General features: G+C 42.6%; 4 protein-coding genes and 1 pseudogene across 5 annotated transcripts; 4 read left to right on the forward strand and 1 right to left on the reverse strand.

The window, feature by feature from the left end:
- The first annotated feature begins 4,047 nt into the window (after positions 1–4,047).
- LOC106567225 (sterile alpha motif domain-containing protein 10) lies at positions 4,048–10,639 on the forward strand. Its single transcript, XM_014136259.2, has 5 exons — positions 4,048–4,770; positions 7,211–7,389; positions 9,402–9,570; positions 9,851–9,991; positions 10,085–10,639. Exons 1-5 carry the CDS (start codon positions 4,758–4,760, stop codon positions 10,108–10,110), a joined length of 528 nt encoding a protein of 175 aa, XP_013991734.2. The 5' UTR covers positions 4,048–4,757; the 3' UTR covers positions 10,111–10,639.
- A 5,756-nt stretch (positions 10,640–16,395) lies between these two features.
- On the forward strand, positions 16,396–20,822 carry LOC106567311 (uridine-cytidine kinase-like 1; annotated as a pseudogene).
- A 2,501-nt stretch (positions 20,823–23,323) lies between these two features.
- LOC106567221 (translation initiation factor IF-2) lies at positions 23,324–38,440 on the reverse strand. The gene is made up of 7 exons (XM_014136251.2): positions 38,144–38,440; positions 28,207–28,435; positions 28,062–28,119; positions 27,859–27,937; positions 27,139–27,698; positions 26,017–26,154; positions 23,324–25,770 (listed from the first exon to the last, which is right to left on the reverse strand). Exons 2-7 carry the CDS (start codon positions 28,338–28,340, stop codon positions 25,213–25,215), a joined length of 1,527 nt encoding a protein of 508 aa, XP_013991726.2. The 5' UTR covers positions 28,341–28,435; positions 38,144–38,440; the 3' UTR covers positions 23,324–25,212.
- Positions 38,441–38,519: 79 nt separating this feature from the next.
- Positions 38,520–43,966, forward strand: LOC106567223 (sodium/potassium-transporting ATPase subunit beta-1-interacting protein 3). Of its 2 annotated transcripts, XM_014136253.2 has the most exons (7): positions 38,520–39,343; positions 40,259–40,396; positions 40,917–40,997; positions 41,172–41,369; positions 41,796–41,856; positions 42,431–42,500; positions 42,660–43,966. In XM_014136253.2, the coding sequence occupies exons 1-6, from the start codon at positions 39,290–39,292 to the stop codon at positions 42,484–42,486; spliced, it is 588 nt and encodes a 195-aa protein (XP_013991728.1). In that variant the 5' UTR covers positions 38,520–39,289; the 3' UTR covers positions 42,487–42,500; positions 42,660–43,966. The 2 variants fall into 2 exon arrangements, with proteins under 2 accessions (XP_013991728.1, XP_045549174.1); XM_045693218.1 differs by lacking the exon at positions 40,259–40,396.
- A 2,939-nt stretch (positions 43,967–46,905) lies between these two features.
- Positions 46,906–54,678, forward strand: LOC106567220 (YTH domain-containing family protein 1). Its single transcript, XM_014136250.2, is given in 8 exon segments — positions 46,906–47,300; positions 47,851–47,875; positions 48,254–48,348; positions 48,672–49,432; positions 49,434–49,563; positions 49,565–50,269; positions 52,906–52,950; positions 53,123–54,678. Coding segments are annotated over 8 exon segments (1,818 nt in total). The 5' UTR covers positions 46,906–47,273; the 3' UTR covers positions 53,153–54,678.
- Positions 54,679–72,089: the final 17,411 nt, after the last annotated feature.

Consider the following 72,089-nt stretch of genomic DNA (forward strand, 5'->3'; position numbering starts at 1 on the left):
CAGTATGTATTCTGGGATTTACCATCAAGTACTGCAGCTGATCCAACCACCAGACATGATTTCTATACCCAACTGTGAGAAAATAGGCCTATGGGTGGTACAGACTAAAAAATTCACATGATTTTCTTTGGTGTAACATGAAGCTTTGGTGTAACAGCTTTGAAGCTTTGGTGTAAAGCTATGAATGATTGTATACAGTTGGATAGAAAATTACTGATTAATTCAACTCTTGACACTCAGCAGCCTATTGGGTCAAACTTCTCATTTACAGTAGGCTCACACTCCTTAAAGCCTTAGGTTTCCACAGAGCTTGGGCTTCTGCCCTGGTTGTTTTTGGTCCAGCCCCGAACCTTTTGAGTTTCCATAACCACACATCATGCTATGCAGTATTTAAACCAAATGTTTTTCCTGACAAATTTTGATGACAAAAATAAACAATACAATATATTGCACTAGGAAGTAGTAGGGTAATGCGCTAGGCAGTAGTAGGGTTGTCACTAGTTAACACAGCAACAAAGTCATAATTGTGGTTAAACTTCGCCCATTTCTAAAATGTATCTTCTTAAAATCTGATTTTAAACCAAACCTTAAACACACTGCTAACCCTTCTTAACCCTAACCTTGAATTATGACCAAAAAACTCATTTTGATTTTAGAGAAGCCCCTGAATGAAGTGACGCGGTAGCTACTGGGATTGACCAAGATTTTACAACGCAGTGGACCGTTCACGTCCCCTACAACTATAGCACCGTTTAGATGGCATTAGCTTTCCATCCAATTGGTTACAGATTTACATGCCAATATTATAAAATCCGCATAAAGAAAATATGCGCATTTTCCCACGAGTTGTGTTTCCAAACGGACTTGTTGCAGATAATCAGTGCGTGACGATGAAGTGCAAACAAAAGTGGTCATGTACTACATAATAAGTTACATTTGTTTCCATTGCATTTTCAACTGTACAGATTAGTTTTGTCACAAACTGTTGCTTTTAAATGGCAAATGTGCGTACTCTGGTCTTGGCGCATGCACGCTAGCCAACACCTCGCAGATACAGTGGGGGTAGGCTGTGTGGGTAGACTAGTCTACATGATTACATTATTATGGATAATATTTACATTTGTCAAACCGCAGTCAATCATCATGTCACCTGAATTTAGACCCTCGATATTTATTGAAAAGGTGCATCAATATCACCGTGCACTTCCACCAGCCAGTGAAGTTCATCATTTATGTCATCTGTAGCCTAATAAACTGCATGGTTTCCGGAGTCGTAGTGGGAGCACCACATGTCATCTCGTGCCTCCAAGTTTACTTCAATATGATGGTTGTTATATCAATATTTGCGCATAAAGGCGTTTCCACCGGCTTTTCTCTATTAATTTTTACCCAAACAAAAAGATCCCACCATGTCGAATGAAAAAATTATCTGTCAGCATTTATAAAATTGTACCGATACTTCCTTTCATCACAGCTTTCTGATTAAAAAAAAAAAAATGTTTTATATGGTATGACTTTACTCGCATAAAAACTGTGGCTGGAAACGTGGTTATTGTCATCATTCAGCAAAACGCCTGTCATTCAGTCAGTCTGCAGTTTAGCACAGCTCAGAGCAAATACGGATATTCTGAGTTTCTCAGGTTGAGCAGGCAGCAGTGAATGAGGTGGAAAGGGCAGAAGAGCCAGAAAGTAAAAGTGCAGCAGCAGAGTTAGCCACAGGTTTGTGCAGAGTTAGTGGTAGCTAACTAGCTAGTCTCCCTCAGAATAAGTGTTGGCAAACGCTAATGAGCTAACGTTTGCGTTAGCGCTCAGCATCAGTTATTTAAGCAACAAGGCCTGAGGGGGTGTGGTAAATGGCCAATATACCACGGCTAAGGGCGGAGTGCTAGAACATAGCGCGTAGCCATATACCACAAACCCCTGAGATGCCTTATTGCTATTATAAACTGGTTATCAATGTAATTAGAGCAGAAAAAATACGTGTTTTGTCATACCCGTGGTGTATTATAAACTGGGTGGTTCGAGCCCTGAATGCTGATTGGTTGAAAGCCATGGTATATCAAACCGTATACCATGGGTATGACAAAACATTTGTATTTTTACTGCTCTAATTACGTTGGTACCCAGTTTATAGCAATAAGGCACCTCAGGGGTTTGTGATATATGGCCAATATACGACGCTTAAGGGCTGTTCTTATGTACGACGCTACGCGGAGTGCTAGGACACAGCCCTTAGCCGTGGTATATTGGCCATATATCACAAACCCCCGCCAATATACCACGGCTAAGGGCTGTGTCCTAGCACTCCGCGTAGCGTCGTACATAAGAAAGCCCTTAACCGTCGTATATTGGCCATATACCACACCCCCTAGAGACATATTGTTTAAATATCCCACGTCTGTCAGCATTCAGAGCTCGACCCATAATTAACAGTATATTTAGTGAATGGGCAAGTTAAGGATGTTATAAGTCATGATATTAGGAAAAGTGTTTATTTCCAGTGAGTGTGTTTCATTTCTGTAGCTACGGTACTTATTTATTTAACCTTTATTTAACCTGGCAAGTCAGTCAAGAACAAATTCTTATTTTCAATGACGGCCTAGGAACAGTGGGTTAACTGCCTTGTTCTGGGGCAGATTTTTACCTTGTCAGCTTGGGGATTCGATCTTGCAACCTTTCAGTTACAAATCCAATGCTCTAACCACTAGGCTACCTGCCGCCCCGTATAGTGTAGCCACGTTGCTAGCTAGCTCAGACTGAAGCGATTCGTTTGTTTTTCTGACTAAATCACATACTGTATCTTGTGACAGTGCCCCGCTGTAGACTGAAGCTGAACGTTACTACAGCTCGAAATAAACGAGGCCAAATCAGGAAGTGCTGTCGCCCTTTAAAACGAACTAGTGACATGTAACTCTACCTTGCAGATGAGCCAAGGAGGAAGACAGATGAGAACAACAGGCCAGTGGAACATTTAGAACAGCAGCAGCCAGGGGCAACTTCTAGGGATGAGGATGATTTAGGTGACCCAGACACCGGCCCAAAACAAGTTAAGCTACCCTAGTATCCCCTTGACCGTTTTGGATTGAAAAACTAAAAGAGACACACCAGATACAGAGACAGCAACAGAAGACTAGATGATGGAAAGAGACACCAGACAAGACACAGAGACAGCAACAGAAGATAAGGATATGATGGAGGGACACACCAGATAAGACAAGACATAGACCAGAACAGAAGAATACGTGATGGAGAGACACACAAGACAGAGTAACCAACAGAAGAATATGATGGAGAGAGACAGCAGAAAAACAAAACAGGCCATAACAGAAGAGGATAGACAAAGGAGACACAAACAAACATGAGACAGCAACAGACAAGACGCAGACGGCAACAGACAAGACGCAGACGGCAACAGACAAGTGACGGAAGGGATGGAGAGAGAACAGTGGCGGGTTGAGCACACAGTAGACTGTATCACTTCAAGCTGCTCTATAGATTCTAATTAGTTGAATTTATTTGCACAAATTATAACAGGTGAAATACAGACCGTGAACAAGTAAAACATGGTTTACGAAGAATTTGCAGGTGAGGTGAAAAGGTCTGTAATTACTATTAAAACCATTTTACAACCAGGACAGGATGAGAGAGGAGGGTAGACAAAAGAGACCTCAACATAGAAAATGGGAGTTAAAAGGTATGGAGGCTTTTGGCAATACACTGGATGTATGCGTTTCAGAGTAGATAGTGTTCTGTGGTAGAGAGAACCACCATAGCTACTGTAATTGAGTATTGTCAGTGTCTGCTGTGCCAGGAGGGAAGGTGCAAGTTACCTGAAATATCTAGTCTCGCAATGTTCTCAAAATGCACCAAATTCATGCATTTAGCTGTTTAAATTATTTTTATTTATTTTTTGCAGGGGGAGGATTCCCCAGAACCACCCTATTGGCTTTGGGCTAAGCCCCGAATGTTTTTAAATCCTAGAAATGCCCCTGGGCTTTATAGCTCTGAGGCTCCACCACAGAACATGCCATCTTGGGAGCCCGCAAGCTCTGGCTCCATTGGGCAGGGGGAGTCCTTATGCTGAATGTTCTCGATTTTATTTCTTGGGCTGGCTTTTCATCAGCCCGTTTTCAGTAGCTCTCCACTGGCTGCGCTAATTACAGGGCTCCTGGCAGCACTTTGAGTCAGCTCATTCTGGCTCTTGAGAAAAAGCAGTGCGCCTGATTCTCACGACTAGATAAACCTCACGCATATAGTTCCGCACTGACAGAACCAGTCAGCCAACTTCATTGGGACATTCCGCATCGAAAGAGACATAACGTCACCCGGGACAAAACACTATGAGCAGCACCATCTGATTAGAGGTTGCTCAAGAGCGCATCCCTATTATGGATGTTTTTAAACTTTTTTTTTTACTTAGGCTACAGTCATGCTTCGTGTCAATTTAGGCAGTTGGTAGCCTGTACCATGTGGTTATTCCTCACCTCACCACTGCATATAACCGGGGAACTCACGATATAGTTGTTCACTGGCAGTGGCACCTGTGCGACGGTAAAGAGGAGCTAACTTGCGCTTCTGCAGTTCAAGTAGGCTATAATTGGTTGTCCGTACTGTCAAGTTTGGCGGAAAGGACTATGCTGTAGCAGAACGGAGAGGTGAGGAGAACGCAAACGGGGGATTACCGGTCAGTCAGCGGTTACCGGAGAGGATGGTATACTTTTACTAGTGCATTCACGGGAAAGGAAAGGAGACACGCCATGGCTGTGGACGGTAATAGAGATCCAATAGTTTTGCATGCGGACATGTCAAATATCATCTCCCATCTTCTTTTTGTCGGTAACTAGGCCTATTAACTACAGGCTATTTGGTGTGCAGGCTAAGCTAAACAAGTGTACATAAGTTTTGCTGAATTTGCCTGACCGGTTTTCTATCTTATTTACTTAGGCTTCAGCATTCAGTTGGAATTTTGTAGCCCAATAAGACACCGCTGTTCAGACCTTGTGGTGCTGAAATGGACAGCGACTTTAGGGTGACAGTGACCACTGACCATAGTCCATTTCTTTCCAGTAGTAGCCTATTTTGATCACTTATGACTGTCTTTAAGTGAAATCGAATTACATTAGGTACATTTTCTAAGTAGCATAATTTCTTAGTTGTGGAAATACATGACATGGCCAAAAGTATGTGGACACCTGCTCGTTGAACATCTCATTCCAAAATCATGTCCACTAGATGTTGGAACATTGCTTTGGGGACATTCTTCCATTAGAGCATTAGTGAGGTTGGGCACGCAGTCTGTGTTCCAATTCATCCCAAAGGTGTTCGATGGGGTTGAGGTCATGGCTCTGTGCAGGCCAGTCAAGCTCTTCCACACCGATCTCGACAAACCATTTCTGTATGAACCTCACTTTGTGCGTGGGGGCATTGTCATGCTGAAACAGGAAAGGGCCTTCTCCAAACTGTTGCCACAAAAGTTGGAAGCACAGAATCGTCTAGACTGTAATTGTATGCTGTACTGTTAAGATCTCCCTTAATTCGAACTAAGGAACTAGCCCGAACCATGAAAAACAGCTACAGACCAGTATTCCTCCTCCACAAAATGTTACAGTTGGCATTATGCACTGGGGCAGGTAGCGTTCTCCTGGCGTCTGCCAAAACCCAGATTCGTCCGTCGGACGGAAAGATGGTGAAGAATGATTTATCACTCCAGAGAACGCATTTCCACTGCTCCAGAGTCCAATGTCTGCGAGGTTTACACCACTCCAGCTGACGCTTGGCATTGTACATGGTGATCTTAGGCTTTTGTGCGGCAGCTCGGCCATTGAAACCCATTTCATGAAGCTCCCCATGAACAGTTATTGTGCTGTTGTTGCTTCCAGAGGCAGTTTGGAACTCTGTAATGAGTGTTGAAACCAAGGACAGATGATTTTGTGAGCTTGTGTTCTGTGAGCTTGTATGGCTTACCACTTCGCGGCAGAGTCGTTACGTTTAGACGTTTCCACTTCACATTAACAGCCTTTACAGGCCTATAGGCCTATTATTAAAGTGACTAAGTGTCTTATGAAGACATACACACATGCTCCATGCTGAAGAGGTTTGATATAAAAGGGTTGTGTTCATTATGGCAATGTTCTTCACCAGTGACATTGGTATGGCTTGGGTTGATAACAAGAGCTGCCTTTGCAGAGCCCAGCTCTGTTGGGGGTCTGGGATAAGGGGGATGCTGAATGATGCAGAGGAGGGGTACAAGCAGGGAACCAAAAAACGCACCCTTTCATCTCCTCTGTCTCTTATTCTGTCCTCATTTCAATTAAACCTTCGGTGTCAATTAGAGGAGAGACATTTTAATGAGCATCACGCACATGCACTCACACATGCGCACGCTCTGACACACACTCTGCTCAAAACATTGCCTCCAACACAGCCAGAAAATCAACCCAATCTGGCACAGAATCAGTAATGACCTGTGGCTGGTTGCCAGGTCCGGTTTCAGTAATGATGTGTTTACTCTAGCTAGCACCTTTTCCCTTCATTATGGTACTGAAGAGACACCTGCTGCCTGCAGAGTGGGATAGGGTGTGTGTCTGCCAGTAACTTACCATAATGATGAGCGAATGGCACATCTGTTGTATATACGTCCTATATGATTTCTATGCAGTAGTCAGTCATATGACGTTCCCATAATTACCTGGGAGCTATCTGGGTAAAAGTAGAAATCCCTTTGAACAACAGCTTGTAACGACTCAGTTTACTGGCTCAGTTATTATAACACGTGCCTGGGCTGCCTGGAGAAACACCTAGTAATGATGGCTGAGATCATCTCTCAATGAGAAGGCACCCATTGTAGTCCTTTGGTACACGCAGGGTTGGGTAGGTTACTTTCTAAATGTAATCTGTTACTAGTTACCTGTCAAATTGTAATCATTAACGTAACGTTTGGATTACCCAAACTCAGTAATGTAATCTGGTTACTTTTGGATTACTTACTCTTAAAAGGCATTCGATTTTGGCTGGTAACGTAACTGATTAGTTTTTTTCTTCTTCGTGTAATCAGTTACTCCCCAACCCAAGGATATTTTTCCAGATCTCACATGCCTTTTTAGGGCAAATTACAGATGTTGAGGGTGTTTCAAGTAAGAACCACAAGCTTGTGTATTGGCTACTAGCACTGTTCACTCAAATCATTTCTCTCTCGCTTCTTATCTTCTAGCAGCCTCCAGTTTCAGTTTCTGCCGGCCTGCTGTGGAGTATAGGGCACTGCCTGAGGACTTCAAGCACCTGAGTCGACAGACGGGAGGGAACCCGACCTGGCATGACGGGCGTGGTCAGAAAACAGCAGGGGGCCGGACAGTGAAGCTGCTCCAACAGCCTGGGACAGAAAGCTACCAGGTAGAGTACCTCAACTACTCTGGATCTCTGTGATTTTTCTGCATATCATATCATGATCACAGATCAGATGCAAAATCAAATTGTATTGGTTGCGTACACATATTTAGCAGATGCTATTGGGGGTGTAGGGAAATCCATGTTACCCCATTTCTGTATTGCTTTTCAGCCATGATGATAATGGATGCCTTTTTGTGCTTTATCTGCTTCTCGTCATCCACCCCATCTCTCATCATTGTAGGTCTATTCTAGATGCAAATAAGAAAAGGAAAGAGCTTCCTAGGTTTTCATTCATCTCAGATCAGTCAAAGAAAGCCTTTGTTTTCCATTATTAATTGATGTGTACAGTATGTAAGCTTCTCTCTAGCCTTCTGTCATATACCAACATAAAGGCTTCTCTCTTCACAAAGAAAAAATATTTCAATTAGAATCTGACAAATGCAATGCGCTATCTGGTGACCATCCATTGTTCCCACATGAGCAGCACTTTGTTTGTGGAGAATGGAAGATGCTGTTAACCCAGAGGGCTATGAGGCACTCAGCCGGTCCAGCATTTTAGAATGGATTTAAATAGGACTGCTGGCCTTCCTATGTGCAGAAGCACCAGCACTTGTCTGTGGACTAAGAGCTTAAAGGGGCATTATAAACTGGGTGGTTCCAGCCCTGAATACTGATTGGCTGACAGCCGTGGTATATGAGACCGTATACCATGGGTATGACAAAACATTTACTTTTGCTGCTCTAATTACTTTAGTAACCAGTTTATAATAGCAATAAGGCACCTCAGGGGTTTGTGGTATGTGGCCAATATACCATGGCTAATGGCTGTATCTAGGCACTCTGTGATGCGTTGTGCCTAAGAACAGCCCTTAGCTGTGGTATATTGGCCATATACTACACCCTCTTATTGTTTAAATATACTGTATGAAATCTAATGGCTGTCGTGAACCTTACAGTATGTGCTTTTACGGATATGTTTTCTAACAAAGCATGTCTAGCTATTTCAATGAATGGTATCTGATATAATATGGTATCTCCTTCATGTGGTATTACAGCACAGTGCACCTTTTGTGTTCTAAATTTACTTTTAAATCCTGCTATTGCAATTTTGACATGCCTGGTTGTTGACCAATTTATGAAAGATTCTCACCTGTACATTGGGGTTTCCGAGTACCCTGCAAATTTGGGTTGATGACAGAGGTACATCGTTTTTTTGCTACCGTTTTTCAGTCCCCTTGCATGTATGCATGCATAGGCTTCATTCTGTGTCTTTCACGATCACTGCAATATGTTACAGAATTTTGTATCATGAATGTCTGTGCTAAAAAATGCAGGGAGGGCGGGGGCTAGCACTAGCATGTTGCGTTCCAACCTTTTGAACTTTACGTGGGGCTGCTCTACTCTGGAGAAGATCAGAGCAGAGGAGGGAACACTGCATTCATAGATTTTTTTTTTTTAAGTGAATGAATGATCAAAGGCTTCATTTGATTCGTCACCCACATCCTGCTCAGATTCCAAAGGAATGAATTTGGTCTTTGGATAAGACTGACCCACATGCACCCTGGTCTGATGCTGATGCTTATTCCTCACAAAACTATGCTCCCTGGTCTTCAGGTTTCATAGGTATGCTTTGATCTGCAGGGGGACCTTTTTTATATGATAGTCCTTGTTAGTAATGGGTTTAGTGTCTGTGCTTTTGTCAGAAGTGCAGTGGTTGCAGAGAAAGTAGTATGTGACCATAAATAAAGGAAAGTCACTCACATCACTATATTCTTGGCAACTGCATTGACATGCATCACATCTGTGTGGCTAACATCATGAAAGTGGTCCCTGGTGACCTACATAATTAACATTTAAGGAAGGACCTCTGGGTGTCTGAACAGATTCCTTGATGGATGTGCTTATGTCTGACTGGAGTGGTCATCCCTTGGGGTACTCAAGGTTAAAACACTGTGCGTGCAAGCAGTAGTGGGCCATAACGGAAACTTTCTCTGTGTGCGTGCTCATGTTTTCAGCATCGTTCAGGTGACTCCTATGGAATCTACCACACCAGCCCCACCCAGTCCAGTCTGATCCAACCTGTGGTGTTATGGACTCAGCAGGACGTCTGCCGATGGTTGAAGAAACACTGTCCTCACAACTACCTGACCTACGTAGAAGCCTTCTCTCATCACGCCATCACAGGTATCAACCAGGAAAAGTACACTAGCACAAATCATCATTTACAGTCCTAAAATGAGAGTGGAATACAGTTGACGTGAGTGGCTGGCAGAGTAGTGTCAGTTGAATCAATAGGCTTGCTGGGATTTACCCTTCATGCCATCACAGGTATCATCTACTGCACTAGCACACAAAAAACATAATTCATAATATTAAAATGCAAGTAAAATACACAATACAGCGGGTGTGGATGAGTGAATTACTAAGCTTTTAATGGCAGCCTCCTCTCTCTGCTCCGTGTCAGGCCGTGCTCTGTTGCGTCTGAATGGAGATAAGTTGGAGAGGATGGGCTTGGTGCAGGAGTTGCTGAGGCAGGAGCTCCTACATCAGGTGCTTCAACTGCAGGTGCAAGAGGAGGAACGTCATTTGCAGCTCCTTAGCAGAGGTGAAAACTGATTTTATTTTATTTGTACTGTGTTAAGTTTGGATGCAGTTCTAACAGTTACTGTTTTTTCCCCCTCATATTTTATTTTCCTAGGTGGCTCTTTTGGGAACCTGTCGTAACATGGATATTATTTTCCTAACTGGGCTGTTTACACTGAACACTGGAAAAATGTATTCAACGGTGTGCATGCAGGGAGACTACTGTATAATGGTCAGAATTCATATGAACCACATGGAAACCATGAACTTTAAAGAGGACACATGGGATGATCACATGCAGCATCAAACTTGGATGGGACAATCAATAGAGCACAGCCCCAAGTTTACAAATGTGGGTATCTGTTTTCCATCAACCAAATCTGTCTGGACTGAAGTCTATAATCATGATTATAGACTCTGTCAGGATTGGTTGTGTCTTGTAGCCCATTTGTATGTTATTCTATGTTTTACCCTAACAGTTGCAAGGTTGTGAATGATTCCTTTTTGTCTCACTGTTTCTTTAGAAGTATGCTATAGATCCAGTGTCTAATTGTGAATACACTCTAATCTGGATTTTCAAATGGGTTTATTTGAAAAGATTTTTGTGAGATGCATTTTTGGGAAAAGGCTCCTTATTTCTGACAAATAAAATGTATTTTACATTGGTTTACATGGTTTTGGTGTATCATCTGACTGTGGAGGTAAACTACATTACCCACTATCCTCATCTAAGATGACAGTATCCCTACTGAATGCCAGTGGTGGAACCTCAAGAGGAGGAAGGGAAGGACCATCCATCCTCAGTGAATTTCATAAATACAAATAGTGAAACATGAAAGTTATCCTTTTTAGATAAAACTATACTAAATCTATTCACGCCACCAAATAATTAAAACACACTGGTTTGCAATATTCTACAGTAGCCTCAACAGCATTCTGTAGGTTAGCACCATGGTGTAGCCAGAGGACAGCTAGTTTCCATCCTCCTCCAGGTACATTGACTTCAATAAAAAAAAACTAGGAGGCTCATGGTTCTCACCCCCTTTCATAGACTTACACAGTAATTATGACAACTTCCTTAGGATGTCCTCCAACCTATCAGAGCTCTTGCAGTATGAAGTGACATGTTGTCCACCCAATCAAAGGATCAAATAAATCTAGTACTGAAAGCTACAGCTAGCAAGCACTGCAGTGTATAAAATGTAAGCAGTTAACTCAAAGATAAAGACAATAGTTAAACAGTTTAGAACAAATACATTTCTTTAAAAATGAAGGAGAAGCAAGAAAGCTATATTTCAGTGGGGGTTTTTTTCACTTTCACTTAGTGAATATAGTTTAGCCTACTCAAACACCCGGCTCAAAGAGAAAGGGATGCTATGTTGGATAGCCATAGCCAGCTAGCTAACACTGGAACCCTTCCAAGTCAAGGCTATTGGTTTTATTAATTTATTGCCACCGGGGTCCGACAGTGAAACTGCTTTCTGACTGTACACTGTACTGCATGATTGTAGTGGGTTTACTAACACGTTAGTTCTAGTAGCTATGTTGGCTATGACGTTAGCTAATATGATCACAACGAGGTAGGCTGTGTGTAACGGTTAGTGGATATGATATAAAGGTTTGGCTTGTATAATTCCTTCTCGCAGCTACATGCTCTCCTCCTCTCACCTTTTCCTTTGCTTGTGGACTTCAGTGCACAACACATCAGCTGTCTGTGACCAGGATGAAAAATCCTTTCCAACGAGAAAAATGATCATGCTATTGGTATGTGGCTGCTATCCAGGCTGTATCACATCCAGCCGTGATTGGGAGTCCCATAGGGTGTCGCTCAATTGGCCCAGCATCATCTGGGTTTGGCCGAGGTAGGCCATCATTGTAAATAAGAAATCGTTCTTAACTGACTTGCCTAGTTAAATAAAGGTTAAATAAAATAAGGTGAACCGTGTTTGCATGTGATCAGGGGTGTATTCATTCCGTCGATTCTGTTGAAAAACGTTTCGTAAACTGAAGCAAAGTGAACTAAATGAGGATAAACATACCTGAATTGTCCAATAGAAATGTTTGTTTGCAACTGTTGGACTAATGATAACCCATCAGCTAGATGCAAGCAAGAGTGTGCAAGGCGGTATTGAATGTGTGACTGATTACTCAAAATGTTTTCTTGACCTGTGCACCTACATTGTAAACTTTAATTCAAAGGCTAGGTTGAAGCAACCTCATGATGGCTATAGGGAAAATTTGAAAATCATGTAGTAAACTAAACCTATCGATGTTACATCACCCAAATCCAGATAGCTGATGTTCTGAAAGAGCTGCAAAATCTGAACCCTGACAAATCAGCTGGGCTAGACAATCTGGACCCTCTCTTTCTAAAATTATCCGCTGCAATTGTTGCAACCCCTATTACTAGCCTGTTCAATCTCTCTTTCGTATCGTCTGAGATCCCCAAAGATTGGAAAGCTGCTGCGGTCATCCCCCTCTTCAAAGGGGGAGACACTCTAGACCCAAACTGTTACAGACATATATATCTATCCTAACCTGTCTTTCTAAGGTCTTCGAAAACCAAGTTAACAAACAGATCACCGACCATTTCGAATCCCACTGTACCTTCTCCGCTATGCAAACTGGTTTCCGAGCTGGTCATGGGTGCACCTCGGCCACACTCAAGGTCCTAAACTATATCATAACCACCATCGACAAAAGACAATACTGTGCAGCCATATTCATCGACCTGGCTAAGGCTTTCGACTCTGTCAATCACCACATTCTTATCGGCAGACTCAACAGCCTTGGTTTCTCAAATGACTGCCTCGCCTGGTTCACCAACTACTTCTCAGATAGAGTTCAGTGTGTCAAATCGGAGGGCCTGTTATCCAGACCTCTGGCAGTCTCTATGGGGATGCCACAGGGTTCAATTCTCGGGCCGACTCTTTTCTCTGTATACATCAATGATGTCACTCTTGCTGCTGGTGATTCTCTGATCCACCTCTACGCAGACGACACCATTCTGTATACTTCTGGCCCTTCTTTGGACACTGTGTTAACTAACCTCCAGACGAGCTTCAATGCCATACAACTCTCCTTCTGTGGCCTCCAACTGCTCTTAAATGCAAGTAAAACTAAATGCATGCTCTTCAACCGATCGCTGCCCGCACCTGCCCGCCTGCAGAGCATCACTACTCTGGACGGTTCTGACTTAGAATATGTGGACAACTACAAATACCTAGGTGTCTGGTTAGGCTGTAAACTCTCCTTCCAGACTCGTATTAAGCATCTCCAATCCAAAATTAAATTTAGAATCGGCTTCCTATTTCGCAACAAAGCATCCTTCACTCATGCTGCCAAACATACTCTCATAAAACTGACTATCCCACCGATCCTTGACTTCAGCGATGTCATTTACAAAATAGCCTCCAACACCCTACTCAGCAAATTGGATGCAGTCTATTACAGTGCCATCCGTTTTGTCACCAAAGCCCCATATACTACCCACCACTGTGACCTGTATGCTCTCGTTGGCTGGCCCTCGCTTCATATTCGTCGCCAAACCCACTGGCTCCAGGTCATCTATAAGTCTTTGCTAGGTAAAGCCCCGCTGTCATATTCGTCGTAGTGAACAGACCAAGGTGCACCGGGTATAGTGCTCATCTTCTTTTATTATCGTAATTAAGTGAACACTTAAACAAAAATAACAAACCGACAATCAACAGTTCCGTAAGGTTCTCAGACTATACAGGAAACAACCACCCACAAAACCCAAAGAAAAACACCTGCCTCTGATTGGAAACCATACTCGGCCAAACATGGAAAATGAAACATAGAAATAGAAAACTAGAACCAAAATCCCCTAGAACCAAAACCCCCAAAACACACAAAACAAACACCCCCTGCCACGCCCTGACCTTTCTACAATTACAAATGACGCCTTTACTGGTCAGGACGTGACAGTACCCCCCCCCAGACCCCGACTGCACCTCAAAACCTAAAAAAAAACACAAAAACAACCCCAAACCTAAAGGGAAGGAAGGGAGGGTGGCCACCGTCAACGACGGTTCCTGTGCTACACCCCCCCGTCGCCAATCCTCCCACTACGGAGGTGGCTCTGGCTCTGGGCGTAGCTCCCGTTCAGAAGACTCTGGGCTGCAGACCACCGCAGAAGGCTCTTGGCTGCAGACCACAGCTGAAGGCCCCGGACTGGGAGGCGTCGCCGGAGGCCCCGGGCTGAGAGGCGTCGTTGGAGGCTCCTGACTGGAGAGCGTCGCTGGAGACTCCGGGCTGAGGAGCATCGCTGGTGGCTCCTGCCTGGGGAGCGTCGCTGAATGCTCCGGGCTGAGGAGCGTCGCTGAATGCTCCGGGCTGAGGAGCGTCGCTGGAGGCTCCGGGCTGAGGAGCGTCGCTGGAGGCTCCGGGCTGAGGAGCGTCGCTGGAGGCTCCAGGCTGGGGAGCGTCGCTGGAGGCTCCCCAGCCTGGGCCCGGGTGTGTCCCAGGATAAATAGACCTCTTCCACAGTCATTGGAAAGACTCTCTCCATGCAGACACTTTTGTTGATTTCTGTTGTGGTAGTTTTGTGGGTTTTTGGTTATTTGCTTTGGCACCCTTCAACACCCTGCACTATTACATTCAGGCATGCAAAACACTCACTTACACTACTGATTACACACACCATTGTTCATTGTTTTTAGTTACTTTAGTTAATAAATATATATTTTGATATTCCTTGTCTCCACGTTGTCTTCCTTTTGTTACGAACTCTGAGCCGGTTCGTAACACTGGGGTGAATGAAATATGAATGATAGTCATTCAATATGCTGTAATAGAAATAAGGCCATGCTCATAAAAAAAGTATCCCTGTCTGGCCGGTACCGAGGAGGACGAGATGCTGTGCGAAACGAAGTGCAGCGGAAAGAAAATGTCATTCTGCTCGGACAGGTACAGCTTCTTGCACCATAGAGTATTTCATACTATCCTTTAAATCAACTGAGGTTTAGAATAATACTAAATTATATTACTATTTGCTAACCACAGCAGCATATGCGTCCTTCTACTACGGCATAATTTGACCTCCCCGAGCGCAGTGGGTTTGTTAAATTGATACAAATGCCCACCTGCGCGTAACACACAGTCAAGGTTGGCTATATAAAATAATGTTTGAAGCATTGCACATTTGATTAAATTACCAGGTGGTTACTGAATCAGGTATCAAGTTTGATCATTAACCAATTACCATTTTAATGCGCCTGTGATGTCGTTGCCAATAAAGTCTCCGTCACCAAGCAGACGCGTAATAGGATCCGTCTAATGGACATCTGCCTTATATCTACCACATAACATAATGACATACTATTTATTGCATTGCTCTGCTCTGCTGTCAATATGTATCTGTTGAAATTGTAGCATTTGGGTGTATGTAGTTTTATGCATTACAATAACTAGGTAGAGAATGGTAAGAAATTAAGTAACATCAATTGCCACATGCCACAATGGACACATGCTGAATGAAATGCAGTGCCCTGGCATTGTGCAAGAAAGATGCTGATAAACATGATAATCAGACAAACACTTGCCTTGCAGTACTATGCCTGCCTCCTGCCTGCCTCCTGCCTGCCCTTCTTGGAGCGTTGCACACATTAGCCTCGACTTGCTCCAGCAATTCTAATACCATGTTGAGGTCTGGCTCACTCGAGACTATGAACTTGAAGATGAAGAGCAGCCAAGCAACTCTGTGGTCCTCGTAAACACACTCAGACTACAGAGGAGGGGGGGCAGGTGGCCAAAAAGTAGGGCTAAAAGGAGAGAAAAGGTGACATTTTCCTTTCTTCCCTCTGAGCTGAGATGACGGAAGAGATCTGAGAAGAGGAAAGGAGAGTACGTAGCGGAAACTTAGAGAGAGGCTGGATTCAGTGGGTACAATTGCGACAAAGGTCTGAAGAGACATCCAGAGGTTGTGTCTCAATGTAAAGTGTGTCAGGTGGATTGTACCTGTGTTTTTGTGGGGGTTAACTTTAACTACTCAGCAAGCGTTAGCCTGTGTGAGTGCTACTGTGTGAGTACTGTACCGGTTGGGCCTGAGCTGGCGGACAGCCAGCCGTCCCTGTCCAAGGCAAATATGACTCTGCCTGCGTACACTGGCGCCAGAATCTCAGGCTGCTGGTCCATGAGGGCCCGAAGGTAAGTGTGTCTGTTTACTCAGTGTTGTCCATGCTTATTGGATTGTATGCTATCTGTCTGTTTGAACACTGAGCAACCACAGACAGGGCTGTGGAATTAATTTTGCCTGTGTGTGTGTTGAGGGTGTTGTCCCATACCATGTCAGTTGAGACATGCTGATGATGAGAGGTGCAGGGAAATGGAGGATCTATCTATGCTCAGAGCTGTTGCAGTTCTGAGCATTTCTGTTGTCTCTGTCTCTCCCCTCTTTAGAAAACTGTGTATGGTGCCAGTGTGGTCATCTTTGAGGGGATCATGTCCTTTGCAGACAAAGAGCTTTTGGAGGTAAGGCTGAATGATCATCACATGTTTAGGGTTTCTGATCTCTTCACTGAATCAGTTGAGTCCTCTGTGACTGCAAGGTACAGGAACATAGTGCTCTATTGTTGCGCTGTCTGTCTCCAGCTCCTAGACATGAAGATCTTGGTGGACACTGACTCAGACATCCGGCTCGTACGTCGGCTGCGCAGGGACATCACAGAGCGCGGCGGGACATCGAGGGGGTCATCAAGCAGTACAACAAGTTTGTGAAGCCTGCGCTTGAGCAGTACATCGAACCCTACATTCAGCTGGCAGACATCGTTGTGCCACGAGGTGAGTGATTTAGCACTGACCATTAGAAATGTCAAAAGTGCAATATTTTGGGATCTTCCCGTCTCTATTTAATATTTGTTAGCCATTAGGAGCTAATACCCATATGACGGCATATTTATCCTGCAGATATACTATTATTTCGTAGCAAATCTTCTGTGCAGATATTTTATAATGTTAAAATATGAGCTAGCGAAATGTTTCTGGCCAAATGAAAATATGTTTTTTCCAAGTGAAAATATGTTGTTTCCAAGTGAAAATATGTTGAACGTGTACCTCTGCCAGTTGGTGGTAACATGGTGGCCATTTACCTGATAGTCCAACATGTTCACAAGCAGATGGAGGAGGTGAGTGAGCCACAGAACACTGTGCATGAGAAGATGGCGCCACACAGTGGCAGAATGCTGAAGTGTCTGTAGAGGCATAGTGAAGGGATGAGTGGCTGACATCTCTTTGCCTCTTTCTCTCTTTCTTTCTGTTTCTTTCACCCTTTACTACATTCCCGCTCTCTATCTATTTCTCTCTCTCTCTTTGTGCAGCTCGAGCTCAGTGTCAGGTAGGCGTACACATCTCCAACAGCTCCTCCCTCGTTTCACGCCTCTCTTCCTGGTGTTATTCACAATAACCCCCACCAGGTGTCTCAGTGTGACTACATGGTTGACTTTTACTGAAGAACTAGTGGGAGAGCAGAACAGTCTATTGTCATTGTCACCTATTCAAATGTATTCTCCTTTGTGTTGTTTCATCCAGGGCAGTCCTGGCCTCGGCCCAGCAGACTCAGCCCCTCCCCCAGACACACAGTGTTGGAGAGTACGCCCCAGGTCAAAGGCCTGCATACCATCATCAGGTCAGATCACAGTCTATGGGTCTAGAGCCAAACTGACGTCCACAGACACTTCTGTCTTCCAGACGGTATTTGCCGGGTCATAGAGCTTAGCAATGAGAGGCATTCAGGTCTTTTCTCATTCTCCTCTCCAACTCATTTGTGTAATCCAGGAATCAGGAGACCAGTCGAGAAAAGTTCATCTTCTACTCCAAGAGGTTGTTGCGCCTCCTTATTGAACATGCTCTAACATTCCTGCCCTCTCAGGTATGTGGACATTTTTCACCATATTATAGTGTATTTAATTGTAATATGATATTTGGTTTGATAGTGATTTGACATAATGCAACTGACTTTATCCCTATTGTATCATGCCACAGCCCAGAACGATACAGACCCCACAGGGCCATGAGTATGAGGGGAAGAGAAGCCTCAGTGGATAAGGGGTGGGTACTATACAGTCATTGGTAATACTCCTATTTTGCTCCACTGTGTGTGTTTGGTGTTCCTTTCTAATAGTGCAGAGTTTGTTTGTAACCATGCTGAAGCTGGATCCTCCTCCGTCCAGATCACTGGTGTGTCCATCCTGCGGGCAGGGGAGACCATGGAGTCTTCCCTGAGGGTGGTGTGTAAGGATGTCCTTATCGGCAAGATCCTCATCCAGACCAACCTGGATTCAGGAGAACCAGATGTACTTTAGAATGTAACAGAATAGAATAGATCTTTATTGGCTGAAGAGAGAAGTGGTCTTGTTTAGAATAGTCACACTTATATCCACCTCACTGGGTGTCTCCTTAGTAACCAGATCTGCCTCCTCCACCTCCTGATCATATCTCCGTGGTAACCCTGTTTCTCCTTCCTCCTCTCTCTGCCCATCCCTTTCCAGCTGCATTACCTGCGTCTGCCCAAAGACATCAGTGAGGAACATGTCATTCTAATGGACAGCACTGTGTCTACAGGTGCTGCAACCACGATGGCTGTGAGAGCCCTATTGGTAAAGTAGCAATTGACATCCCTATCCCATAATAACTGATAGTCCCCCCACTTCATGATTAATCATTATAGTAACCATAGAATTATAATTAGTATTTCTGTTTCTATGGAAGTAACCCCCATTACCCACCATACTAAATGGCTGGGTTTTAAAAAGATGGCATAGCATTGATTGTGTGTTGTGTTAAATGAGTGTTGTGATGTATCTGTGCAGGACCACGAGGTGCAGGAGGAGAAGATAGCGTTGGTCTCTCTGCTGATGGCAGGGTTGGGGGTGCACTCGGTGGCCTACGCCTTCCCCAAGGTCAAAATCATCACCACCGCTGTGGACAAGGGTGTTGATGACTTCCTCCAAGTCATTTCTGGGATTGGTGGGTTTGGCTCTGCTGTAGCACTCCGGTTATGTGTTATGGACAGTGGTGGAAGTCAGTGATGTACGTATTCTGTACTCTGTGTAATGTAAGTTAACTCTGTGTCATACAACTCAAACTTTGTATCTGTGTGTTCTGTTGATACAGGGGACTTTGGGGACCGCTACTTTGGGACAGATCGTGGAACATCAGGCTGGAATTATGATGAGGAACAGGAGTGACCGAAACAACATACAAAGAACTTGATTCTGTGAAACACAAGGTTAAAGACTAGCCTTGTGAAACCAGACTGTGTGCTTGCCAGATCAGGCTGGTTTAACAAGGCTAGTTAAGGGCAGGACTTCCTGGCAACACCAGTCACATTCCATTAAGCTGCTATACAGTAGATGGACCCAACAAAGGTTCTCTATAAACAAGTCAATACTCAAATGTATATACAACAATACATGTTGTATTCTATTATATGGTTTATATTAGATTTTAATGGGTCATTATTCTATTTATACAGTTGGATTTTTCAGTTCTTTACTGCTCAAGTAAGCTAATGTTAATAATGTATATGGTGCTACATGAAACTGAATCAGTTTCATCCCCTCTCAATACACTATCTTGAAATCACCTAGCTATTTGTTTTTTATTGTCAGATGATAATTGGCAATAGTATATTAAATATAACATTATTGAAAGTTTATGTATGTTTTATTAGGTAGAGAAGCTTTGTAGCCTGTAGGGGGGAGCATTGTTCAATTATAGTTGCTGTGTTGCCATGTTGCGTGTGCTCCCAGATACTCAAAGTACACTAGAAACCATATGACGGCCTGTAATTGGTGCATTTCATTCAACTCATTTCATTGAGTGAATTGACAAATCATGTACAGGGAAATTGCCCATTATTTTCAAGTATTTGAAAAGGTTTTGAAATTTGAAAGGTAGTGAGTGGAAATGGCATTGAATCCTCTCCACCCATGATAGAGATGTTCGAAAACAGTCACTAGAAATTTGTTGAGGATGCTCTTCACCTGAACAAAGAGATCATGACATGTCCTGATGCTAAATACCAAATATTAGATATCTTTGTATCTTTCTTACCCCGTTTTTTAAGGGATGTGACATCCATTTGTACATCACGTTTATTGTATTCATTTTTACCTAACATAGTATACACACATGTATGAGTGTTGAATGTATTTTATCTTTGCCTCTATGATTGACAAGCATAGCCTACATTTAGTCATGAGAGAACACTGTTTTGGGGGAATCTCTTTTTCTCTGTGATAACCCTTCCAGAGTGGGTGACTGTGATCATGGATGTCATGCTGTATTCTCCAAGACAGCACAAGACCCAGCCTGCCCATGTGACTACTGCCTCAAGGTTAACCTGTTACTATGGAGACAAGCCCACCAATGAAAATTCAGCAGACAGTTGCGATGTTGACTGCAAGCTTTTTGTTTTAAGGGTGACCTATTTTGTTCTACAGCTAGTCAGACACACACACACACACACACATAAACAAGGATACTCACACACATTGAGATTTATAGACTGTAGGAGGTTATAAGGATACACAAAATAAACACACTCAAAGATAAACAAAAAAGCTTTTTCATTCATTTTAAGATTACAGTTTCTTGCTTGAGCACATTTGTCTAAACAGATTTCACTTTTTCAAAATAATTACCACGCAGCCCAAAACAGGTTGGCCAAAATGACACATTTAATTAGCAAAATGCATTAAGGCTCTCAAAACATGAAATACATTACGCCAAATCAACTACCTCCATCAAAACATACAACTTGTTATCTAATGAAAAGTTATTTCAATCAATCGTTGCACAATGGCCCAATAAATACTACCTACAACTCTCAATATTGTCTAACAGGGTTAACCCTGCCCTTTGTTGATACTATAATTATAAAAGACAGCAAAACATAATCACAGCATAGGCTGTATTCTTTTTTTCCTAAAATGATTTTACCAAAGATGATGAATGCAGAAAGAATGTCACTCAAACATTTTTACAAAATTAAAAAATAAATAAAAAAGGAATGTCACTCAATGTCACGCCCTGACCTGAGAGAGCCGTTTCTCTCTGTTTGGTTAGGTCAGGGTGTGACATGGGGTGGGCATTCTATGTCATATATTTCTTTGTGTTTGGCCGAGTATGGTTCCTAATCAGAGGCAGCTGTCTATCGTTGTCTCTGATTGGGAATCATACTTAGGCAGCCCTTTTTCCCACCTTCAGTTGTGGGATCTTGTTTTTGTACAGCTCAGTGTAAGCCTGCATAACGTAACATTTGTTTTCCTTTGCGTTATTTTGTTTAGTGTTCTGAGTTAAATAAAAGTAAACATGAGCACTTACCACACTGCACCTTGGTCTCCTCCTTACGACGATCATTACACTCAAACATCTTTACAAAATTAAAAAATAGATATAAAAAATACGAATAAATAAAAAAGGAATGCCACTCAAGAGCATGAATATCCAGAAACAAAGACTTTATTTTAAAACATTTCATTTTAATTGAGAGAGCTGAACAATCTTCCATTACGGACCCCTCTACCCCTCCTTTGTCTTTGCCCTCGGCCTCTAACTTTGTCCATTCTTGCAAACAACTCAGAGGTGACCTTTTTTATGCATGAATAAGGACTGATTGCTGATTGAACAACCGTGCAGACAAGTTTTGCACACATGCAGAAGAGGTTCACATTCCTGGGAGTAATTTGTATCAGCTGTGACCAAATGTTAGAATTTGGTTTTGTCACGATTTACTCAACTGAGTTTTGCATCTTTTATAGAGTTGTGTTAACTGTTTTTCAAAAATGTGCTTAGCATTTGCATCGTGTGTGAAAGCAATGAGAAATGATTTACTGTTTCGCAAAAATAATACTGTTGTGCTCATTAGGTTATGATGGAGATCAAGTGTAATATTTTGACATGGCAAATTTGAACATTTATCTCTGGGAAATGCATGAGAGTGTAATTATAGAATAAAGTGAATGGCTGATTATCATGTGAGGAAACAATCCCCCATACATCTACTTGAAAGAATCTGACTTTCTCAATGCCTTAATAGCCAATTAAATCATGTTTTCCTGTGATAAATCTATAGCACTATTGCAGAATCTTTGTCTTCCATTAGTCATCCCAGTGTTTTTCAGAGTTGCCTTTGGTTTCAGGATCAGTTTGATATTGCTATATGTTTGGCCTACAATGAGGGTTAAAGGCAACCGTGTGTTGGATTTGCGAGTTTGATCTATGTCAATGCTTTGATCAAATCAAATTGTGTTTGTCACATGCTGCGTAGACAACGGGTGTAAACTAAAAGTGAAATGCTTACAGGTCCTTTTCCAACAATACAGAGTTAAAGATAAAATATCAAATAAGAAACAGTGACATGAGGAACACAGTGAATAATGATAACAAGTAAAAAATAACATGGCTATATACAGGGAGTACCAGTACCAAGTCGATGTGCAGGGGTACGGGGTAAGTGAGGTAGCTATGTACATATAGGTAGTGGTAAAGTGACTACGCTGCAGGATAGATAAGACAGTACCAGCAGCGTATGTGGTGAGTGTGAAAGTGTGGGTGTGTGAGTGTGTGGCGTCAGTATGCACGTGTGCGCATGTTATGTGTGTGGGTGTGTGTTGGGGTGTCAGTGTAAGTATGTATGAGTGTGTGGGTAGAGTCCAGTGTGTGTGCATAGAGTCAGTGCAAGAGAGTTGGTGCAACAAAGGGTCAATGCAGGAAGTCCGGGTGGCCATTTGATTAGCTATTAAGCAGACTTGTTTAGCAGTCTTATGGTTTGGTGGTAGAATCTTTTCATGGTCCTGTTGGATCCAGACTTGGTGCACTGGTACCGCTTGCCATGAGGTAGCCAAGAGAACAGTCTATGGCTTGGGTGGCTGGAGTCTTTTACATTTTTTTGTGCCTTCCGGTCATGTGCTTTGCAGTTGCCGTACCAAGCGGTGATGCAGCCCGTCAAAATGCTCTCAATTGTGCAGCTGTAGAACTTTTTGAGGATCTGAGGGCTCATGCCATCTTTTCAGCCTCCTAAGGGGGAAGAGGTGCTGTCGTGCCCTATTCACAACTGTATGGGTATGTCTGGACCATGTTAATTCCTTAGATCATGATGTTATAAAAGACATAATGATGATAATAATAATAATAGCTTATCAGATCATGAACAGTGCATATGGAAAAGGGTCAAATGGAAAGACTGCTTTCGACTGTGCTGTGTTTTAGTGAAGTTAGCTGGCATGGTTGGACAAATAATTTTTACCTTCTGGTAAAGGTAATCCTATCTAATAAAAGGCATATGAGGTAAATGTTTAGATTTTTTTTAAAGTGAAGCTTAGAGAAAACCCATTTTTCAAAGTGCCACTTTATTACAAAAGTATAAACTTGACCGACATTTTCATGAATATTAATCTTGATATAAAACATTACAATCTTTTTTCATTTTTAGCACTTAATTACAAGCTTCGAGTACAAGACCCCGTAGTCTGATTAGCAAACACACAACATCAGCTGCCACATAAAACTTAGCTGGGCTTTTCAATGAACACATCACAGCTTAAGTGGCTTGGAAAAATGTAACAAAAGCACATCAAAATTCACATTGTAAATTCTTTGCAAATTTGCCACCAGAGAAGTCATTCCAAAAACACAACCAAACATAAATAGTAAAAGATAGATTTCTTGACACCAATTATATATTTATTATTATTTCTCTTTTCGTAACATACACACGCGCACATTGCGTCAACATACATAATAATAATAACCACATTGTGTGCTGGTATATTTGGTCAAATGAAGTTTTCTTCTTTAGTATCCAGGTTGAGCTGACGTTTTGGGTTCTACTTTTTATACGCTCCTTTCCCAATATCTGTGTTGGATCGTTGGCATTTATTGCACCGTTGTCTTTTTTCTGTATATTTAAGATGTCACTGGGGATCGAGAGGAGATCAGAATGTTCACCAGTGGCGTGATGAGACACAGCTATAGAGGTTTGTTGATGGTTTGTTGGTGGATGTCAGTTCCACCATGCGTTCAGAGTTGAGGATGGTGAAATCACCATCATCAGTGATCAGGATTGTGAGGCAGAAGCAGTATCTTGGCTGATCCACAGTTTTGAGAGTGAGGACGGAGCTATTCAATTTGTGTAGACTCCACCAGCATGCCCCCTTGACTAGATATGGCCCCTGTAGTTCAGATAGTAGTATCCTATCCTCTCTGTGGTGAAGACGAAGGCAGTGACCAACTTGACAGTAACAATTACCAGAGATTCCCAGTGACCAAAGCTATCCTGAATCAGAATGACATTTTGCTCTCTAAGAGAAACAAGGCAACATAATAACTAAACAATCAACAACATTATCAAAAAAGAAACCGTTCTTAGGTACCACATGACAGTGCTTGATTTGAGTTTTTTTTAGCATGCAACATTAAGCAGGCAAAGTGCAAGAAAAAGATCGACAAAATAAAACACTTCATTTACAGATGGCATTGGAGACAGTTGTCATGTGACGTGATATGTAACAAATGAAAAGGGAAAAATATCTGCTATCATCTGAGAATATGGTCAAAATTATTTGTCTTTGGGGGGGGAAGAAAACAACAATGTGTGCAATTTAGTTAATTATTCTCTCATAATTTGACTCTTGGTCCCTGAGCTTTCAAGTCTTTTGATTAATATTTAATTTCTTTACTTTTAATACTTTTAATTCCTTCCTGAATCACACCTCGACCAACTTGGGGGAAAGGTCTGCCGTACACAGACTAAGTGCTACATAGGGAGTAAACTGAAAGTTGTGCTCGTTCCTAAACTAGGGCTCCAGGATTGCCAGTACAATAACACTGTTTTAACCATAGAAATGAATTATATTTCAATGGTTAGACCTGCAAAAATTGGGACGAATTTTCCAAATGTTCCCTCTAATTGTGCTCTGCACATTGTTCAAATAGTGCTGCCATCCTACAGGTTTTTCTGTAATAGTTTTGTGCTCATTTCTCATCACTACCTTTGGATTCAAGGTAGGGGTTTGACCCAGCCAAGGGCTTTCTCTTCAGCCCAGGTCGTTAACCACTGACCAACACTGTTGCCCTAGGCTCTGAAAGGCAGGAAGTTATGACTGTAATGTAAACATGTGAGTGAGCATGAGAGGGGCTCAACCAGCTCTCCTCGACCGTGATCTTCTTTTTAAATGCTAGGAAGGAGGTGAGAGGTCACAGGTCACAGAGGGAGCAGCCTTAGAGCCCAGTGACATACATCTCCATGCCGTCGTTGAAGGTGAAGATGGTGGTGGTGCTGGAAGTGGCAGTTCCGCCCTGCTTCATGTCCCCTATACTCTCGTACAGGTTCTCCCCGGGCAGCAGCAGGGCTTTGGCTGGAAGGTGCTGTAACTTGGGGGTCTGCTGTGTGGGTGGTGGCGGGGGAGGCTGCTGCTGCTGCAAGGGCTGCTGGGACTTCTTCCTCCTGGGCCTGAGGGTGGCGCAGGTGTTGGGAGGCCGTTCGGTTCCTCCAACTCGCTTCCAACCACCACCACCTTCCATAGGCTCATAGGCAGGGTTGCATTCCTCCCCCGTCCCGATGGACTCGTAACAGTGGTCCTCCAGAGTTGCAGAGGCTCCTCCGACAGGCTTCCCTTCCTGCGGGGCCCAGTTCTGGGGCTTGACCACCACACTGAACCCTCCGTCTCGGTCCCGGTCCCGGTCACCGCGCCCCAAGGTACGGAAGCCAATGTTTGCTGGGGGAGACCCAGGAACAGTTCTCTTCTTCTTGACTGGTTTGGAGTACATCTCTGCAGCCTGGAAACCACACAGCATTGGACAACCCTCAGTGCTAATCAGTCTGATAAACACAATGAACACATACTTTGTAATGACATACATACTCACCAGAGGAGGCTGTTGGGAGAAGCTATAGGACAATGGGCTCATTGTAATGGCTGGAATGGAACCCACGTTTGACTCTGTTCCATTAATTCCATTCCAGCCATTACAATGAACCCGTCCTCCTATACTTTCCACCCACCAACCTCCACTGATACTCACCATAGCAGTAGATGGCTGTATGTTCTCCCCACTGTGAGGACTCAGAGGGCCTAAGGGTTTGTTTTGGAGCATGATGATGTCATCATCCTCTGGAGGCTTCCATATGTACTGCTCTCCATTACCCATGAACACTGCCTCCTGCCAGCCAATCAGAGAACGGGAAGAATGGGTTGTCAACACATCACATATGATTGAGATGAAACACAGCAATAAAACAAACAAAACATAGTGCTTTCGTATAATACTTGGGAGAGTGTAATGAAAAGTTCAGTTACAGGCTTATTGTTTAAAATGCCTTTACTCTCCTCTGCTAAGGACCATACAAGTCATTCCTTAAAATGGGGCATGAGAGAGAAAATGTGTGCAAACATACATATAAATGCATTACATTTGCACTCTAAACATTACAGTGAAATGTTTAGCTCTCAACAGAATTACTTGAGCTGCAGAGGCATCAGAAGAAACTGACTAAGATTCAATGCTCTCTAGGGGCTGCCTAGGGACCCAGCATCCATGACAGATCCTAAAGAAGATGCATGCTCATTCATAACACCTCAAACAGCCTTGCAGGCATAAATGTAGGAAGCATCTAGATTCTAGACCATTACAGTTGATTCATGCAAGCTGTACAACTCTACATTACTGGAGCACAGGGGATACTAACCAAATCAAGAATACATTATGTATATTAAAACTAGGATTAGAGTCTTGACTTAAAGTACCACATCTTGTGGATTTTAACTGAAAGGTGCAGCTTGCTGTTTGAATGACAGAACAGTCAAGCAGCACCATTGTCTTTCTGCAGGGATAATGATCTGTGTTTCAATGCATTGCGTCATCTATATGGCATTGAGCCCGAGAGAGCAGCGCTGTGAAGAATGCTAAGTACAAAACGTAATCTTATACAAAACACACAAACATACACACACACAGTCTGTGAGTAATACATGTAGTGAACTGCAAGTACATAAAGAGACATGTATAAACAGGCAGGAAAATGCAGTGAAATGAATCACCATTTCTGCACACATGGCCTTCGTCAAGGTCTGACTTTCAGACTTCCCTAACGAACAGAAATCTGTATCTGTATAATTCTGTATTATCAGCCTTTTCTCTACCAACCTTGGGGAAGGTGGGCAGGTTGAAGGCCTCCGCGTTTTTCCGGGGCATCTTCACGCTGTGAGGGTGTGGCGGAAGCGGGGCAGGATGTGAAGGTGGGGCGTGGCGAGGAGGCGGCACCGGTGCCTCCCCCATATCCGTCCCACTATCTCTCTTTTGGGGGACAGCCTTGTCCACCTTCAGGAGCTTCCGGACGCAGGCGTACTCTGCAGTAGTCTCCGGGGGGTGTGGAGGAGCCATAGCCTGGAGGATGGGATCTGGCTCGGGGAGCGGTTCATTCAACCCATCCCCGTCTGGGTCAGGGGGGGCAGGGGTGTTGGCTGGGACGGCCGGAGGGGCTGGGGTGTCTGTCTCTCCAGCCCGGCCCACTATGGCGTAGAGGTTGTTATCAGGGCCACGCTTTGGGGAGGAGCGTTGACCTACCTCAGAGTAGGTGTGCTCCTCTCCCGTACCAGAGGGTACCTGGGGTAGCGTCCGTCCCCCGGAGCGCAGGTCAGAGTTGGACCGGCGGCTGGGCAGCAGCAGGAGATCCATGCTGGCCGGACGGTTCTTTTTGGATGACTCTGCAGGACACATGGAAACCAGAAAGGTTAGCATTCTATCACACCTAAATAAAAGAAGGCTTTGTAAAAGGTGTAAATATCATTGTTTGTTATGTAGTGAAGATTTCTCGAAATGGAGCTCAACATTTGTGATAGTCTTATACCTAAGAGTTCTACTCACTCTTGCCATTGCAGTTTAGCTTGTTCATCTCACCGTCCGACTTGCTGATGGAACGCAGCCTTGACTGCTTGAGTATACTCTGAAAACACACAAACAAATTATAGTTTTTCTCAATCGCTTGAATGCATAATGTATCCATGCTTTACCTAAAATGATGCTCACAGCTGAGGTAAATGTGGTAATATGAGGGATTCTCTGCTCACCATGTCCATTAGCCTGTGTTTCCCACCTTCACTGGAGACATTATGTGTCTTTCCCTTCCTGTAATAAACACAACATTTCATGTACTATAAAGACGCAAATAGCTGTGTGCGCGTGCACATGGTCATAGTCATTAACTCGTCTCACCTCTGGCAGCCCACACAGAGCACCACGATGAGGATGGTGACGACGAAGGCTGAGGCAGCAGCGATAGCACCCAGCAGCAGGACTTTGCCGTAGGAAGGAGACGTGAAGTTCAGCCCGTCCTGCATGGAGGCCATGTGGGAGCGCTGGCGCTCGCTCTCTCACAACCACACACACACACTCACCACACACATGCACACCGCACACGTAGGCACCACGACCTCCCTGGGATCTGCAGAGATGGAGAAGGAGAGGAAAGAACTGTGTGTTTGTCATACAGATCAGCTGCTCTTATTTAAGCCCACGGAATTGTACGGGGAATGGGGAACTTGGGCAAACATACAATTCAAATAAAAGGAGAACATATCATGAAAAACAGTTGCTTGAATTGCTCCATTTGTTCCATTGCTCCAACGACCAACAAAAGAAAGACATAGGAATAACCAAGAGATCAACCACAGCATTTCTGACCTCCTTTTCTTTGTCCTCTTTTCCTTTCCACTGACTGTCATTTACCCTGTGGCATCTTTATCTTCCTTGGCTCGTTAAGGATTTGGGGAATTTCTGACATATCCACAAACGTCAGGTACCTAACCTGTTGTGTCCAAAGAGCCCATAGTACTACAATCAACATCAGTGGAATTAATATCCAGATTCATATGTGTGCTGGACTTTATCTTTGAAACTACACTTAATCTTTAGTCTTCAGGGACCACCCTCACCAGGACCTTTCCTCTACACACACATACACTGTACCAATAATCCCTGAGAGAAACCAGTTGAAGATATGCTGATATATGTGTTTGTTTAAGTGTAATGTAATTCACCCCTGTAACTATCATGATTTGCCCCATGTTTGAATCAATCCTGCACAACAGTGTAAATATGAACAGGGTCAATGAGTCACATGGAAGCTAAAAATACTGTAACACAGACACAGGAACAGAGAGAGGCACACATCATTATCTTATTCCAAAACCAAAGAGAAGACAGAGAACAGAGGAAACCATATTTTCTTTGATTATATTGTCCTCCAAGCTTTTTCCTTTCTCAGTGAAAGAGAAGTTTAAGGTGGACGGTTTGATTGAAACAAAGAGGAAAAGTCCTTATCGGGATTATTTCATGATGCCCTCCAAATCTCCAAGCGACAGCAAATATGTTTCTGATATAACTGTCCTGGCTGACTAACCAGTCACATACTTATTGAACTACATGATTACAGCAGAAAACATATTCCCCAGCAAGTATTTTGAACCAGCAACCCCCAAGGTGCTAGCCTATTTTGAAACAGGTTCCCAAATCTCTTCTCACAGATATATTCATTGGTGAATATACTGTAACACTCTTTATACATTACGATTCATATGACTCACTTCACTCTGATCTATAGTCTAAAGTCTCTATACCTTCAACTTTATGACTTCTCCAGAGTTTATCATAGCCTCTTGTTGACTAACAGTTGAAGTTGAGTCGGGATGGTCTCAATTAGTACAGAAGGAAAGAGTTATATAGCTTAACTTTGTCTCTGCATGTGACTATGGTTGGACATCTGTGCTTCTCAATATATTTATGCTAACTATGGAGTGCCATAACCTGGCATGAAAAACATTTGACATTTAAATCCTCAGGTCACACAGCATGCTGAGGTACAGTATAATGTGTTCTTTATGTCCTTGTTAACAGTAGAACATTGTTTTCTGCGCTACTACCCCCACCTCCTCCCAAACACTAGTTCAGACCAGCTGCTAGATAATTAGGAGGTACTGTGATGTTATGTCCAGTTTCACAGGTGCTTTTCCCCTCTTCAATTAACTCCTATTAGGTTCCTCCTATATTTTTATCTCTCGCACACAAAAACAAACCCTTATCTCCCATGACTGTCTGACATCCCTATCGCTCAACCATTTCTTCAGTTAGACATAATAGTAAATTGGCTCCTACACACTGAAACAGAGAGCTCTACACTGAATCCTGTTCCGGTATAGCAAAAATGGGTTGGGGTGTGTTTAGGGGGTTCTGGGCAGGTGGGGGAGTTTTGGGCTGTGAGCCTTTGTGCCTGCATCATCCATTCTATAGAAATAGATGAGGTTGTGAATAATGTAGCACTGATTTGCAACATATGGAAATTCCACACAGGGAATTTCAACACCAACAGATATGCATGTTTCTGCCAAGTGTTGATATCTTTAAAGCATTTATCTTATGTCCTCCTTGGGATTGGGAGTAAATAATTGGTGGAATGCACACACATTATTTTTTGGTTTTAGCCAAAAGAGTGTCTATGGTCAGATCAATTCAGTGGCTATGGGACCAATGTGCCAATTTGGTATGCACTTACATGGTTAGTATTGTAGCTCATTAGCATACTAGTGTGGTGATCCAAAATGGCTGAAGCAGCTCAGATAAATTAGCCTTAGCCTTACCATTGCAGTGGGTTGTGGTGGTGGTCTGTACAGTGCTAGTAGGGCACATGTTTACATTGTAAATTATATGGGAGAGAAAGTTCTGATTCTTCCAAAAAATATGGTTTCATCCAAACGGCCTTCAGCTGTTCTCGTAAGTATGATGCAGAGTGCTCTCAACAGGGCACAAACACAAACTGTGCTCTTTCTTGGCTCGCAAATTAGTCCCTGCTTGATAAATATGAATACAATTGATTAATAAATTACATTTCGCTACAGTAGAGAGCCAACCACTACATACCTGTACAGATCTTTTGGCAATGACTGTACAATACATTGAGGCAGGAAACATGCTTAATAACACCTCTGTATTACCTTACAACTTAACCGACATACCTATATATTGTATACTGTGTGTAAAGCATGTCATAAAAGTGTTAAATACAGGGGAAGTATAAACAGGAGAGGTGAACAAACCTTTAACTTTACATAATTTTAAAAATTCTAATGTCTTTAACTGCTTTCCAACTCCCTCCCCAGAGTTGACCCAGAATATATATTTTGTAACACGCTCACAAGAATATCCTGAATATTCAGAAATACCCAAATGGATCCAGAAAGACATATTCTATTCATTCATAAATCTGACAGTGTATCTAAATCACCTTGAGAACAGAACACAGATGTTTTGAGCAAGGGTAAGGCAAGAGGAAGTGGAGCAGAGTAAGGCTGAAAGGAGGGTGAGGAAGGAAGAGAGAGGCAGGCACATCAGTGTGTGCGTGGGAGTTCCGTGACAGGTGTTTGAGGAAGCTGAAAAGCTGATGATGAGAGGAGACTGTCACATTTCCAGAGCCAGGTTCCCAGAGCTGCTGCCTTGTTGTCTCTGTCGGTCCAGCTCCTCCTCCTCCTCCTCCCCCCAACATATTCTACTCTACTCTCTCTCTCTCTCTATCCCCTGCCTTACCCCTTGGCTCATAGTCAGAGTGACGCCTCAGCACTGCAGTGTAATCTCTGGCCCTGGAGCAGCTTTCTCTAAGCCAACCAATTGGATGTTGCTCTCCGAGCAGAGCAAAGCAGTCAAATGGCACTCCACCAGAGGCTCCTCTGCTAAACAAAGCCCCTCTCCCCAGCCACAGAGAAAACCCCCTCATCCTATGGCACTCTACTATGCGCTTAAACCTCAAACTGTAAATGTTCATTCTTCTTCTAACCCTTGTGTTGCCCTACCTGTCTGTGTGTTACTGGGGTGACAGGAGGCTGGTCATGTCAGGGTATAAGGGAGCTAAGAACAGGACATGTGGTGTGGGTCCTTGAGAGGCCATAGATACAAGTTTTAGAGCATGTTGATGCACCTCTTTATGCCTACATTATGTCTTTAAGCCTGTATCTGCATGCACATCTGTTTTGTGGAGAAGGGATCTGCATGTGTATTTCATTTGTATAGTCTGGAAAGGGTACTGGGTTGGAAATCGTAAAAAAGGGTAAAGGCTGGCTGACAACTCAATGAGCGTACAGAACGCCTTCCAGAACCTGCACGAGAACTGAGCACCCCGGTCGGAGACCATGTCCCCTGGGAATCCGTGGATCTGGAAGACGTGCAGCACTATAAGGTGGGCCGTCTCCTTGGCCGAGGGTAGTTTGGGGAGAGGAATGAAGTGGGCGGCATTGGAAAACCGGTCGACCACAGCCAGGATGGCAGTGTTGCCCTCAGACGGGGGGAGACCCATGACGAAATCCAGGGATATATGGGACCAGGGACGGTGAGGGACAGGCAGTGGTTGAAGCAGACCAGCCAGAGCTTGCCGAGGAGTCTTGTTCTGTGCACAGACTGTGCAGGCGGCGACAAACAAGGCAACATCCGGAACCATAGTAAGCCACCAAAAGCGTTGTCCGACGGGAGCCCGGGTGGTAGGCAAGCCTGGAGGAATGCGCCCACTCCAGGACCGTGGATCGGACTGCGTCAGGCACAAACATCCGGTTATCTGAGCCCCCCCCCACCTGTTTCCCTACACCCTAGCTGAGTGCCGTCGCCAGGCACGAGGTGGGAAGGATGGTCTCGGGCTCCGGGGTGGTAACTGTGGAGTTATAGTGGCGAGACATGGCATTCGGCTTGACGTTCTTGGACCCCGGCCGGTAGGAGAGGGAAAAGTTGAACCAGGTAAACAGCAGGGCCCATCTCGCCTACCTGGAGGTGAGGCGCTTGGCGGTGTGGAGATACTCCATGTTTTTGTGGTCGGTCCACACAATGAACGGATGTTCCGCCCTTTCTAGCCAATGCCTCCATTCCTCCAACGCCATTTTCACAGCAAGAAGCTCCCAATTCCCCACATCATAGTTCCTCTACGTGGCGTTGAGGCGGTGGGAGAAGAAGGCACAGGGATGCAGCTTAAGGTCCAGGGCAGAACGTTGGGACAGGACAGCCCCCACTCTGACATCCGAAGCATCGGCCTTCACTACGAACTGACGGGAAGGGTCAGGATGAACCAAGATAGGAACAGTGGTGAAGCGGTGTTTGAGGTCCCAGGACGCCCAGTCAGCGACAGAGGACCACGTGAACGGAACCTTGGTAGAGGTGAGTGCAGACAGGGGGAGGCCAGGGTGCTGTAACCCCGGATAAAGCGGTGTAAAAATTGGCAAACCTCAGGAAGCATTGCAGCTGCACCCTGGATGTAGGCTGGGCCAATCCACCCCAGCTTACACCTTCCTGGGAGCAGAGATGATGTAGCCCAGAAAGGGAATGGTGGAGCGATAGAACTTGCACTTTCCGCCTTAACAAACAGCTGGTTCTCCAGAAGGTGCTGGAGAACCTGTCTGATGTGGAACACATGTTCTTGGGGGGAGCGGGAGAAGACGAGGATGTCATCAATGTAGACGAAGACGAACCGGTTCAACATGTCACGGAGAACATCATTCACCAGAGCCTGGAACACAGCAGGGGCGTTGGTGTGGCCAAAGGGCATGACCAGATATTCGTAGTGGCCGCTGGCCATGTTGAAGGCGGTCTTCCACTCATCCCCCTCTCGTATCCACACCAGGTGGTAGGCATTTCGTAGATCCAGCTTGGAGAAAACAGTGGCCCCCTGGAGTGGCTCGAAGGCAGAGGAAATAAGTGGTAGCGGATAACGGTTCTTCACAGTAATGGCATTGAGTCCCCGGTAGTCAATGCACGGGCACAAGGTCTTGTCCTTTTTCTCCACGAAGAAGAACCCTGTGCCAGTGGGAGAGGAAGAGGGACGGAAAATCTTGCAGCTAGGGAGTCCCCAATGTAGGTCTCCATAGCCTTGGTCTCTGGTCCCGACAGAGAGTACAGATTTCCCCGGGCGGCTGGTGCTAGGGAGAAGGTCAATCCCGCAGTCATAGGGATGGTGCGGCGGAAGGGAAGTAGCCCGGGACTTGCTGAATACCTCCCGGAGGTCCTGGTACTCCGCGGGAATGGTGGAGAGGTCTGGAGCAGCTTCTGAGCCCCCAGGAAGACGTCCCGGGCTAGGTTGCGCCAACTTCAGACAATGGGCGTGGCAGAACGGACTCCAGCCCATGATAGCACCCGTAGAGCAGTTGATGAGGGGATTGTGTCGCTGGAGCCAGAAGAATCCCAAAACCACGGCAATCTGGGGAGACTTGATGAGCAGTGGTGTTATGGGTGACCCGACCTATAGAGTGCCGTCTAGCACTCTTCCATCCATGGGAATGGAGAGGGGCTGAGTGGGGATGTTCAGCTCGGAAGCCAGTGTGGCTTCCAAAAAGCTCTCATCGGCCCCAGAGTCAATGAGGACACGGAGAGATTTGGACTGGTTTCCCCACAGCAGAATGGCATGAAAAGGGGTGCGAGTAAGGGAAGCAGAAAAGTTCTCCATATGGTCCACCAGAGTACTCGCTGCTACCGGTGAGCCTGGTCTTTTAATGGACAAGAGGACACAAAATGACCAAAAGTCCGACAATACAGACAGCTCTTTGTGTTGATCCTGTATTGCCGTTCCACTGGTAACAGCTCAGCTCTACCTAGTTGCATAGGCTCAGGAAACAGTGCCTCAGCCATCTTCGGCAACTCTTGAGGGAGGAAACCTCGGGTGCTCTCGGCAACGGGACCGTCGGGGACTTCCGGGATGACTTGGAGGCGAGTTGGAATTCCTGGACGTGTGAGCGAAATTGAATTTCCTCTCCATCCGTCATTCCCGTAATCGCCCATCGATGTGGATGGTCAAAGCGATGAGGGACTCAAGATCTGTGGGTAACTCCCGAGCTGCAAGCTTGCGGAAATCCACCGCATAGTCGACCACACTGTGGGCGTCCTGCCGGAGCTGGATTAGCTTCCGGGCAGTTTCTCTCTGGGCATCAAAAACCTTCCTCACCTCTCCCACGAACCCCTCCAGACTCACACACATGGCTGGCTGTTGTTCCCATACGGCGGTAGCCCAGGTGAGAGCCCTACCGGACAGCAGCGTGATGAGGTAGGCTATTTTGGAGTGATCTGAGGGGAAGGAGGAGAGCTGAAGCTCGAAAATGAGGGCACACTGAGCTAGAAACGCCCGACAGGTGCTGGGCTCCCCATTAAAGCGTTCCGGGGGAGGTAAACGGAATTTCCACATGTTGATCAAAAACGAGGGCACTGTCAGCCGTCAGTGTAGCTAGCTAGCATGCTAACTTTATCTAGCTAGCTAATGTTATCTGTTGTTGCTGTTTTTTTTTTTAACTACACCGCATTCAAAAGATTTGCCAGCTGACTATGGCTTCTAGCCCTGGATTTGTCATAAGCACTAATTTAGGGTAAACTTTGCCACAGATGGAAACCACTGGCCTATCTTTGACTTGTAGTTATGCAAAACTTTAGTGGTCAAAACCATTCATCTTGGGGGCGACCGTGGGAGCGGGTTTTCAAAATGCTATCATATCACGCAATTATATATTTGACCATTTATAAAATGGTCATATATAAAAAATAAATAAAAAATACAGACTAACTCAAAAATAAGTGAAAATGTACAAATTATCCAATGGATATGATCATTTTCTGGTAAAAAAACAACAACTAAAAAGTGGAGGTGCAAAAACATACGTTTGTGCCCCTTATTTTAATTTGCTCCATGGCTCAGGTGGCCAAGTGGGCTGTTTGACTCATCTCAGTCACGAAGAGGAAAAACTTTGCAGCTGTTTGTAATTAATAAACAACACCATGCTGGTGGGTGGTAACATTTAAAAAAAACAGCACTGAAACGAAACGTAGGCTAAAAATCATTTGTATGGCTTGGGAAAAGACAACGCATTCACATGGATTTGAACGAAGTGGGCAGTTCGGATTTGTCAATTCAAGCCAAAATATATCATACTTTGACTAAAACGATGACTTATTGACTTAAATCATTGTGCAACATCATGGGTAATATTTGGCCTTAGTTTCTCATCTCGAAAAAGTAGATTTCTACTGGTGTGGGCCTTTAAATTTTGTTCAATATGGCAGAAATAAATACTACATTTCACAGAAAGCATTAGTTAAACCCTCAAGTTGACCCTGAGGACTTCAAAAAGAAGCCAAATAAATGAAATGGTTGTTGGAAATATAATTGGCTATTGTAAGCGCTTTATATGAAAGAGTATACGAACATTGTTTCTAGAGAACAGTTATATATTCTTTGGTATCTGGAAATGTGACCTGTCAGATTCAATGGAACTCTCATGTTCTATGGCTGAGTGGAATTTCTTTGAATTGCACTGAATTGAATTCTACATCATGTCACTCAAGCTGAAATTCAAATTCTACATCCTGTGGGGTGTGGCCAATTCAATTTGAATTTCAACTCATGAGTTGATTGGGAGTCAATTCCACATTCTGAATTGAGCACAACCCTGACACACACACACACACACACACACACACACACACACACACACACACACACACACACACACACACACACACACACACACACACACACACACACACACACACACACACAGATACATTGTCTCTATTCTCTCTATGTCCTGAACTCACCCTGGCCACAGCAAGCATAGCACTTAAGTCCTGATCAATCAATTGGGAGATGATGTGGAGAGCAGCCCCACCTTTTATCTGTGAGTCATTCCAGCCACACACATACAGACACACACACACAGACAGACACCATGAGCACATTGAGCCACAATTCAATCTGTGTGTGTGTGTTTGCGCGCGCAAGTGCGTGCGTGTGTGTGCGAGAGAGAGAGAGAGAGACAGAGAGGGAGAGAAAGGGAGAGAAAGGGAGAGAGAGAGAGAGAGAGGGAGAAAGAGAGAGAGAGGGAGAGGGAGAGAAAGGGAGAGAGAGGGAGAGAGAGAGAGAGAGAGGGGGAGAAAGAGGGTAAAAGAGACATGATGATGATGTGAATGAGGTCAGATGCTTGCTTGCAATAACATTAACCATTTTAGCCTTGAGTGAGGGAGAATATTGTCTGTGAGAGGATTCTCAGTTGCATGTATTCATCCATGCATTTAAGTGTGCACTGAATGCTAAATAGATCTATAAAGGCTTAGGCTACTACAGGGAGCTGGTTCATACACTGGCCCTGTGCTTCTTCTCTCCCTGGCTCTGAGCTCCAACTGAGATTAATTTGTCTGCACCCTTTGCTGCTGACAAAAGCAAATCCCAAACCACCTTCTCCTTTGATACATTTATCCTGTAGCAAACTCAAATGTATTTCGTCTTCTCCACAAGTAGGCTACACACAATGTTTCCTATTCAACCTCTTCATTACGCATCAGTAGAGTAGCCTGCTATGCGAGCCTAATTATTTGCGCCCTTGCCTGCGCTGCACACCGCGACTCTCTCATAGGTTGAATGGGTTTTAACATCTCATCGAGAATCCCGACAGCTCAAACTGCAGTGATTCCGGAGACAACAGGTTAAAGACCAAACACGGAGCAGGCATGGCTGGCACAACATGACTCTAGCCATGACAGAGAAGACTGGGTGTGAACACGCGAGGTGAATTTGGCAGTGCCAAGGCATTTGAGAGAATCACCAAAAAGGTTCAGAGACACACGCACACATGAGAATCGATGTAGTGATTGTCATGTGTGCGTGTTCTCATTCACTGACCAAGCTTGGTGATCTCTTATCAAACACAAATAGGTCTAATATGAATTATCTTTATTATTCAAAGAAGCCTCTCGAATACTAAGCATGCGATCTAAACGTAGTCTAGCCTATACATAACGTTTCCATAATGCCCGCATGCAATTCCATTAAGGTTCTCTGACGAATCGGTTAATCAGACGTCTAATCACAAAAGCCAGGCAATGAAGTGACATTGTGGCTGTTGCACACGTGTCTGCTCTATTAAATGCATGACCCATTGGAAATAAAGGTAACGGAGCCTGTGAACACAAAGGAAAAATATCGCGAGGAGAAATGCATTTAGGTTACCAATCAATTATCAAATTGAAAAATATTAATAAGCTAATCAAATTTATGTCAGCAGAAAATCTATAATACAATTATGGGGGTATATGAAAACCCCACATGCTCTAGGCAGAGCATTGCGCCAGGAGCTGATCTCATACTCACTCAGCTCAGAGATTCCGGAGGCGCGACGGCGCGCAGCGTCCACTTTGGTCTGTTCCTTCAATTTCTGCGTCCACTCAGACCATCCACTCCCCGCTAGCATAATCAATTACAGCGACAACTGGAGCCTCTTGTGTGAGAAAACATGACCCTAATGCAGCATTGCATACGGCATTTTTGGACACCTCCGCGAAAAGCAGCAGACAGATTAACTATTTTCCTCTGTTGTATCGAACCCTCAGATGTTCCTCCACAGTTTCTCAAGCACCTTCCATCTCTACACTATTCCTCAGCTCCGTGTTAGAGCCATGTGACAGGGGGAACTGGAGAACCCCAATTATTAATTTGTGATTTGCTTCTAGCGTCATCTCTCGGAAGGATGGAGAAGTGCCGTGAATGGAGTGCGTGGAGATTGGAATAACATTTCAATCTAAACCATCACACGGATGTGGACGTCTGAGGTGAAGTAGATGACCATGTGTAGGCTTATACATGTGTAATAATAATGTGGTAAGTGGTAGCCTGATGCTTTGTAATCACCAACGATGGGTCATAATTTGGTTGATCAGGCTGTGTTATCACATCACTGGATGAAAACAAATAATTATTATGATGTGTTTTACTGTGTCACAGTCATAGAACTTCCGTTTGACAAAAGTGCTGACAAACCATCACCACGATTCCAACCTGGCCTATTGACTGGCGCTGCCCTTCAGCTCCACCCAAACACGTGCACAATGGTGTGTGCGGGTTTTTCTGTTCCCGCGTTTTGCTGCTTGGGTTATAGACTTCAATATGGGTTGAACTTATCTTTTTAGTACTTCCATGGCCCACAGTATAGGAACCAACTACTGGCGTGTTACACTAGTTGGTGCACTAGTGCAGTGTAGCGCGTCCTTAGCGCCACACCTAGCAGAGCATCGGAGTAGGGGAATTACTATGCCCCCTACCCTCCCCCTCGTTGTAACAGCCTTATGTGTTTTCCTTTTCAGCTCGTTTTGTTCCACCACTGCAAACCACGACACGTCCCCCAGACCGGAGAGCTTGTTTGGATATGGGAAGGACTATTCAACTTGCCCCTATGAATTTATAAAAAGTTGCTTTGCTGTTTCGATTCGCCTATTTGGAAGCCATTTATGCAGATAGAGAATGGGGTGCTGTTCAGGACGTTGTATGCTGATCTTCCTCTGCACTCTCCAAGTGGTGAGATCATTCTTCTGCGATGATGCTATCTCTATACAGACTTTCAAAACACACCTGCTCTACCATAGCCTTGATTTACTTCTCTTCAATCATTACTGCCACTTCTGCTGGCTGATGTTGTTGAAATTGTTTTTGGAATGACAAAACGAATTAGGCAAATTTTGCGCGTTTGAGATAAACGTGTAAATTAGAGTTCCCACGACACACCAAAGTCTTTCCATTTCCATATCTAACTAAATTGAATATATATTTGTGTGCTGAGAAAAACAAATGTAAGTTTATTTTAATAATATAAATATTTCACATCAAATAAAACATCAATCAAACATAAATTAATATTTCTCTCTAACATATTTTTTTTAAATAAGATTTTTGTATTCATGCTCACCATAACTACAAGCTATGGGTCAACACTGAAAAGAAAATAATTGATTGTGTGCTTTTAGAATACAAAAATATGCATGTTTATCTTGCTTGCATGAGTTGCCTAAGGGGAAAGGGAGCCAACCCCCACTTTGCCTGAACCTTAGTCCCACTTTGTCCCGCTCTTTCTTCCAACCCTACTCCCCTTTTGAGTGATTGAGAAGGCGAGTCAGAGGACAGAATTCATATCCCTGCTCTGCCCCTCTCCCTGAAACATGCTTTGTCCCAGTGACTCAGTTACCTTGACAACCCAGAGAGAGCAGTCAGCATGGGAAAAAAATGAGTCTAGTGAATGCTTTGTAGGAGAGATGACCGTTTAACACCACCATCCATCACTTCAGAACCAACTGTTTAGATGAGAATTTCTGAAGAGTCTGGAAGCAGTGAGTGGATGACTTGATAAGATGCTTCCTCATGCATAATTCAGGTAATAGAGATTCTTAACCCACCATCCCTTTCTGCCCCTCCTACTCTCTCCCTCTGACATCCCAGATGACAGCATTGGAGAGGCAGGCTTTTGACTTCCTTGGGTACCAGTGGGCTCCCATCATGGTCAACTTCCTGCAAATAATCATGGTTATCCTCGGCCTCTTTGGCACCATTCAGTACAGACCACGCTACGTTGTTCTAGTAAGTCACATCTAGACCACACTACTTTTGTGTTAATCTGCCCCAGGCTACCCTACAATGGCCCCAGGCTACCCTACAATGCCCCAGGCTACCCTACAATGGCCCTGGGCTACCCTACAATGGATAATGTTGTGTTTTTGTCTACGATAAATAAAAGCAGTCCTCCCGGGTAATATTACTGTTAATCCATAATCTAATCTATAATAGCTTTAAGGGATCACATGTGGTGTAAGAATGTTCATGTGCTGCAAATATAAATATTGATCCCACGTTATATTAAACATAGAGAAAGTTGTGTAATTAAATGGTTATTACATAGGCAAGTTTAAATTGCATGACACGTGCCTATTCTTCATAGAAGAAAGGTACTGTACTTGTTGAAGGCAAAGTCATTTGTGTAACTATTGTGGAAAAGCATTGGCCACTGTTACAATTCTGTCATGTATAGAGGTTTGCCTCCATACAAATAGATAGACATTATGTGTCTAAAATGATCATCAAATATATTTTCATCCCTCAGTACCTGCTGTGGACATTACTGTGGGTGGCCTGGAATGTCTTTGTGAGCTGTCTCTACTTGGACCTGGGAGGCCTTTCCAAGGTATTGGTCACTAATATTCAGACCCGCTATCAACTAATATATTTGCTTTGCCTTGAATTGTGTCTTATTTTGGCACTGGATCAATCAGTCTTTCTTTTCCCAAACAATTACAGACCGTAACTACATAAACATGCTATTATGAACATGAACAATCCATATGCTGTGTCACGGCAGGAGAGCGACCTGCTATCCCTGGGTATATCCCCACACCGTTCATGGTGGAAAGACAACGGGCCAGGCTGTGACGACAGGGACCTTCCTGCCACTAGATGGCAGAGTCTGGAGAGCCCAAAACTCATCTATGCTCTGGGATGCTGGCTGGAATACCAATACATAGAGGTCCTACATTGTATCATACAACTCCTAATCTCTGTGAGTACTCTCTCTCTCTCTCTCTCTCTCTCTCTCTCTCTCTCTCTCTCTCTCTCTCTCTCTCTCTCTCTCTCTCTCTCTCTCTCTCTCTCTCTCTCTCTCTCTCTCTCTCTCTCTCTCTCTCTCTCTCTCTCTCTCTCTCTCTCTCTCTCACACACATTTACAAACACACAATGAAATAAATTCTGAATGTACCCATGTGGTGGTATTCATTGGAATGTAATGTCACATGTTGCCCACACACTCACACATACATACACTGACACTCCAATACACACACACACACACAAACACTACATATGCTCACACACACAAAATAGGGCTCGTAAGTAAGCATTTCACAGTAAAGTTGTTGTATTTGGCGCATGTGACAAATCAAATTTGATTTGAACGTTGAACTGGTGGTCTCTGTGTTTGTGCCTACAGCTCTTGGGATTCGTCTATGCCTGCTATATGGTCAGCACCTTCACTGAGGAGGAGGACAGCTGTATGTGAATTTAAAGTGCATTTTACACATGGTCACAACACACTTTACAAAGAAAACACATACACAATTTAATACACATACTAGAACAGATAGTAAGGCATAAGGTCACAGCCACATGTAATACTGTCAAGTAGGGCCGGGACAATACCAGTATCGCGATACTTGTTAGTATAGTGGCAAGGAAACAAAACACGGATCGGATATAACTTCTTTAGAAAAAAGGCCATGAAGTTGGAAACAAACATAATTATGTTGTCATCCAGAGTCACATTCATTTATTTCCCAAGCTATAGCACACAATATTTTACATGAAGCAGGTTTTTAAAGGACTAAAGAGTTAGGTCTGCTTCATGTTTTCATTTTTGCCATGGAAAACAATTTGTGATACTGGTATCATCACTGCCCTACTGTCAAGGCCTCTTCTTTCCTTTTTTTATTTTTATGTTTCACTTGTTTTAATCATTTAGACCCTTTTATTTAAGAGTTGGTTTTAACTGTCTATAGCTAAAAAAAAACATGAATTTAGTGTTGCATTATTTTATATTTATTAATATAATTGTGTTTTCTTTTTCAGTTAATTTCATTGGTGGGGTCCATTATCCATCTAAACCATCGCCGCTGTATTTATAGTGTACAATTGGGCTGTAAGTACCATTACTTTCTCAGGGGGAACAAAATCTTACATATTCGGCCCACACGTGTGTGTGTGTGTGTGTGTGCACATATTTAATATTGCAACATGTATTCAGTATGTTTCTGTCTGAGACTGTGCAGTTACTTTACCATCATGTTTTGATTTACAGACTATAAGTAAAGGCTTGCAAGTGGGTTGAAAATGACTGACAAGCAAGGAGGGCAGAAGAGGAACGAGTGAGTGAAATACCTACTTTGGAAGAGTGAAATCACATCTCCAGTCACTGAAACAGAAGACATTCCCACACTGCTCAAAAACATAATTCCTCAGCCTCCCGGCACTCTTAATGCATTCTAGCCTACACCAACAGTTCAGTGCAGTTATGGTCAATACTAGCCTGGTCCCAGGTCAGTTTGTGCTTTTGTCTACTCCATTGTCATTGTCAAGCTGTTTGGCATGACAATTCCATAAGTAGTTGGCAAGAGAGGAGAAACAACAGAGTGGCACCCTGCAGGCTATACAGTAGGTCAGTACAGGTACAATCAGAAAACTACTGATACTTCTGACATAACATGTATCAGTATACTGGGAATGGTATTTGTTGTATTTTTGGTATTTTAAACTTTATTAGGATCCCCATTAGCTGTTGCAAAAGCAGCAGCTACTCTTCCTGGGGTCCACACAAAACATGAAATATAATACAGAATGGCATAATACAGAACATCATTAGACAAGAACAGCTCAAAGACAACTACATAAATTTTTTAAAAAGGCACACATAGCCTACATATCAATGCATACACACCAACTATCTAGGTCAAATAGGGGAGAGGCGTTGTGCCACGAGGTGTTGCTTTATCTGTTTTTTGAAACCAGGTTTGCTGTTTATTTTAGCAATATGAGTGGTAGCCTAATACTTTGTAATCACCACCCAAACACGTGCACAATGGCGTGCGCGGGTTTTTCTGTGCCCGCGTTTTCCTGTTTGGGTTATATACTTCAATATGAGTTTGGACTTATCTTTTTAGTACTTCCATGGTCCACAATATGGGAACCAGTTGTTTTAGGTCCTGTGGGCCTATGCAATGTTTGTGTTTGACCCCAGGTGAGGGTTGCTTGAAAGTGAACAATTTTGGTGGAAAGAATGGACAAATATTTGTTTTTGAGAAAATATCACTGAGCCCAAAAATGTTCTTGGTCCTGTGCACATATAGGCTACTAAACATTTATGCATTGTCCCTTCCACCAGCACCACCAACTACTGGCGCCACACCTACCAGAGCATCGGAGTAGGGGAATTACTATGCCCTACTCCGGCAATGGAGTAGGCAAAAGCACAGCTGAAGGAAGTTCCATGCAATTAGGGGTCTATATAATACTGTACACTTTCTTGAATTTGTTCTGGATTTGGGGACTGAAAAGACCCCTGGTGGCATGTCTGGTGGGATAAGTGTGTGTGTCAGAGCTGTGTGTAACAATTTTGGATTTTCAACACATTGTTTCTTATAAAAAAGAAAAAGTTATGCAGTCAGTCTCTCCTCAACTCGTAGCCAAGAGAGACTGGCATACATAGTAAACTCAGGAAAAAAAGAAACATACTCTCACTGTCAACTGCGTTTATTTTCTGCAAACTTAACATGTGTAAATATTTGTATGAACATAACAAGATTCAACAACTGAGACATAAACTGAACAAGTTCCACAGACATGTGACTAACATAAATGGAATAATGTGTCCCTGAACAAAGGGGGGGTCAAAATCAAAAGTAACAGTCCGTATCTGGTGTGGCCACCAGCTGCACTAAGTATTGCAGTGCATCTCCTCCTCGTGGACTGCACCCAAATTTCCAGTTCTTTCTGTGAGATGTTACCCCACTCTTCCACCAAGGCACCTGCAAGTTCCCGGACATTTATGGGGGGAATGGCCCTAGCCCTTACCCTCCGATCCAACAGGTCCCAGACATGTTCAATAGGATTGAGATCAGGGCTCTTCGCTGGCCATGGCCGAACACTGACATTCCTGTCTTGCAGGAAATCACGCACAGAACGAGCAGTATAACTGGTGGCATTGTCATGCTGGAGGGTCATGTCAGGATGAGCCTGCAGGAAGGGTACCACATTAGGGAGGAGGATGTCTTCCCTGTAACACTCAGCGTTGAGATTGCCTGCAATGACAACAAGCTCAGTCCGATGATGCTGTGACACACCGCCCCAGACCATGACGGACCCTCCACCTCCAAATCCATCCCGCTGCAGAGTACAGGCCTCGGTGTAACGCTCATTCCTTCGATGATAAATGTGAATCCGACCATCACCCCTGGTGAGACAAAACCGCGACTCATCAGTGAAGAGCACTTTTTGCCAGTCCTGTCTGGTCCAGCGACGGTGGGTTTGTGCCCATAGGTGACGTTGTTGCCGGTGATGTCTGGTGAGGACCTGCCTTACAACAGGCCTACAAGCCCTCAGTCCAGCCTATTGCGGACAGTCTGAGCACTGATGGAGGGATTGTGCGTTCCTGGTGTAACTCGGGCAGTTGTTGTTGCCATCATGTACCTGTCTCGCAGGTGTGATGTTCGGATGTACCGATCCTGTGCAGGTTACACGTGGTCTGCCACTGCGAGGACGATCAGCTGTCCGTCCTGTCTCCCTGTAGCACTGTTTTAGGCGTCTCACAGTACGGACATTGCAATGTATTGCCCTGGCCACATCTGCAGTCCTCATGCCTCCTTGCAGCATGCTTAAGGCACATTCACGCAGATGAGCAGGGTCCCTGGGCATCTTTCTTTTGGTGTTTTCCAGAGTCAGTAGAAAGGCCTCTTTAGTGTCCTAAGTTTTCATAACTGGGACCTTATTTTCCTACCATCTGTAAGCTGTTAGTGTCTTAACGACCGTTCCACAGGTGCATGTTCATTAATTGTTTATGGTTCATTGAACACGCATGGGAAACAGTGTTTAAACCCTTTACAATGAAGATCTGTGAAGTTATTTGGATTTTTACGAATTATCTTTGAAAGACAGGGTCCTGAAAAAGGGACGTTTCTTTTTTTGCTGAGTTTATTTATATTAGCCCTCTGATTACAATTAAGAGCAAAACGTGCTGCTCTGTTTTGAGCCAGCTGCAGGTTAGCTATGTCTTTCCTTGCAGCACTGGACCACACGACTGAACAATAATCAATATTAGACAAAACTAGAGCCTGCAGAACTTGCTTTTTGGAGTCTGGTGTCAGAAAAGCAGAGCATCTCTTTATTACGGCCAGACTTCTCCCCATCTTTACAACGATTGAATCTATATGTTTGATGACATACAGTAGTGTCACTCTGTAAAAATATGCATTTACGCATACTGTTGAAAATGGACCAAACCCTATAATTGTGTGTCCTACATTGATGTTAATGGAAGATTTGCATGAACATTTTAGTCATGTGCAAATTATCAAAGTTATGTATACAGATTTATAGTTAGGATTTGGACCTATGTGAAGGTATGAGTGTGCCTGTGTGTGTGCGTGTGTGTGCAGTTCATACATTAAATTCCAGATAGCAGAGGAAAATAAAGACATTTTATTAATAATCTTCAATATTGTGATAGAAATTAGCTAAAGACAGTGGTTGTCATGTAAAAAGCATCTTCTAATTTTTTAGGCCTACCTCTGAATTTTGTTTGAATTTGCGTGCCACTGATTGAAAAAAGACCCTGACTGTATCTTTAAGTGAATTTTGTTTGAATAAACTGTGCTTTTCTGTTAGCCAATGTGTGCAGGTATGTTTTGACTCATATTCCTCATTTACTTGCCTTACTATTGATTTGTTTTAAATTACATGTTAACCACTGAGTATCATTGAGTATCACTGGCTATTATTCAAGTCCCGACTGAAGAGTCCAGTCCATCAAATCTGAATATTATAAAATGATTGCAGGTCTACTTGGAGCCTATAATAAATACATACAGCTTTACATTCTCTATATGAAACACTTCTAACCAAGATATAACGTAATGTTTGTGAGAAACACAACAGAATAATTATCTTTAAAAAGTGTGAGTGGAAGAAAAAAAAATCACTAAATGGCTTCAGTGCAATGTTTTATACAGAATATTTGTAGTAACAGTCGTCAAGATAATGTACATGATATCTAAATTGCTATTGCGAGTATTTTCTCTAGTGTGAAGGTTTTAAATGTTTTTATCAAAGCCTTACCTTAATTCTAGTAGATTGTGCCCCAAATAAATCGTCCCCTTTCAGAATGTCCCCATCACTCTTCCGTTGGATTGGTTAGCGCGCTGACTCGTCATCGCGGCAGAGCATTAAAGATCACAAGTGATATTTGTGAAACGCGATTACCGCAGTCCTCCTATTGAAGATGCATGACTTCCGACGTTTTGTCGTTGAGGCACCGCGCCTGGTGTGCCGCTGACGTCAATCCCCTTCATTTAGACCCCGGATGAACCTGCTATTGGGGGAAGTGAACAGGGCCATCAGCACAATAACTGCAATTTGGTGGATAAGGGGGAAAAAGCAAAAATACATTGGATTAATCCTAACAGTGGACCCTTTGAAACCACCAGGACTATCTCCAAATTGGATTTACGTAAACAAAGGGGGACTGGCAGAATTGAGCCTTGGAACAGTAGTTTGAGTTAGCTTGCTGCTGACTGTAACGAAGGAAAACATCTTGCTGATTAGCTTGCTAGCTACTGTACTGAGATACGAATAAAACGCAGGTTTTGAGGGAACCGTCTAATTGAAACGCTCTACACATATCCAGTGGCTTGCTTCATGAATTATGTCTGCTACAAGTATTGACCCTCAGGTAGGCAGACTATTTTCCGGAAAAAATCCACTCAGCGTCGACTCAAGGCCTTGCATTGAGGAAAGGTGGTTGGTTGTGCGCCCAATCCACCTATTGCTGAGATGTGATTCCTTCTAGCTAGCTAACTCCAGTTTAGTTAGCAGGTTAGCCGCTAGCTAACACGTAATAAATCAGACTTTTTATACCAATAATAATATGAAGCCATCGCCACGTTTCGTTCCTAGCACTTAGCTAGTTAACGTTAGCTAGCTATGTGGTTTGCTAAAAACCTAACTTAATGTATTTCACATGTATTCTCCTTATTAATATTGTCAGGAACAGTTTCAGCTGTTGCAGTGGTTTACCAGCTCTAGTAAGTTGTGGTTCTGTGCTAACGCAATGTGTTTACTTAGCTAGTTAGCTAGGAAACTGGTTGTTGGCTAGCTAGTAAAGTTAGGTAACAAACGTTAATGTAAACTTCTGATTTTCAGCGAGTGTGTTGGATGTTAATTAGACAGCTAAAACACAGATTTATCTCTTTTACATGTTAACCAATTACACGGGAATGAAGAATTCAAAAGGACAAGACGCTAAAGGTAAGATCACTGTAGTTAATGTTAGGTAGATCATTTTTGACTAGTTAGGTAGACTGCGATTGCTCAGCTGGTTGCCGGTAGCAAGCACTGACCATGCACGGACTAGTTATAAACAATGCACCTGCGGTGTAAATACAATGCTGTCTTGTTATGTCAGTGATGCATGTCTTGTTATGCATTTTATGTCTTGCAGCTTTTACACACCCAAGTGTTAATCAGTACTGACTGCAGAACAACATAGCTAACATCAGATTTCTATGGTCTTCTCAGGCAGGCATACACTAAGCATGCATATATTTTTATTGAATGAAGGAGAAAGACATGTACATGTGTTTGTCTGTTTATTTGACACACATTGATAAATAACCCTACTATCAGTCTTTCCGGTTTCAGTGCAAAATGGCTCACTCCACCAGAAGGAAACTGTACATGATAATGACTTTGAGCCCTATCTCACTGGCCAATCCAATCAGGTGAGTGTCTTTTGAAATGTGTGTATCTGTGTCTGAATTAGAAAATAAAAAAAGTGTCTTGACTGCAGGGAGGCCCACAACTCAATATTGTCTCACAGGAGGACAGGCCGTTTGCTTGGCTACATTGTTAGCTGATATTGTTAGACATTTGCATAATTAAAGATGATGCCTTAAGTACTGCACGCATGGCCTTTTGGTCCTAAAATCTGAGTTTTGGGGGTATAAGCTAACGGTCATTGGAGTTTGGTGCTAGGTCATGTTGATATTTAGTTTGATGTATCAGGATTTCAAAATGTGTATTTACACTCCCTTTTTTTCTCTAGAACAACAGCTACCAATCCATGACTGACCCTTACCTGTCCAGCTACTATGCCCCCTCCATTGGATTCCCCTACCCCCTGAGCGAGGCCCCTTGGTCCACCGGTGGCGACCCCCCGATCCCTTACCTGACCCCCTATGCGCCCCTTAGCAATGGAGACCACCACTTCATGCATGACACCGTTTTTGGCCAGCCTGGAGGGCTTGGCAGCAGCATCTACCCACATAGGTTTAACTTTTTCCCTGAGAACCCAGCCTTCTCCACCTGGGGTACCAGTGGGTCTCAAGGCCAGCAGACTCAGAGTTCAGCCTATGGGGGCAGCTACAGCTACCCTCCCAGCTCCCTGGGGGGCACACTAGTCCCTGATGGTCAGACAGGGTTCCACAGTGACACTCTGAGCAAGGCACCAGGCATGAACAGCCTGGAGCAGGGGATGCTGGGGCTGAAGATAGGTGGGGATGTGTCGGGCAATGGCTCAGGCGTGAAGAGTGTGGGCTCTGTGATCGGAGGTGGTGCTGTGGCTCAGGCTGTTTCTACAGGCAATGGTGGAACACCAATTGGCATGCCCCCTCCTAAGCCCACGTCCTGGGCTGCTATCGCCAGCAAACCAGCCAAGCCACAGCAGCTGAAGGCCAAGCCAGGCATGCCCATGGGGGGAGCCCTGCCACCACCACCCATCAAACACAACATGGACATTGGGACATGGGATAACAAAGGGTCTATAAGCAAAGTGGCCCCTCCACTGTCCCACCACCAGCAGCAGCTCCACTCTCATGGCCATGCCCACCTCCCCCATGGGCTCCCCCCCTCCCCCTCAGCAGTCCGTTCAATCTGCCCAGTCCCTTGTGCAGCAGATGACCATGGGCCCGCCCCCCCTGCAGTCATACCAGAACCACAACTCAGCCCCACCCCCCTCAGACCCGCTGGGTTGCTCCACGCAACCGTAACCCGGGCTACGGTGGAGGCAGCATGGACAGCAGCGGTTCCTCTAGTGTTGGGGGTGGAGGTGTGCCTCCAGGTTCTGGCCCAGGTCTAGAGAACCACCCTGTTCTGGAGAATCTGCGGGCTGCCCACAGCTACAACCCTAAGGAGTTTGACTGGAACCTGAAGAACGGCCGCGTGTTCATCATCAAGAGCTACTCTGAGGACGACATCCACCGCTCCATCAAGTACTCCATCTGGTGCAGCACAGAGCACGGTAACAAGCGTCTGGACTCAGCCTTCCGTGCCATCAATGCCAAAGGCCCTGTCTATTTGCTGTTCAGCGTCAATGGCAGCGGCCACTTCTGTGGCGTGGCAGAGATGCTCTCGCCCGTGGACTACGGCACCAGTGCTGGCGTTTGGGCGCAGGACAAGTGGAAAGGCAAGTTTGACGTGGACTGGCTGTTTGTGAAAGACGTGCCTAATAGCCAGCTGAGGCACATCAGGCTGGAAAACAACGACAACAAGCCGGTGACCAACTCTAGGGACACACAAGAGGTCCCTCTAGAGAAGGCTAAGCAGGTGCTCAAGATCATCGCCACTTACAAACACACCACCTCCATCTTTGATGACTTCTCCCACTATGAGAAGAGACAGGAAGAAGAGGAGGTTGTCAGAAAGGTAATCATAATTACTGTCTCTTGTTGATCACAAAGATCCTAAACCAACTGATCATGGATAGGTTTCATCCTTTTTTGTAAAGACCCCCCCAAAAAAATGTATTCAGAACCATTAACTTTTTCCACATTTTGTTACAGTACAGTTACAGTTATTCTAAAATTGATCAAATTGTTGTTTTTTTTACTCATCAATCTACACACTACCTCATTATGACAAAGCAAAACCAGTTTTTGGGGGGAATTTTAGCAAATGTATAAAAATAACAAAAAATCAAATATCACATTTACAAAAGTATTCAGACCCTTTACTCAGTACTTTGTTGAAGTATATTTTGGTAGTGATTACAGTCTCAAGTCTTGGGTGTGATGCTACAAGCTTGGCACACCTGTATTTGGGGAGTTTCTCCCATTGTTCGCAACAGATCCTCTCAAGCTCTGTCAGGTTGGATGGGGAGCATCGCTGCACAGCTATTTTCAGGTCTCTCCAGAGATGTTAGCTCGGGTTCAAGTCCGGGCTCTGGCTGGGCCACTCAAGAACATTCAGTGACTTGTCCTGAAGCCACTCCTGCATTGTCTTGGCTGTGTGCTTAGGGTTGTTGTAGTGTTGGAAGGTGAACCTTTGCCCCATTCTGAGGTCCTGAGCTCTCTGGAGCAGGTTTTCATCAAGGATCTCTCTGTACTTTCCGGCTGCTGAAAAACATCCCCACAACATGATGCTGCCACCACCATGCTTCACTGTAGGGATGGTGCCAGGTTTCTTTCAGATGTGGCGCTTGGCAATTAGGGTGAAGAGTTCAATCTTGTTTCTCGTTGTCTGAGCATCCTTTAGGTGCCTTTGGCAAACTCCAAGCGGCTGTCATGTGCCTTTTACTCAGAAGTGGCTTCCATCTGGCCACTCCACCATCAAGGCCTGATTGGTGGAGTGCTGCAAAGATGGTTGTCCTTCTGGAAGGTTCTCCCATCTCCACAGAGGAACTCTGGAGCTCTGTCAGAGTGACCCGGGCTACGGTGGAGGTTCCAAACTTCTTCCATTTAAGAATGATGGAGGCCACTGTGTTCTTGGGTACCTACAATGCTGCAGAAATGTTTTGGTACCATCCCCAGATCTGTGCCTCCACACAATCCTGTCTCGGACCTCTACAGACAATTCCTTTGACATCTTGGCTTGGTTTTTGCTCTGACATGCACTGTCTTCCCAAATCATGTCCAATAATTTTAATTTACCACAGGTGGACTCCAATCAAGTTGTAGAAACATCTCAAAGATGATCAATGGAAACAGGATGCACCTGAGCTCAATTTCAAGTCTCATAGCAAAGGGTCTGAATACTTTTGTAAATAAGGTATGTATAAAAATATATATACACTACCGTTCAAAAGTTTGGGGTCACTTAGAAATGTCCTTGTTTTTGAAAGAAAAGCAAAAAAAAATGGCCATTAAAATAACATCAAATTGATCAGAAATACATTGTTAATGTTTTAAATGACTATTGTTGCTGAAAACGGCAGATTTTTTTTTTTAATGGAGTATCTACATAGGCGTATAGAGGCCCATTATCAGCAACCATCACTCCTGTGTTCCAATGCCATGTTGTGTTAGCTAATTCAAGTTTATCATTTTAAAATGATAATTGATCATTGGAAAACCCTCTTTGCAATTATGTTAGCAAAGCTGAAAACTGTTGTTCTTATTAAAGAAGCAATAAAACAGGCCTTTAGACTACTTGAGTATCTGGAGCATCAGCATTTGTGGGTTCGATTACAGGCTCAAAATGGCCAGAAACAAAGACCTTCTGAAACTCGTCAGTCTATTCTTGTTCTGAGAAATGAAGGCTATTCCATGCGAGAAATTGCCAAGAAACTGAAGATCTCGTACAACGCTGTGTACTACTCCCTTCACAGAACAGCGCAAACTGGATCTAACCAGAATAGAAAGAGGAGTGGGAGGCCCCGGTGCACAACTGAGCAAGAGGACAAGTACATTAGTGTCTAGTTTGAGAAACGGATGCCTCACAAGTCCTCAACTGGCAGCTTCATCATTTAATAGTACCCGCAAAACTCCAGTCTCAACGTCAACAGTGAAGAGGTGACTCTGGGATGTTGGCCTTCTAGGCAGACTTGCCAATAAAAAGAAAGATTAAGATGGGCAAAAGAACACACACTGGACAGAGGAACTCTGCCTAGAAGGCCAGCATCCCGGAGTCGCCTCTTCATTGATGACGTTGAGGCTGGTGTGTTGCAGGTACTATTTCATGAAGCTGCCAGTTGAAGACTTGTGAGGCATCTGTTTCTCTAACTAGACACTCAACTTTTGAATGGTAGTATATATTCGACTTCAAAAAACCTTTGCTTTGTCATTATGGGGTATTCCATGTTGATTGAGGAAAATGTTTTATTTAATTTTAGAATAAGGCTGTAACATAACAAAATGTGGAAAAGGGGAAGGGGTCTGAATACTTTCCATATGCAGTGTATATCTCCTTTACTGTTTTAAAAATATTGGGACAACCTGAGTTTTGTATTACTTGATTTGTCCCATCACAGACCAAATGTCTACCGTTTTGTATTTGTTTGCTGTTTTTATTGTTTTGTGCAGGAGGTGTAACCATCCCTAAATGCCTCTTACTTCTTTCAACAGACCTATGAGCCAGCTCCAATACAGAGAGGGTCCCGACTTGATCAGGTAAAGAACCTTTTCTGAGTGTTTCACCTTTTATTTGGCTTCTGCCCATCAAGACATTGTTCCCTATGTCTCCAAGGAAATAATAAACCATTGTAGGGGGGGTGGAAGATTTGATTTAGTGTAGTTTTTCTAATGGTAACACTTTCGTTATTTCTTCCCCTCCCCACCCAAGGAACGCCAAAACCGAAGTAAACCACAATAGAAGAATGCTCCTTATAGCTTGATCAACGGTTATACTTGGATGGACATAATGGAATTTAGATCATGAAAAAAGAGGACATAAAGAAATTGTCAACTCCTATTTATTTTGGCCCACATCAAACTTTGAGCCACACTGCTTCTGGTCCGGTTCCCAGTCTCCAAGTCGTGCGCAGGGATGAAGTCGGTTTCCATTAATCAAATTGCTTCATCCTTTTTTGTTTTCTTTCTTTCTGTATTTTTAGCCTGGCAGGTCTTTATTTGCTATACTCCCACACTCACATCCTTAACTATGAGTAACAAATATCTGCACTTCTTTAAAAAAATCTAACATGCTGCTGATATTCAGTGACTGTTCAACTTGTGGTGGTGTGAGTGTTGGAGAAACGTTAAGTGCTTGTATTGGTTGTTCTGATTTAGGAAGAGTGAATGCGACAATTAACTGAATCTTGACAAATGTTTGATAACTGTACTTGGCCAGTTTTATTTTGCATAATCAAAATAAACTGTTCTATTATGCCCTTCTTGTCCATGTGAGAGTGGTCTTGTGGCTTGGTAGAAGATGTGAAAAGCTTCTGCAAATGATGCATATAATGGATAATGTGAAAGGCTGTGACATTACAAAATGTTCATGTTTAAGAAAAGAAATATTTTTGAAATAATGTATCACTTGGCTTAACACTTGTGACAACAAATTGTTGAAGAAGAGATACAAGATGTTTTATTTTCGTTTCTTTTTTTCAGAGTGGAGCCTTAACACTTTATTTCTGACAACAGTGTCAATGAAACTCTATTTGCTGTACTGTAACTCAAGTGTGTCAGCAAAAAGATTCAGGGGAAAGATGTCTAGAACATCCGCTCTCAAAGGAGGTCCCTTTCTTTTTTCTTGATGGGGAGGAAATGTAAACTGTCTTGAGTTCAAATTCTTAGCCGGACAATACTATGATGTTGTCTTTTTCCTTGTTATTTTAAATCACAGCTGTTACTTTTCTCTGTTCCCCATCATTCCAACAACAGGGGTCTCTAAGTCATTTTGGTGAAAAATGTAGCATGTACTGCTTTTAAAATCAAGATAGCCCTGTCACTCTGTTTCTTATCCTTGTCCTTTCTTAACAGAATTAAAGCATTGATATAACCCTTCCACTTCATCCTCAGAAATGTTAAGCTTTAATGTACTGGCAATGCTAACTGAGAACGCCTCAAATGTGTAATCTTAAAATTAATTTGACTGATTTAATGTCAAGTGTATGAAAACCCAGAGAATAGTATATATGGTATCTGTGTGTTATTTCTTTTTCCCGGGACCTGCTTGCTGTACTGTGTATGTCTGTATGTGAAAGACAGAGGGGAGTGGGATTATTGAGGGAATCAGATTTATGTATTGGAAATTATTCATTCATGAGAATATATAAAATTTAAGAAAACAAATGTTTAAGTCACCCCTGAATTTAATATGCGTTGTATCAAAGGTCACTATCACATTCTTAGATTTGATCATGGTCATTATTAAAGGTATACTATCTATTGTAAGTGTTTTTGGTTTGTTCCGTTGTGAGTGAAAAGTAGCAATGTCTGCATCTACAGTAGCCTGTTTCCCTGTGTGGGGGGGGGGGGGTGATGACAACCCACATTGTTTGTTAGATGAGAGAGTGGTGCCTGAAGTATGGATGTTGACATTTCAGACCTGGGTCAAAAACATGTAAGATACTTGTACTCTCTCTGATGAAACCAATGGTATAGTCTCAAAAGCCCCAAACCCAAAACACCTTTTATTTAGTTTTAATTCCATGATCCATAAAAACAAACTGAACTGTAGGCCTACATAATTCACAGCACATCAAACCAAGGCTAATGGATTACATAAAATAATGTGTCCATATACTTTTACCGTGTTTGGTCACCAGAGCTCATAGCCTACAACTATGTTTCTTACCCCTGAAGTAACTATGTTGATATGTTTTGTTTGATTGCCTAAAATACAATCACTTCAATTATTTGGATCGACGTTAACGTGATTCCTCTCTTGGCATTCACCGCGTGCCTTAATTGTATTGCTATTAAATCAAGGTCCGCCGTGAACACGAAAAGCGGTAATCCTAACCCCCAAAATACTCGCGCAGTTTACCTATAAATTGTCCTAGATTGCAGGTGGATTGCTTCATTAGATTAATGCCAATAAACACTACTCCAGTGTTCGGGAGTAGTGAACTAAATTCAAATTGAGGTAGTGTTTTCAGTAGTTAATTACTTTTTTGCCATTTAGTGGTGTAGCTAACTGCTGCAACCTGGTCTCGAGAATTTGTAATATTTTGTCCGTAAATCCAAGACTTTCCATTTAGTGTGATAGAGTACGTTTTTCATATGTATTAATTTGTGGATGTCCATAATCCATTTTGTATGATGTGTTAGATTTTGCAAAACGTATATGTTACAGATTCCAATTTGTTATGGCTAATGTTAACTAGGTGGCTAAGGCAAACGTTAGCTAGCTGGCTAACATTATTTAGGCTAGGGGTTAAGGTTAGGATTTAGGTTAATGGGTTAGGCAGGGATGCAAACTAGAACTAATGTTTTCCCTCTACAGTATGTAGTTAATTTTCAGAATGAGAGAATTAGGGGAAAATGAGGCGTTGCTTGTTGAATAAGTGCATTCAGCGATCAAGTGTAGCTGGGCCTGGCTTAAGCTGGATGCCACCATAGAGGTGAAAGGAACACCACACACTTTTTCAATACAGTGGATAAAAAGGGCTATGCCAGGTGTACTCTGCCTGAAAGAGATCAATTATGCCAACAAAGGGTATCATGCTCTGCTGGCACATGGTAGAACAGATGTCCACAGGCAGAAAAGTGTACAATTGTAATAATGTGCAGTGTAGCCCAAAGATTTTGCTTATGTTGTGTTGAACTTGACAGTAACACTTGTGAGTGAGGGGGATAATACACATTTTTACACAGTGAACATTATTTTTTCACACATGTAGTCTTGTGCACTTGAACAATGTCTACTATAGTGGCCACTATAATAGAGCGAAAATAGAAGGCCTGTTGTTTCATTCTATTTCTACTTTGAGATGTTTTTTCCCCAAGTGCAATACTTAGATGTGTGTGGTCACAAGTGTTCTATTATAAAGGCTGTCATGGCTAACTGCAATATTAGTGTATTGTTTTTCTCAAAACTTGACTGTAATTTGCAGTCAAGTCTTGGCAACAAATAACATTGGATTGCTCTCTTAATTTTTTTTTAGGTTAGGTTCACATGAACCACTTTTTATTTTACACACAGACTGATCATGTAGATCATATTCTTTGTTGTTTAATTAGCTAAAAACCTGCATTTCCCACTAGCAGGGATTTTTTGCATGTTTCAGTGCAACAACAAAAAAAGTGTCACCTTTCTGCATCCCTGGTTAAGGGAAGGGTTAGCTAAAAGGGTTAAGGGAAGGTTTAGCTAAAAGGGTTAAGGGAAGGTTTAGCTAAAAGGGTTAAGGGAAGGTTTAGCTAAAAGGGTTAAGGGACGGTTTAGCTAAAAGGGTTAAGGGAAGGTTTAGCTAAAAGGGTTAAGGGAAGGTTTAGCTAAAAGGGTTAAGGGAAGGTTTAGCTAAAAGGGTTAAGGGAAGGTTTAGCTAAAAGGGTTAGGGAAGGGTTAGCTAAAAGGGTTAAGGGACGGTTTAGCTAAAAGGGTTAAGGGAAGGTTTAGCTAAAAGGGTTAAGGGACGGTTTAGCTAAAAGGGTTAAGGGAAGGTTTAGCTAAAAGGGTTAAGGGAAGGTTTAGCTAAAAGGGTTAAGGGACGGTTTAGCTAAAAGGGTTAAGGGACGGTTTAGCTAAAAGGGTTAAGGGAAGGTTTAGCTAAAAGGGTTAAGGGACGGGTTAGCTAAAAGGGTTAAGGGAAGGTTTAGCTAAAAGGGTTAAGGGACGGTTTAGCTAAAAGGGTTAAGGGAAGGTTTAGCTAAAAGGGTTAAGGGACGGTTTAGCTAAAAGGGTTAAGGGAAGGTTTAGCTAAAAGGGTTAAGGATAGGGTTAGCTAAAAGGGTTAAGTGAAGAGATAGCTAAAAGGGTTAATGGAAGGGATAGCTAACATGCAAAGTAGCAAAAAAATATGATGTAGTTGAAAAGTTGCTAAAATGCTAAAGTTGGGGGCAACGCTGTTACATCCAATACCTGTTTGCCTGAGGCTGATGCCGTGCAGGTGCTTGTAATGAGATTCTAACACTCAACCTTTGGGTTGCTAGACGTCTGCGTTACTGTCTTATGTACCATGCTAAACTGTTTATTTATTTTTACATATTAAAACATACAATCTACCTGCAGTGAAGCCGCTCAAAATTTACGTTGCATTCGGTAATCTAGCAGACTCCCATCCAAAGCGACCCACAGGAGCAACCAGGGTCAAGCGCCCCGCCCAAGGGCACGTCGACAGATCTCCCACCAAGTCAAATCGGGGACCCGAACCGGTGACCTATTGGCTACCGGCCCAATCTCCCAACCGCTAGGCCACCAACCATCCAAGATCCCCCGCCCACCCCGCAATTCCTTGAGACCTGCCCCTCAACCATCCGAGAACCCCCAAACCCCCACCCCAAGCCACCGTCCCCCAATGCACCAACAAAATGGAAAAAAGAGAAAAACAAAGGAAAACAACAATTAAAAAACAAAAGACAAGGACTTCAAAAATCAAAACAGCAAGGTGTTTGAGTGCATGTGTGGCACTATTTACGTGTGTGTGTGTGTGTGTGTGTGTGTGTGTGTGTGTGTGTGTGTGCGCACGTACGTACATGTGTGCGTTTGAATGCGAGTGCATGTTTACGCGCGTACAAGCACCTGCATGGCATCAGCCTCAGGCAAACAGGTATTGGATGTAACAGCGTTGCCCCTCAAGTGTCATTGATTTTTGTTGTTGTTGATTTTGACTTTATTTTTGACTTTTATCTTGGACTGTCATTCTATCCCCCACCCAGAAACTCCACTCCCACTTGTCTTCAGTTCCATATCCCAACCCTCTGTTTCCCTCAGCCCATCCCACCTATCTCTGCTGACCACCCTCTTCGGATTTCTATGCGCCATATAGCTTTCAACTATGCTGTGATGTTTAACATACAATTTGAATCTATCTAATCAAATAGAATCCACAGTTTGCAAGTTGAAGATAAATACTCTTACTAAGAGTATTAGTATATTAGTAATTGACTGACCAGGTCTCTCCAGATCTCCCAACAATGCTATTTCTAGGGTCAATTTTAGATGAATGGCTTTTTCAGCCATTCCTGAACCTGAGACCAGAAGAAATGGTCTATTGATTCTGTATCGTCACAACAAAATCGTCAGAGCTGTGACGTTTGTATGCCCCAAATATTCAACATTTTGTTGGTGGCAAGAATTCAGTACAATCATTTTAGCTGAAAAGCACAAAGTCTTCACTTAATCTTGTGTTGTTTTATATATCAACTCATACACCCTGTACCATGGAATTGGTACATCAAAAATCTCTTCCCAGCTATTTTGGAATCTGTATGGCACAGATGTCAACATCCTCGTCCTCAAATGAAAGTGGTATACTTTCCTATTTATGCTATTTTTGTTCCTCCGCCAGTTTTGATCCATTATATTGCGCAGACAGACCAGTTCCCTACCTCCTCCCGCTGCCACCCGTCTCCTCCATTTTTGGGGTAATGTAATCAATTGGTTGTAATCTTGGATTAAGCAGAATTTCCCATACAATTTTGATAGCTCCATGAAAGACATAACTCTAACATTCCAATTTACAATATCATTTAAAAACAAAATACCCTTTTCAAACATTTCCATAAATACAGGTATTTTATCAACCAGCACATTTGAGTTCAACCATAATATTTGTTCTATCTTTTTCGAGGGGATGACATTGTAACCAGCTCTGCAATGATTGTTCGAAAAAGAGAGACACTTTCAACAATGTTTCATTTTCAATTAATCGAAAATGAGACATGGCAATCTGCACAAATGCAAAAAGGTCATTTTTAAACAATGGATGAGCATTTCTCAGTGATCTACTTGAGAATAATTTTTGTATAAGTGAAGCTTTCAGAGAGAGGTTTAGTGCTTTTATAATCTCAAACCACCCAGATCAAATTCATTATATAGATAGGCACACTTCATCTTGTCTGGTTTTGCATCCCAGATAAAGTGAAATATTCTTTGCTCATATGATTTGAAAAACTAAACATCAGGTGTAGGCAGCACCATAAGTGAGTAAACTGAGATATGACTAAGGAGTTAATCAGAGTAATTCTTCCATAAATATTTACCCCTCCATGGTTGCAGGATCTTGTCTATTTTTACTAGTTTTCTATTTCTATAAAACGTTGTGCTCACATCTTTTGTGATATATAGATCTTCAATGATAAATTGCAGGGATCTAGCTTGCAGACTGAATATAAAACTTGAGTCATCGTCATACATGGACACCTTTGTTTTTAAACCTTCTAATCCTCTAATATTATTTTAATAGCTAGCATTTCGATGGCCATAACAAATAGATATGGTGACAGGGGGACAGCCTTGGGGACAGTCTTGTTTAACTCCTCTTGATAGTTCAAAACTCTCTGAGAAGTAGCCATAGTTTACTATTTTACTCCTTGGGTTGCTATACATTACTGTTACCCGTTAAATAACAGACTCACCAAAATGAAAATAATCGATTTATATGTATAATCCAGTTTTACTTTATCAAAGGCATTTTCAAAATCCGCTATGAAGGTAAAACTATGCATTTCGGCTAGTATTTTTGCATCACAACATTGAAGTGTAAGAGGCCTCCAGTTTTTTAGATGGACTGAATCTTTATATTTGCCATCTGGGTCGTGTTTTAATAATAGGCAAATCCGGCCTTCCTGCTGAGTACCTGACAGACTACCATTTCTAAAGGAGTAGTTCAAACAAGCTAATAATGGAGCTTTGAGTATATAAAAAAGGCTTGCCATCAAGCCCTGGGGTTTTTCCAGACTGAAAGGATTTAATAGCCTCAAAAGGTTATTCCTCTGTAATTTGGCATTTGCACTGATCTTTTTGTGTCTTTGTTAATTTTCCATTTTTGTTATTATTTGGAAATAATTCCTTACAGTAATCGTCATTCAGAGGGTGAGGATGAGACACAAAATAAAATATATGCTTAAAATATTTAGCTTCCTCTTTTAAAATATAATTTGAAGAATCATGGATGACTCTGTCTTTAGTAACAGGTTTCTGCTAATTATTTTTGGTAGCATTCCATGCCAAAGGTAACATGTAATAATTGGAATGTCCCTGATTTACATTTACTATGTTACTTCTACGTTTATGAGACCAGGCTGAACGGCTGGAACTACAGTAGGCCTAGTTGGTATTTTTGCATGAATAACATATGGGTGAAGTAGGCAATTTCCTTTCTTTTTCGGCATTAGACCTGCCTAATTCTCACTTGAAACATTGTTTTTATGTTTAACAGGCCAAATTACACTTTCTGTTAACATATGACCCCGGAGTGATCTGTTCTTGCAATTTGTAGTCTATGACATTTCAGATTTACATATAGCTAATTTTTCACGAAATAGTTTGGATGTACTGAACTATGCTTGATCAAAGTAACTTTTGTTAAGGAAGATCCATTTTTCTTAAGTGCAGTTTTAGTGTAGCTTAAATTCTCCCAGTGTGACGTAACTGGTAAACTATTTTTTGAGTACCTTCCCCGACACTGACCGTTTCCAAATCACCATTACCTCACACCTGTTTTTATTCAGGCATGTAAAGTTGACAAAGATCACAAGGGGCATAGTACTACACACAAACAACGGATAGTGCCAGGCAGCAATACCGGAGAAGGAGCATTTGGCGCAGGCTATTCAAATTAATTTGATGTAGCCTAGCATCCTATATCTCGTGAATCCGTAGCGTCAGACAAAACACCAGTCAGTGTCCAATGTACATACCACATTGGTCCAGTTACATCAGGGTGCCACTATAATTCTAGAAACATTATGCACCAGAAGCATAACTGTGTTTACATATCTGATGCACCACGGACTCCAATATGCGCGAGTGATTTTAGCAAACGAGACCTCGATGTCGATGTTAACTACACTCTTGTTGTACAACCTTGGATCCGGAGAATGATGTAGTGGCGTAGCCTACTAGGCCTATGGAATATGGTCTATATTCGGCTATCGAATACATAGAATAAGCTAAGCCTAAAACAATGGTCCAGGCATCCGCAGCCCCAGCACCACTCCAGCCGTGATAACTCATAACCGGAGAGAGGACATCGCTTCTAATACATTTGCCCTATATATTAACCTTGATTGTCCGAAACAATAGTTGCGTAGTCCACTTGTTTTGTTTTCATCATCTCTGACCCAGTCTAGCAGGATTTGCGTCTCTTCTCATCCCAGACTCTTGTCCTCTTCCGCCGAATTGAATGCCATGCTTGACGATTAGAAGCAACTGACATCAAGAACGGGTCAAACTCCCCCACCATAAACCATCCGCGAAATGTTCTTGAGATGAGCGGTTGACATTTTGCAGAACAGTTTACTGTTCATTTCCAGTGTGCATAATAACCATATTATCCGATTATTTTGTAATTTTCTGACTTTCTTAAACCTACCTGAATGATAGATAGACACCTTGTGGGGCAAATAGTGCATCGACAATAACACCTCCCCAACCAACCTGGTCTCAGAGCATTTTGTGTTATTCTGTATGTAAATCCGAGTCACTCCATTTAGTATATGTTATGTTTCGTATGGTATGTATTCATTTGTGGATGTCCATCACCATTTCGTATATATGTGTTACAAATTAAAATTCACATTATCTGTTACAAATTTGCAAAATGTACAATACCTTATGAATTTGCAAATGTACAATATGTTACAAATGTACAAAACATATATATTCTAGCTAGGTGGCTAACATTAACTAGCTGGCTAACATTAGCTAGGCTAGGGGTTAGGAGTTAAGACTAGGGTTAAGTTTAGGAGTTAGGCTAAAGGATTAAGGTTAGGGTTAGGGGAAGGATTAGCTAAAAGGGATACGGTTAGGGGAAGCATCAGCTAAGATGCTAAGTAGTTGCAAAGTAGCTAAAAAGTAGTAAGTAGTTGAAATGTTGCAAATTAGCTAAAATGCTAAAGTTGTCCGTGATGATATTCAAACTCGCAATATTTGGATTGCTAGACGTTTGCGTTATTGCCTTAAGTAGCTTGTCTTATGTAACCATACCAAACTTAACATATCATACTCATTTGAGAGTCCCTGATTTACATTTACTGTGTTACTTATAGTTTATGAGACCAGGCTGAACTACTGGAACTACAGTAGTTAGTCTTTTAGCAAAAATAAAATAAAATATGGGTGAAGTAGGCAATAATTTCCTTTCTTTTTCAGCATCAGGCATGCTTAATTTTCACTTGAAACATAGTTATTGTGTTTAATAGGCTAGATTACACATTCTGTTAACATACTGTATGACCAAAAATGATCTAGCATTTTGGCAATATAATGTTTTCAAAGTTCTATCAAGTTAAACTATTTAAGTGTACATGTTTTAAACCCTTAATTTTGCAATTTGTAGTCTATGACATTTCAGATTTACATACTGATATTTTTTCACTAAGTAGTTTGGATGTACTGAACTACCTTATCAATGTAACTTTAGTTTAGTAAAATATATTTTTCTTAAGTGTAGCTTTAGTGTAGCTTAGATCACAAGGGCATATTACTACACACAAACAACGGATAGTGACAGCCTGCAACAGTGGAGAAGGAGCATTCTTCGCAGGCTAGTACAATTCATTTGATATAGCCTCCTATAGCCTATTTCCTGATTCCGGAGTGTTAGAAAAAACACCAGTCAGTGTCCATTGTCCATACCAACATAATTATAGACGCATTATCCAACAGAAGCATCAATTCATTTACATATCTGATGCACCACTGACTCCTACAGTACATGTGCAAGGGATTTTAGCAAACGTAAACTCGCTGTCGAAGTCAACTACACCCTTGTTGTACAACTTTGGATCCGGAGAATGATTGATGTAGTAGCCTACTAGGCCTTTGGAATGTGGTCTGTATTCCACTATCGAATAGATAGAATAGGCTAAGCCTATTCATCAGGCGTCCGCTGCACGTCTATAAGCTATGAGACCAGGCTGCACCAACACCACCACTGTCCACTGGCTATGGTGCTGAAACTGCACTAATTCTCTGTGGCTTTTCCTCCCCAAGGCTGTGTGTGCCAACCCGCACATAAAGTTGCTTTCTACTAGGTCTTTATTTCTCTATTCAATTTCAGAGAACGAACATGCATTTTTGACAATATAATGTTTTCAAAGTTCTACCAAGTTAAACAACATTTAACTATACATGTTTTAAACCCTTATTTATGTAACAACAAACATGCTTGGGGAAAGTGGGTTCAATTGCTAAATCTATTTTGTAATGACAGTTAGTTCCATTGTATCCCAACATGATCTTATTCTCAGACCTGGTGCTAGAGGGCATAATATAAAACATGCCAGAAACAAGTCACTTTTTCATAGGCCTAATGTATTTACAATCCTTTTTACAAATAATTTTGTTAGACAGACATTTGTCCTACACAAACATATAAAACAAAACAAAATACAATTGTGTACATTTTTACAAAATCATACCCCTGAAAAAATGCTAACCTCCCCTGTTATTTGTAATGGTGAGAGTTTGGCATGTCTTGGGGGTATGATCTTTGTGCCTCTGTAACTAACCATTTATGATGATTTGTACTCATGGCAGCGTCCACATTAATGTAGAAGTGATCGGAAACATTATATTCTTATTTACAATAAAAGTGACTTCAAAATGACACAATACATTAGTTACCATTCAATTTATATAGGGCACAACATAATCTGAAACAAAACCAAAACAAACTGCAAATACATCCAACAAATTTGTAGAGTCACAAGCTTGATGTAGTCATTGGTTGCTCGGAATATCGGACCAAACACTAAACTTTTGGCTACTTTAATACACATATAAGGGAATTTCAAATAGAAGGAGACATTCTGTACTGTCACCTCATATGAAACATTTGATCTCAAATCCATGCTGGAGTATTCCCATATGGACTCAGGAGAGGTGAAGGTCGAGAGCCGTGTGTCATCCAAAACACGACCCACCCAAGCCGCACTGCTTCTTGACACAATGCCCGTTTAACCCAGCCATACCAATGTGTTGGAGGAAACACCGTACACCTGGCGGCCGTGTTAGCATGCATGCACCCGGCCTGCCACAGGAGTCGCTAGAGCGCGATGGGACAAGGAAATCTCGGCCTGGCAAACCCTCTCCGAACCTGGACGACGCTGGGCCAATTGTACACCGCCTCATGGGTCTCCCAGTCACAGCCAGCTGTGACACAGCCTGGGATCGAACCCAGGTCTGTAGTGATGCCTCAAGCACTGTGATGCAGTTCCCTAGACTGCAGCGCCCCCCGAGAGGCCCCTGCAAATTGATTTTAACAAACAATTGGTCCCCTAAAAAATGCATCCCTCCGTTGAATTTCAAAATCCCGATATGGCCCTCGAGCCAAAAAGTTTGCCCACCCTTGCTTTTATATCCACCAACCAATGGCATTTCTTAAAATAGTTCAACTTGGCCACCAGAGGGATATTTTAAACCTCCAAATTCAAGGTTTAATTTTGTTTTCCGCTCTGGAACAAGTGTAGTGTGCCAGTATTGCATGACATTTTTGACTAGGCTACAAGCTACTAACGTTAGACAAAATTCAAAAGCCATGTTTTCACATACATAACAAAATCCCACGTTTTTGCTTATCCGTTTCACACACATCCATGTGCTTTTACAGAAAAAGATCAAGGAGGTCTATACATTTAAGTTTATCTTAAATTGCTAAATCTGCAATATGTAACTTTTTGGGCGACCCGACCAAATTCACATAGAAATGTGAGTTATAGATCTGTCACTCTGCTGTAGATCTGTTCCATGTGCACTATTTCTATGCTTCCTGTGGTTAAATTTAGTTTTTTCTTCCTTTACGTTCGGTTTTGTACACCAGTTTCAAACAGCTGAAAATACAATATTTTTGCTATGGAAAATATATTTCACAGCGGTTTAGATGGTACAATGATTCTCTACACTATACTTGCTTGTTTTGTCACATAAACTGAAATTAGGCAAGCTATTTTAACATTTTAGCAACCAGGAAATGGAGGCGCGATTTCTGCATAGTGCATCGTCAAACAAGTCGAAGAGCTTTATGGTCTTGTCAAATACCTGTCATCTACCTCTATTACCATCGCTGCTAGATTGCACACACACACCGCTTAAGCAGTTAACTCGCATCAAACTTTTTTGTGAAGGAAAAAACAAAACTGCTCATTGCTGGTCCTTGATGCTCGATTCAAATAACGCAATTGTAATGAAGTGGATGATTATAAAAATGCATATAAAAGTACTGAGTGCAGACATTTTCATACTGGTCCCCCGTGGGAATCGAACCCACAACCTTGTCACACCTGCTCCCGCTCCCCCTCTCTGGTACTCAAGGTCACCAGGCGGCCCATCATTACACACACCTCTCACCACCGTTACGCGCATCAGCACTTCATGGGACTCACCTGGACTCTGTTACCTTATTGATTGCTTCCCCTATATCTGTCACTTCCTCAGTTTCTTCCGCGTGTCTACATTGATGTCGTTATGGTTTCCCCTGTCCAGACGCTGGCCTTCTTTGTTATCCATTAAATGTTCGCTCCCTGTACTTGCTTCTCGTCTCCCTGAGTCTGTTCTCACAACCCTAGCATTGCACACTCTTCCAACTGAGCCATCACATCATCACAAACCACTTGATGTCTCAATGTACTCAATTACTGTATTGTGCGTTGTTTTTCTTCATGGCGATGGAAAATCTACAGGTACGTAGAGCCAGCCTATGTGCAATACAGTAATGTACATTAGCTTTAAGTGGTTTGTAAGGACGTTAAACTAATACTGCACAAAATGTGGTTGTTTTCCATGTTATTTGATCAAGAAATATATTTAATTTGACGTGGATGTTTTGTGTCTTTGCCCATGACTTTGCACCTTTCGATATAAATGTTTGAGGACAGGGTTTTGTTCTTTCTGGATTCCATTAGAATGACAATTGCAGAGAAAGGGACAGGGCAACAACTGTTACACTTCCAATGATTGAATCCTACAAGATACTGTTCTTAATTATACAACTACCAGAGATGTATATTTATCATTCAGGAAATTTGAAGCAGAGCAGAAATCTTCATGCCTTCTGCCAAACCTGGTCTGATATCACTGTGTTCTCTTTTGGTGATATCACTATTGTGCATGCCCTTGGTGACAGTCTGTTCAACTACAGCCAAAAGCTGTTTTGTGGGGGTTGTCTCTTCTGGAATGTCTGATCAATCTGAGTACTTCAGTCTTACAGACCGTGTAGACGTGTACAGTAACAGCGCCTCCCTTGTCCACTGGGAGGATGACTAGAGATGTGTCATTCTGGAGATTGTTTCTCAGAGCAGGTAAAGTTATTCCTGACATGTCCTATTGCCTCTAGCTTGGATATGTCTTTATGCTCCAGTCTGTGGTACGTATCCAGAACTGGGTCAATAGGCCCAGGTGGAATGAAGGTAGATGCACTCTAAAAAGAAAAGGTTCCTGGAGTATCCTTTAGGGATTATTCAAATTGAAAATGTGGGGGAACCACTATAAGTTATTCGAAGAACCCTTTAAAAGGGTCCTTCAAAGAACCCCTTTTAATGGATCCTCAAAATACCTTTTGAAGAACGTTTTTTATCTACCCTCCCTCCCCTGTTATTATTATTAATATTAATAATATGCTTACTGTAACAATAACAACAATATCACAATATTTTAGTTCTCAGTGTTTATTATGATTTTAGTGGCAAAGCAGAATAAAACAATCCAAATATGAGGTAAACTCGCAGCAGAGCCCCAAGTCCAGTGGGTTTATCCTCTGCCATGTTGATGTTAATGTGTTGATGTTCTCCGTATCCATAGCCAGAATGATTTTGCAGTGCATGGTTATCGAACAGATTTCCTGTTATATTCATCAGAGGTGTAGGGAGGGGGAAGTCTGTGAATCCAATTTTTTTTAATTATACAGATGATTAACCAAACATTGACACAACAGTATTCATACCTTGGTTTTTGTGGTGAATGTGAATGAAAAAAACTGTTTTGATAATGGTTTTCATACACATACCTTGTCCATAATGTAGAGGCCTATGGGATATTCACTGACGAGGTAAGGAAGGAGGATGGTAAATGTGATCTGCATAACATACCAATACCAATTTACATATGTATGCCTCCTTGTCTGTATACCTGCAGACACAGACACAAAAGTGATCAGTTCAGTCACCTGCACCCAATACAGTTAACCTGCAATATATTCTTATAGCCTACATATTCTTACCTCGTTGTTGATTGATACCCATTGAATTGTGTCCATTTTCTGTTTTAGAAAGATTTGCACAAATATGAAAAGATAGACGTTATCATCATAAAACAATATCAATTTAGATCATACAATGGACAAATCTTACCTTAAATTGAGGAGATCTTTACATTTTTACAGTCCAGTGCCTGCACCTGCTGTCCTTTCAAATTAAAATCCAAATGTTTCAGTTGGGCAGTTAGGTTCCTGCAAGAACCCCCACCAACTAAGGAGGTTCCTCGTTGAACCCTACCTCCTATGGGGTTCTTGGAAGAATCTTTTGGGAGCCATTTTCAGTGCCAAGAACCCAAAGGTTCTTCGAACATCTTTGAGGATCTTAGAAGAACCCTTGTTGAACCCCTAATTTGTGCAGAGTGTGGAGCCCTAAAAACACTTTTAGTGAGGACAGAAGGGTTGCAATCTCTAAATAATAGTTTCAGATGCAATGTGCGTATGAATTAGTAGTTCAAACGCACTTCAGTTGTTAGCCCTGATATTTGCTCGTATGTGTTTTATTTTGTATGTATTTTCTGTATATATTTCCCACGCTCAATGCACATGTGAAGCTTGTTGGGGCTTACTTCTGTGTGCAAATCGTTCCACGGCTGCAGTTTGAGCTTATATATGACCTTTTACTTATGAAAAGAAGCTGATAATGGCCTTGATTATTTACCATTTACTTAGGATATTTTAGCCTGTTTAAATTGATTTACAGAATAGTATGGTGTTTCCATTCCAATAAAAACTAAAATACATTTTACAGTAGCCTATGTATTCCCATACCTAAAACATCCGTTAATACATTTGAAGTCCTTCAAAATAGAACCTACACATCCTAATGTTAGAAAGTAGAATATAAACTAGATACTGTTGTTGGGGTAGGCTAAATAATTACAACTGAATAGGCCTAATTAAAAGAATAATGAAAAAGGAAACAAATTATTCTAGGCAGAGCCTGCCCAAAACTTGTGGCTGAACAGTACTAGAGCGAAATTGGAGCCGGAGAGAAGGCTGGCAACATTCAAAAATCTGCTCTATTACACTCTGCTCCTCACTCCACACTCACCCACTTACATGCTCTGGCATTCAAAAGCAGCCATTCTTTAGGCTATCAAAGAACTGTCAATCATATCAATGGATAGAATCAGTGAATGAACAATTGCAGCAACCATTACATCGTCGGACAAGCTGCATAACAAATGAGGCCTAATTAGACAGAAGAACAATTATCTTTGAAGGACTACGTATCTCTTTTCAACTACTTTTTTTTTTACTAAGTAGTTAAAGAGATTATAAGTCGTTTGAAAGAGTTATTAAGTCGTTCAAACAAGATAATAAGTCGTTTAAAGGAGATAGTCAACATTTAAAAAAATATATAATTGCCTTGGGCTTTAGGGCTTCCATATACAGTATAGTCTATATTGTAGCGACGATTATGTATATAGCAGTAGCTTATGTGTAGGTCTCTTATAATATTAAACTAGGAAAAGAGACCCTTAATCTTATACTTGGGACCACACAGCCACTCCACTGAATAGCAGGCTAACGCTTGCAGTTAGCCACTGATTCCAACCAAACCACTCATTGTTGAATTTGCGATTTCCAACTTGCTGTGTAATGTTTATGTCCAATGGTCAATGAGCATGGATACGTATTATCTATAATTTCTCTTAATTATTTCTCTTCATATGACAAGGATTAAAAAGGATTTGCCAGTACATTGTTGACTTGATTGATGATGATGACTGCTAGCTAAGATTTTAAAAATATGATGTTGACAGTCCAATCAAAGCTACTGTAGATATAATGTGATTTGACATCATTTTATCTGTGGTCAATGACCTTGAGCCTTGTTGGATGGGCACTTCTAATGTAACTCTATGGCAGTACCAAATGGGCTTACATTTTCTAGCTCTACCCTTAGATTTGGTGGTGACGTTGTGTCCCCATAAGTGACAGATTGCCGAGCCAATCACGGCGCAACGCTCCGTATTTTCTGCTCGCTTGCCCCACCACCACAGAAAGCACTGAGCTAGGAAACACCTGCATTTTGGAGCTGCCTTACTCAAGAAAACAAAAAAGAGACCATGTTTCTATGTGGCTTTATTAACTCAATGATATATATTTTTTTACATTGTTTGCAAACTGATATGTGACATGTATTAATGCCAAAATTACATGCAAAAAAAACATGCTCAAAATGTGGGGCTCAAAATAGGTGGGGCCCCACCTGCCCTGAATGACAGCTCGCCACTGAATTGGATGATGCACAATTTATTACAAGAAAGAATCATGCGCAGCTGGTGTTATAAGCATAGAGCTAAGTGTGCCAGGTTATCCAATGGGAACAGTTAACATGTAGCATTCTATCATGTGAAACTACGTCTACGATTTTAATTGGCTGATACAGATTTTGAGACAGAGAAAAGGTTCAAGTTTAAACTTAAACCCAAGTTTAAGTTTAAGTTTTTTTAATGTTCGCAAGTATGGACCTAGCGAGTAAGAGATGAACAAACTGACCAAACCATGTTCCAGCTCACGATGGGGCGAGGTCCAGTACATTCACAGACACATGACTAGGGCATAGGGACAATGGCAATGAGTTAGTATACTAATACCTGGATGAGAAGTTACCCTACAGATGTACAGTGGGGCAAAAAAGTATTTAGTCAGCCACCAAATTGTGCAAGTTCTCCCACTTAAAAAGATGAGAGAGGCCTGTAATTTTCATCATAGGTACACGTCAACTATGACAGACAAAATCAGGAAAAAATAAGTATTTGGTCACCTACAAACAAGCAAGATTTCTGGCTCTCACAGACCTGTAACTTCTTCTTTAAGTGGCTCCTCTGTCCTCCACTCGTTACCTGTATTAATGGCACCTGTTTGAACTTGTTATCAGTATAAAAGACACCTGTCCACAACCTCAAACAGTCACACTCCAAACTCCACTATGGCCAAGACCAAAGAGCTGTCAAAGGACACCAGAAACAAAATTGTATACCTGCACCAGGCTGGGAAGACTGAATCTGCAATAGGTAAGCAGCTTGGTTTGAAGAAATCAACTGTGGGAGCAATTATTAGGAAATGGAAGACATACAAGACCACTGATAATCTCCCTCGATCTGGGGCTCCACGCAAGATCTCACCCCGTGGGGTCAAAATTATCACAAGAACGGTGAGCAAAAATCCCAGAAGCACACCTAGTGAATGACCTGCAGAGAGCTGGGACCAAAGTAACAAAGCCTACCATCAGCAAGGGCATTGAAGATGAAACGTGGCTGGGTCTTTCAGCATGACAATGATCCCAAACACACCGCCCGGGCAACGAAGGAGTGGCTTCGTAAGAAGCATTTCAAGGTCCTGGAGTGGCCTAGCCAGTCTCCAGATCTCAACCCCATAGAAAATCTTTGGAGGGAGTTGAAAGTCCGTGTTACCCAGCGACAGCCCCAAAACATCACTGCTCTAGAGGAGATCTGCATGGAGGAATGGGCCAAAATACCAGCAACAGTGTGTGAAAACCTTGTGAAGACTTACAGAAAACGTTTGACCTGTGTCATTGCCAACAAAGGGTATATAACAAAGTATTGAGATAAACTTTTGTTATTGGCCAAATACTTATTTTCCACCATAATTTGCAAATAAATTCATTAAAATTCCTACAATGTGATTTTCTGGATTTTTGTTTCAGATTTTTGTCTGTCATAGTTGAAGTGTACCTATGATGAAAATTACAGGCCTCTCTTATCTTTTTAAGTGGGAGAACTTGCACAATTGGTGGCTGACTAAATACTTTTTTGCCCCACTGTATGTAGTATGTACAGGTGTACCTCTATAATGTGTATTGAATAATGTGACATGAACACACAAACAGATGTTGAAGGTGGCCAGGCCTGATGTTGAAGGTGGTAAGGCCCTTAGCAGCAGAGACAAAGGCCACAGCTGAAGGGAAATGGAGAGTGGATAAACACACCCATGGACATGAATTGTATTTGAGGAGAGACAGAAACATGTTGATCGCCAGAGTATGTAACATAGCAGAATCAAGTTATTTAACTTTAAATTCCCCATTTCAAGAGATAGCTAATTCAGTAATGTCAGTCATGGAAAACAATTCAGATATGTTCCAATGGATATGTCTCATTGCCTTGTCTGGCATGAAATTGTGGAGATCCCACCTGTCTGAACAAATCTCTTACGCATACTTTCTCTCTGCCCACATAACACTGAATATTATGTGTTCAGTTACACAAGAACGTAAGTTAGCGATCTTAAACCAAATAGGCTTACCTGCATCATCTTCCTAACAGATGCTGTTCCAAATCCTAGAACAGAGAACAGTCTGTTATTACCAAATGGCTTCAATAACTAAGAAAGCACTGCCAGCAGCAACACAAACAGTCAAACACACATTGTCCTGTAAACTGTGTCATTCTTATACCTTGCTGAATAAGGTGATCT

The sequence above is a fragment of the Salmo salar genome, chromosome ssa13, assembly GCF_905237065.1.
Source record: "Salmo salar chromosome ssa13, Ssal_v3.1, whole genome shotgun sequence".
NCBI lineage: Eukaryota > Metazoa > Chordata > Actinopteri > Salmoniformes > Salmonidae > Salmo > Salmo salar.

Coding starts and splice junctions, on each gene's coding strand:
- LOC106567225 (XM_014136259.2), top strand. Junction 7,390..9,401: donor CTGGGACAGAAAGCTACCAG/GTAGAGTACCTC, acceptor TCATGTTTTCAG/CATCGTTCAGGTGACTCCTA. Junction 9,992..10,084: donor TTTGCAGCTCCTTAGCAGAG/GTGAAAACTGAT, acceptor TTATTTTCCTAG/GTGGCTCTTTTGGGAACCTG.
- LOC106567221 (XM_014136251.2), bottom strand. CDS start 28,340: ATGGCCTCCATGCAGGACGGGCTGAACTTCACGTCTCCTTCCTACGGC. Junction 27,938..28,061: donor AACACAGGCTAATGGACATG/GTGAGCAGAGAA, acceptor GTGTGTTTTCAG/AGTATACTCAAGCAGTCAAG. Junction 25,771..26,016: donor TACAGCCATCTACTGCTATG/GTGAGTATCAGT, acceptor TGTGGTTTCCAG/GCTGCAGAGATGTACTCCAA.
- LOC106567223 (XM_014136253.2), top strand. CDS start 39,290: ATGGGGTGCTGTTCAGGACGTTGTATGCTGATCTTCCTCTGCACTCTC. Junction 40,998..41,171: donor ACCTGGGAGGCCTTTCCAAG/GTATTGGTCACT, acceptor GTGTCACGGCAG/GAGAGCGACCTGCTATCCCT. Junction 41,857..42,430: donor CACTGAGGAGGAGGACAGCT/GTATGTGAATTT, acceptor TTTCTTTTTCAG/TTAATTTCATTGGTGGGGTC.